This window comes from Abrus precatorius, unplaced genomic scaffold, assembly GCF_003935025.1.
Source record: "Abrus precatorius isolate BTA unplaced genomic scaffold, Abrus_2018 Scaffold10, whole genome shotgun sequence".
NCBI classification, from domain to species: Eukaryota; Viridiplantae; Streptophyta; class Magnoliopsida; order Fabales; family Fabaceae; genus Abrus; species Abrus precatorius.
Window position 1 is genome coordinate 26,482,799 of NW_020874292.1, and position 72,089 is coordinate 26,554,887.

At 31.0% G+C, this 72,089-nt stretch overlaps 5 protein-coding genes and 1 non-coding gene across 8 annotated transcripts; 3 read left to right on the plus strand and 3 right to left on the minus strand.

Moving 5' to 3' along the window:
- Window positions 1-8,054: 8,054 nt before the first annotated feature.
- LOC113870893 lies at window positions 8,055-13,902 on the plus strand. 2 transcript variants are annotated; one of them, XM_027507432.1, is made up of 3 exons: window positions 8,061-8,183; window positions 10,272-10,317; window positions 10,403-13,902. In XM_027507432.1, the coding sequence occupies exon 3, from the start codon at window positions 10,464-10,466 to the stop codon at window positions 13,386-13,388; it is 2,925 nt and encodes a 974-aa protein (XP_027363233.1). In that variant the 5' UTR covers window positions 8,061-8,183; window positions 10,272-10,317; window positions 10,403-10,463; the 3' UTR covers window positions 13,389-13,902. The 2 variants fall into 2 exon arrangements, with proteins under 2 accessions (XP_027363223.1, XP_027363233.1); XM_027507422.1 differs by having other exon boundaries at window positions 8,055-8,183; window positions 10,272-13,669.
- Window positions 13,903-14,074: 172 nt separating this feature from the next.
- TRNAP-UGG lies at window positions 14,075-14,146 on the plus strand. The gene has a single exon. It is a non-coding gene; the product is annotated as a tRNA-Pro (tRNA).
- A 3,950-nt stretch (window positions 14,147-18,096) lies between these two features.
- On the plus strand, window positions 18,097-24,211 carry LOC113868680. Of its 2 annotated transcripts, none has more exons than XM_027504495.1 (8): window positions 18,097-18,311; window positions 18,438-18,773; window positions 19,531-21,914; window positions 22,011-22,280; window positions 22,855-22,935; window positions 23,284-23,395; window positions 23,472-23,538; window positions 23,822-24,211. In XM_027504495.1, exons 1-8 carry the CDS (start codon window positions 18,206-18,208, stop codon window positions 23,916-23,918), a joined length of 3,453 nt encoding a protein of 1,150 aa, XP_027360296.1. In that variant the 5' UTR covers window positions 18,097-18,205; the 3' UTR covers window positions 23,919-24,211. The 2 variants fall into 2 exon arrangements, with proteins under 2 accessions (XP_027360296.1, XP_027360304.1); XM_027504503.1 differs by having other exon boundaries at window positions 18,166-18,311; window positions 18,438-18,767.
- A 959-nt stretch (window positions 24,212-25,170) lies between these two features.
- Window positions 25,171-29,912, minus strand: LOC113853214. The gene is made up of 7 exons (XM_027483711.1): window positions 29,417-29,912; window positions 28,887-29,036; window positions 27,868-28,002; window positions 27,670-27,746; window positions 27,079-27,190; window positions 26,433-26,953; window positions 25,171-25,782 (listed from the first exon to the last, which is right to left on the minus strand). The coding sequence occupies exons 1-7, from the start codon at window positions 29,910-29,912 to the stop codon at window positions 25,171-25,173; spliced, it is 2,103 nt and encodes a 700-aa protein (XP_027339512.1).
- Window positions 29,913-31,717: 1,805 nt separating this feature from the next.
- Window positions 31,718-37,006, minus strand: LOC113851833. Its single transcript, XM_027482204.1, has 8 exons — window positions 36,881-37,006; window positions 35,444-35,842; window positions 34,970-35,090; window positions 34,169-34,484; window positions 33,526-33,598; window positions 33,007-33,097; window positions 32,846-32,925; window positions 31,718-32,108 (listed from the first exon to the last, which is right to left on the minus strand). Exons 1-8 carry the CDS (start codon window positions 36,932-36,934, stop codon window positions 31,974-31,976), a joined length of 1,269 nt encoding a protein of 422 aa, XP_027338005.1. The 5' UTR covers window positions 36,935-37,006; the 3' UTR covers window positions 31,718-31,973.
- Window positions 37,007-49,314: 12,308 nt separating this feature from the next.
- Window positions 49,315-53,227, minus strand: LOC113852585 (probable 1-deoxy-D-xylulose-5-phosphate synthase, chloroplastic). The gene is made up of 10 exons (XM_027482898.1): window positions 52,983-53,227; window positions 52,566-52,697; window positions 52,286-52,450; window positions 52,037-52,187; window positions 51,403-51,674; window positions 51,037-51,310; window positions 50,477-50,784; window positions 50,099-50,380; window positions 49,731-50,015; window positions 49,315-49,618 (listed from the first exon to the last, which is right to left on the minus strand). Exons 1-10 carry the CDS (start codon window positions 53,118-53,120, stop codon window positions 49,469-49,471), a joined length of 2,157 nt encoding a protein of 718 aa, XP_027338699.1. The 5' UTR covers window positions 53,121-53,227; the 3' UTR covers window positions 49,315-49,468.
- Window positions 53,228-72,089: the final 18,862 nt, after the last annotated feature.

Consider the following 72,089-nt stretch of genomic DNA (forward strand, 5'->3'; position numbering starts at 1 on the left):
GATGTGAGATATAAAGCATTCATACTAATTTAAATTAAAAATAATAATATATTTGACTAACTCTTTACAAAAACATTACATGAATATTATAAACAATTCTTAATATAATGATCATATATGTAATTCTTTAACTTAAAATTATTATAATTTGTAAATATAAAATATTATATTTTAATATTTTTAAATATTACATAATAAAGTGATTATAAAAGGTGATAATTAGATGTAGTATAAATCATATAGAGATATATATTTGGGGTAAAAGTACTTTATTCTTCCTATATAACAAAAGTAATATTTGCAGACTTGATAAAGTAAAAGTTAAAAATGCATTATCATACTAGAAAAAAAGTATATATGATATATATATTTTTGAAAAATCACTTCAAGTATCAATAAACATAAATTGAATTATAAGTGTGTTCAATTTTGATATATGAATAAAGAAACTAATTATATAAATATTTATCATAATAAGTTATATTAATTTAAACAAATTATTAATATTTGAGTTATTCTAATAAATTACTGAATATCGTTCAATATTTATGATATTAAATATAAAAATATATATTTTGTATTATAATTAAATATAAGAAATATTTATATGGTGACATATACTCAACAAGCTAACTAAAAAATATATATAGTTAGATTAAAATATTATTAATAAGTTCACCTATAATAAAATATTAATTATAAAATAAAGAAATAATAAATTTAAACCAAATGATGTCCCTAAAAAAGTTAATTTTAAAGACAATAGTATAAATAGATGAATAAAATACAATGAAAATATAGTGATAATTTTTTATTTTTTTTATCTTTAATACTACTTCTGTTATTATTATTGTATTATTATTATTATTATTATTTGAAAAAAAATGAAAGTTCACGAGCAAGATTGGAAAGATGAATGCAAAAATGGAGAGAGTTTAGTATTACATTCCTATAATAAATATATTTCTTTGCACCAATATCCATATTAGAATAAAATATTAAAAATAATAACATGTCAAATCAGTTCAGAAACAAGATTGCGTATCTGGATCTATGAAAATCGACTTGTAAAATCAACACTTCATGGACATCAATATACGAAAGCTGAAAAGGGAATTTAGATGTCTTTCTTTCCAGACGTGTCTTTCTTTTCCATTCAAGATATATGTAATGTGTTTAAAGCATAAATTTTGGTGCACAGCTGGTTAGAAATAACATAAAAAAAAAATAAATTATTGACTTAAGTATGAGAATAAGTTTTTTAATAATAGTAAAATTTTATAAAAAAATATCTATTATATTTTTATAATTTTAATATAATAATTATACTTTTTTATAAAAAAATATTTATAAATATCTGAGATTAACAAAATTTTAAAAAAAAATTTACATATATAAAAATAGAGTTTGTGACAATGACAAAGGTTGCTATGCAATAAATTTCCTTCTTTTATTTTTTTATTATTTTTCTATTTTTTTCTCCATTTTCATCTTTCACTTCGCTGTTATTATTGTCTTTATTTTTTTGTTATTTTTTCCTTTTTCATTGTCTTTGAATGTTAATAGACTCAGATACATTTTTTTTCCTATTCTTCTCTCCATTTTACTATGTGTTTGAGATTCATAAAGAGAAAAAAAATATATATTATACATAAAAATACATATTATGATATTTGAAATAAAATGAATTACTTGGTTTTGAGTTTACTTTTCAATTTGTAGGTGATTCTTTTTGTTGGTTGTTATACTTGCTTCTTCTTCTTTCTTTTTTTGGTTTGCTCTTATCTTTTTTGTGTTTCTTTATTTTTTATCTTCTTTTTTTCTTAAAATTTTTGTCGCTCTTCCAAGAAAATTTTGTCTACAAATTTACTTTTATTTCTAGAGTTTTTACTTGTGTATTTATATTAGTCTTCAATTTTACTTATAGCGGTTTTATATAAAGACAAGTTTCCAAGCTTTTTTCTTCTTATGTTTAAAGCTTACTTTGGATGTTAGGTATAAGGTGCACAATACAGAATTTTTCTTTTTGAAGCCAAATTGATTCTCCAAGATTTTATATTTTTCTGTTAAAATAACTATATTATTTTTCAATATATATTTTAAAAATATTTAAGAGTAACAAAAAATTGGTATTTACACAAAAACTTGTATGCCTTGAAACAAGCACGAAGACAGTGATACAATAAATTTTATGAGTTTATGAGTAACTCTGAATTTCACGTATGTAAAATGGATTATTATAACAATGTTAAAAAGTACGTTGATAGCTATGTTATCCTTGTTTTATATGTTAATGATATGTTGATTGCAAGGTTGAATATAACAAAAATTAATAAGTTGAAATACTAATTGACAAAAAATTTTGAAATAAAGATTTTGGTCCAACCAAACAAATTCTCAGAGATAGGTCATAAGATATTTTAAAATTATTTCATAAAAGATACATGGCAAAACTAATTTACATATTTAATGTTGAAGGTGTTAAAACTTGAAATACCCTTTTAAGAACTCACTTAAATATTTGAAAGAGACATTCATCACAAACACTTGAAGAAGAAAATCACATGTGAAAAATACCATGTGTGTCAATGGTAAGAAGTCTAATATATGTCATAATGTATACTAGACTTGACATAGCACATATGTGAAGTGGATATTGAGGTATCTAAAGAGCACTTCAAGAATGTATTTGTGCTTCAACAAAAACAATCTCAACTTAGAAGAATTCTCTTTGTGTAGATTTATTAGGAAATTTAAATATTGACAAAGCACCATAAGTCACAAATTTACCTTGCTGCTATAAGTCAAAAGTTTAAACTTCAAAGTAAAGTCACTTTCTTAATCATTTAAGCTTAATATATGACTATCTCATTAGCAATTAAGGATGTCATATGACTAAATAATTTTTTTTAACCAATTAAAAAAAGAATAAGATGATTCTCCATTATTTAGTGACAATGAGAGTATTATATGTCTTGCTAAAAGTTTAATCTTTTATTCTAAATGCAAACATAATAATATGAAATATCATTTTATCAAAAATTTAATAAGTGACAAAAATTTATCTTTCTGAAAATATTAGGAATAGATAACTCAATTAATATGTTAGACTAAGACTATCATGACCGATAAATTGAGACGTTGCATTTCACAATTAGATTTCAAAGATAATTGACGATGAAGGTGCTGCATAAATAAATATTATTTACAAAGTTGTAAATTAAATCTTAAGTAGAAAATTATTAGTATTGTGTAGTCTAATTAAGTCACACATCACTCATTCTTAATAGACCTCTATTTTTTTTTTGTTACTATATAAACAACATTATAATATTTTTATATTATAATAAAAAATAATTCTCTAATGTAATCGTGGATGTAAGTAAGTATGACGTGTCCTAATCCATATTAAATACCTGTGTCATATTTTCTTCATTTTTTTCTTCCTTTTACTTACTCTAAACACCCTTTCCTTAGGCGCTACTACCACCACATTCCCATGCTCCACTCCAACTACTTATAAAAGAAGGACAATTTAAAGAGTAGAGGAAGGAGGTTGGAAAGGTGACAAAGAAGAAATGCATACAATCATATTTTTTACACACAATTTTTAAATTATAATTATCTTATATTATTTTTAAAATAAATTTTACTTTTTAAATTTTTAAATAAATATAAGTTAAAATTTACTAATTATCATAAAATTTATATTTTAAAGAATCTTAATAAATAATATTTAAAACAAATACAATATCATAATATTTTTATAACATCCCTAAAAAAATATATAAGACATACATTTTTTTTTAACGATTTGAAAAAATAGTATTCTCATAAAACATGATTTATAAGAACTAAAAAAATTTCATATGCCAAACACATTTTCTTCAACATGTCATGCTTGTAGTATATTATTGAGAAAAATATGTAGTACTGTGATCGCGAGTGTCGCTCTCTGACAAATTAATAAAAATTGAATTGCATAAAAACTATGTAGTAAGTGGTGCAATCCGAGTCGTCTCTCAACAATGATAACATTATACGATTATAAAATTTTTAGAGGGGGTTTGATTTATAGAATAACTAATTAGAATCAAAAGTTAAAAATAATTAAAAACTCTAATCCAAGAATTTAGAAGAACTACGACCACTCTATCACCGGATTCCAAGAAGATGCATCAACCAATAAATTAATGATTAATATTAAATTCGAATGAAACTTCAATTCAAATTAAGCATTCACACAAGAACCCTCATGCATTCGATTAACACACAATTCGCTCAAAGTTCAGAAACCTCTAGAACCTAATCGATTTGTATTAATTTAATTCACCAATGCCATTAATCTTAGATCTCACACCTGAAAATCTAATTCACACTTCTTTAATAATTAATTACATACATCAATCGAATAATATGTTATCAAACAACTGCACGATTATCAATCCAAATGAAGAACTTCAATTCGAAATCATAATCAGCAAAAGGAGAAAGAAGGAAGAGATGAAACCGAATTTGTTGTTGAATAAATTGCAAAACCGATCCTCAAGAGTGTCTCAGCCCTTTTTCAATCCTTGGACTAGATGAAAATCTAAGTCTCCATGGATGGAGGGAAACAAGTCATAAAAAGGGAGAAAAAAAATTAAAAAGAGAAGAGAGGAGAAGAGAGGAGAGGAGCCAAAAAATTAAAATTCAAAATTCAAAATTCAAAATTTTCGTTCGTCACTTTTTTCCTTTTTTCCAGCTATGAAAACGGCCTCTTTTTGTTTCGTGGCCTGAAGGACAATTGTAGCCTTGGATGTTAACTTCAAAACGCCACTAGAATGAGCTTAATCGGATGTCTGTGGACTGAGATATGGCCCAAATACTGCACCTTACTCAGGATCCGCGACTGCAGCATTCTGACTTTTTCTAGGCCCAGTTTCAGCTTCTTATCATCAAAATTGTTTCTGACCTCTTCATAGGAATTGTGCACCTTTCTCTAAGCTTTCCTACAAATCAAGAATCACAATGAAAGGAGTTCTACAACTCAAGATATGGTCCAGAAACTAAAACAGTATCAGAATTTGCCAAATACTGGAAAAATTAAATAAAGCCCAAATAAAATTAAAACATCATAAAATGATCTAATTCAAACCAATTAGGCACAAAAGAGGATTAATGAGTTAGGAATAAAAGGAAATAAGGTTATAAAAATCCAATTGATCAAGTACTTTGTGAGCAGAAAAAAAAATTGTGTATGTACAGTAACCATGATGTCATTAGTGACATCACACTGATGTCATCGTCGACATCATCACTTATGTCATCTGCGACATCATGTTGACATCATCGCTTATGTCATCAGCGATATCATGCTGACATCACGCTTATGTCATCAGTAACATCATACTGACATCATTGCTTATGTCATCGGCAGCATCATGCTGACCTCATCGCTTATATCATTGATGACTTCACGCTTATATCATCAGTGACATCACGTTGATGCTGACGTCATCAGTGACATCACGTTGACACTGACGTCTTTCAAAAAATTTCTACAAATAAGAGGCTTTACACAAAATTTTCTTACTCATATCCAAAGCATTAGATGAGCTGGTAATGCATGGGGTTGTTGCTGTGAGTAATGTTTTGTTATATATATATATATATATATATATATATATATATATATATATACAATTTTATTTTATTTTTGTAAGCTCACCGTTGCATTTCTTTCTATATCGTTGTGTGCATGTGTAATGCGATGATTGTCACGACCCCTTTTATAAGGAACCGAAAACATTGTTTCTACATCACATACTTATTTAAGATAAATAAATAATAGAGAATATAAATATAAATTCACTTCTCATACAAATAAAATAAAGTTTCTTACAACAAATATCCAATAGAACAATATAATATTACATTTAGTTCATAATATTCAAAATACCCAAAATTATACTACGTAACTCCCTCTACATGAGGTCTCAAAATATAAAGTAAAAGGACTTTGATGCAATATTACTCGACTCCAGCATCTAACATTTCTCCACTGGCCCCTCAGCCTGTAAAGTAGATGCAACACCTGCTACATCTGCTCACGTACCACCGTACGATCATCGCAGTACACATGCACACAACAACATAGAAAGAAATGCAAGGGTGAACTTACAAAAATAAACTAAAATCATACATATATATATATATATATATATATATATATATATATATATAACAAAACATTACCACAGCAACAGCCCTATGCATTACCAGCCCATCTAATGCACAACATAAAAACATTTTCCAACTGGTTTCACAGCCTAAGTAATCCAGAAGGAACAGAGCCGTTTCGGGAGTGACTCATTCCGGTATCTGGATCCAGACAGCACAGCACAGCAGCTCAGCATGAACTTACCGTTACACGTCTACCCACCTAAACATGTAACTCGGCTCTATAATAAGCAAAACATATATCTCAGCATGATGCACACCGCCAAAATTATTTGAACAGCTCAACTAAGACAAGTTTATAATAGATCAGCCAAAATCTCAGCATTTTAAATCAATTAACAGCAGTTACAGCTTAGAAAATAGCTTTTATTCGATAGATATAATAAAATCATATCAAAACATCTTGAAATAGCATATTAAACCGTTCAAAACGTAGTTCATAGGTTAAAGTAAGCTCCCCTTACCTAAGAATAATGATTCACACTAGATCTACCGAATATTACTTGTTTTATAACAAGATTCATCGAAGATTCGGCTTTAGAACGGAGTTTCTCCTAAGAACACCATGAACTTCTATGAGGAAGAGAAGGAGAAGAGAAATGAACGGTAAATCTAGCTTTAAACTTAAAGAAACTTACTTCAAATCCCTCAGAATAGACGTAGAATCTCAGATCTGGCGAGAAATATAAGTTTAGGAGGGTTTAATATGAGAGAAAATGGTGATATATGACCTTGAAACCTTTAAGAACCTTGTATAGAAGTAAAGAAATGGAAATTTTGTATAAAGCTCCCCTTTTTATAGAAATTTTTTAAAATTTACTGTTCACCGCCAGAATTACTATTCATCTCCGGAAACACTATTCACCGCACAACTGTTCATGTCAGAAACACTGTTTAGGACACTATTTACTCCAGAAATACTATGCACACGTACTGTACGCGCACTGTACGCGTAAGTAACGTCAGCTATGATGTCAGGATGATGTCACTGATGACGTCAGCAGTCACTGTACATACGCGATTTTTACTGTTCATACGCAATTTTACTATTTATAGGCAGTTTCACTGTTTATTAACACTGTTCATACGGTACTGTTCACTTTTTTTCTTCTTTTTTTAATAAATAATTTTAAACTCCATCTAAATCTATTCCAATACCAAATAATCCTTCAATTAACATTTAACAAGTATAAAATATTATAGATTACTCAATAATAAATCACAAACCTGATAATGATCGTATGGTGGTACGTGAACAGATGTAGTAGGTGTTGCATCTACTTCACAGACTGAAGGAAAAATGTTAGAAGCTGGAGTCAAGTAATTTTGTATCAAAGTCCTTTTTCCTTATATTTTGATACCTCATCTAAAGGGAGCTATGTAGTATAATTTTGAGCATTTTGAATATTATGAACTAAATATAATATTATGTAGTTCTATTATATATTTGTTGTAAGAAACTTTGTTTTATTTTGAATGAGAAGTGAATTTTATACTTATATTTTTTATTATTTATTTATCTTAAATAAGTATATGATATAGAAACAATGTTCTTGATTCTTTATAAAATGGGTCGTCACACAATAAAAAAATCTTTTTTTTTTTCTATTTTTTGTACTCATCTAAATAATAGATATTTTTAAAAAAGTTAGTCAACTTTATCTTTATGTGGACTAAAATAACCCTAAATACAAAAGGTGCAAACCGTTTGATCAACTTCATACATATTGCAATAAGGACAATATAGGAACCACATGAGGAAATAAACCCCTGGACGTTGAAGAAATTACAATAGGTACAATATTACAACCCAAAAACGGAAGTGGCAGTATAGGAACAAAGGAACCAAAGAATATAAGAAATATTAATTTGGTGTTGCACTTGAAAACTTGTTCATTTGCCTGTGCCGTTGCACTATTTGCTCTCTACTCTCAACTCTCAACTCTCAATGATCCTTCCAGGTCCGTACGCTTTCTTTTATTTCTAAAACCCATTTTCTTCATTCAATTCAGATTCCATGCTCACTCAATTTTAGGGTTTTTAACATATTCCCCCCATTTTGAATATTCAAAATTGTTTAGTGCATTCACTTATTCACCTCTTGACTTGAAGAGCAATTAGTGCTTCCCTTTATCGTAAAGGTATTTTTTAGGAGGCAAGGGTTTTTTTTTTTTTTAAGCCTTTTCACTGTTGTTTTCTTATTTGTTGTTTAAGAGAGTTCGCAATTTTGAGTTATCGATTGTTTATTTCGGAGTAGATTAGGGTTTTGTTTGTTGCCTTTGTTTGTAATTTGAAGTTTGCCTCTATTTGCTGCTCTGGTTGACTTGCGAGATAAAAAAAATAAGGGTGCTAGTTGCGTAATAAGTTTGTTGATCATCTATGAGAGAAGCTTTCAGAGTGTGTTTTGTTTTATTTTATGTTTTTTTCAAGTTTTTGTTTAGTTGTGATGGTGTAGGATTGTAAATGTTCATCACTTGTTGGGCTGCTTTTTGAGTTTTGATGTTGTTATTTATGTTTGCATTCACGGTTTATAACCATTGGACAGGTATTCACTGCGACAACATTACTCTTTGTTGTGGTAGACAGACGTTTACTTTATTTTTTAGTTTTTGCTGAGTTGTGATTGTATAGGATTGTAAATGGTCATCATTTGTTGGGATGCTTTTTGAATTTTGATGTTGTAGTGTGTGTTTGGATTCATGGTTTATAACCATCGAACAGGTGTTCACAGCGACAATGCTACTACTCTTTATTGTGTTATACTTCTGTTTAATTAACACTGATTACTGACATTTATCAGGACATGCGGGTAGTTGTACTGAAGGATTTTATTTTTATTTTTGGGGTAGAAGTTTAGGGCGAAGGAGTGCTATGCTAACCAATACAAAGCAAATGGGCTGCAAGTCTAAGCAATTAAGTATGAACATTTCAAAATAGTAGCCGATTTGTGTTTGACAATTTCAATATCCCTTATTGCAATTTACAATTTTTTGGTTTGTATGTTTGAACTTTTATACCGATAAAGATGGAAATATCACAATAGTTAAAATTAATAAAAACGTTATATTATGTATATAATGATTTAAGTCAACTTTTAAGACATCAATTCTTTCTTTTGGTTTAAGATTTTATTAAATTAAATTTACGTGATGCATTAAAATTTTGTTGTATCATATATTTTCCAAATTTTTTGTATCTGCATGCCATGGTTGTCGTATTTGTGCCACATATTCCATGTTGTATATGTGCTTTCTAGAGCCTAACATTATATTTGGTTGGAGGGAAATGGAGAGGTGAGCTGAGGGGGCTAAAATTCCTCCCTACTCAATTTTAACTCCCTCAAAATTGGGAGATTTGGAGGGAGAAACAATTTAAACTATTTAGACAAAATTATCCTTAATTTAATAACTTTATTTAATCACTATAAGTATAAAATAGTGAATTTATACTTTTACTCTATTCCCTTCAATTAAAATTCCTTTCCTCTCTATCCTCTTTTGAGCCAAACAGTGCATGAGGGCTTATAGTGGCTGTACTTAAAGTTTACTTAACAAGGGGGACTGTTGGCAGTGAGAATTTGAGAAACAAACTTCAAGCAAAGTATTTTGATTAGCTGAACCAACTGTGGCGATGTATGGAAGCATTTTGACCTCTGTTTTGTTAACACTTCTATTGGTTTGGTATACCTATACCTATGGTGCCCCAGCTCAACGTTGCTTGGTTCCAAGATAAATAAAAAAGAAAGTTGAGTGAAAAGAAGAGGATAATAATAGGAAGAAAGCACTTTATCAATTCTTTCTTTATGTTGCTATTCTACCTGTTTTATGTCTGATATTGTTAAAAACACCCACAACTTATGGTGATCTAGAACTGTGTCATGGGTTTCTATTGTGATTGCGCTGCTGTTGTCCTATTGGTTTGAAAGATCTGACCCATCTACCGATGCATTAATTTCATGTTTAGAATTCTGTTTTTGATATCAACAACTACTCCCTTTTTTCAAAGAAGTTTTTGGTTAATCTAATAATTGAGTTATAAAAAATCTGCAGGGTCTATTTGAGTGTCAGGACTGCAATCTTTTGGGGGACTGATCAGGTCTTGGAAGATTTATTTGCTATTTGCATTTTAATTCTGGGCAATCTATTCACATAGCAGCTATAAGCCTATAACATATATGTAGCTTGTTTGTCAGTTTGCTTGGTCTTAGCACTCACTGTCAAGTTTTGAAGTCTGGATTTTTTATGGAGTGCAATAAGGAAGAGGCCTTAAGGGCCAAGGACATTGCTGAAAAGAAATTGGAAAACAAGGATTTCAGAATGGCTCGTAAATTTGCGCTTAAGGCTCAACAGCTATATCCTGATTTGGAGAATATCACTCAAATGCTCATTGTTTGTGATGTGCATTGCTCTGCTGAGCTGAAATTGTTTGGCAATGAGATGGACTGGTATAAAATTCTTCAAATTGAGCTGACAGCTAATGATGCAACAATTAAGAAGCAATACAGGAAGTTGGCTCTCCAACTTCATCCTGATAAAAACAAATTTTCTGGTGCAGAAGCTGCATTTAAGTTGATTGGGGAAGCTCAAAGAGTTCTTTTGGATAAAGAAAAGCGATCTAGGCTTGACATGAATTTGCGCAGGGTTCCAAGGAACAGAACTGCTATGTCATCTAATCATCAGCAGAATGTTCAGATGAATTTTAATCCTGTGATGCAAACAAATGTCAGGCCCAATTTTACAAATTTAAATCCTCAACAGCAACAACAGTCTCGGCAAGCATCTCAGCAGGGCCTTAATGGTGGCCACCCTACTTTTTGGACTGTTTGCTCATTTTGTTCTGCTAAATATGAGTACTATAGGGATGTTTTAAATAGAGTTCTTCGTTGTCAACATTGCAATAGGCCCTTCATTGCATATGATGTGAATGTGCAAGGTACAACACCAGCAGTTAATTTAAGTCAGCAAGCTTTCGGTGCACAGAACGATAGTCAAAATCATGGCGCTTTCAAGGTTGGTGTTGGATCTCAAAGTAATTTACATACTCACAGGTCCAATAAAGAATCACATATGAAAGGAGGCCGTACTGCTGATGTCTCTGTAAAGCCAAATGGAAAGAGGAAGAGGAAGCAGGTAGCAGAATCCAGTGAAAGTTCCGAATCTATATGCAGCACTGATTCTGAAGAGGATATGCTTTCTGAAAAGGATATGCTTTCTGAAAAAAATGGTTTTCCTGGTGTTTCTAGTTATAGAGAAGAGCGTCCTCGTAGATCTACGCGGCAAAAGCATCAGGTTTCCTACAAGGAGAATTTGAGTGACGATGATGATGAAGGGTCTGGATCTCCGGTCGGTGTTGGTGAAAATCATGGGGAGGCAGCTAAAATGAATGAGCAGAATAGTTTGGCTACTGATCTGAAAGGTGATCAGGAAAAGGTAAAGCAGAAGCAGAAGTTTTATTCTGAAGAGAGCTTACAAAATGTAAATAAGGAAACTAAGGAGGTTAGAGGAAAAGAAGCAGAGGGCAGCTCAAAGATAGATGAAGCTTCAGAGGATTCAACCTTCAAATCAACAAATCATCCAGATTATTTTGTTTATCCTGATCCAGAGTTCAGTGACTTTGACAAGGACAAGAAAGAGGAGTGTTTTACTGCTGGGCAGATTTGGGCTATTTATGACACTGTAGATGGCATGCCTAGATTCTATGCTTTAATCAGAAAAGTTCTCTCTCCTGGATTCAAGTTGCGGATAACATGGTTTGAACCAGATCCTGATGACTATGATGAAATCAAGTGGTTCGGTGAGAGTCTGCCAGTTGCATGTGGGAAACATAAACTTGGTGGCACTGAAACCACTGAAAATCGTCTGATGTTCTCTCATCTGATTTCTTGTGAAAAGAGTGGCCGCAGTTTTTATAAAGTATATCCTAGAAAGGGAGAAACTTGGGCTCTTCTTAAAAATTGGGATATCAAATGGCATATGGATGCGGAATCTCATCGGCAGTATGATTTTGAGTTTGCTGAAATCTTGTCAGATTATGTTGAAGGTGTGGGAGTAGTTGTTGCATACTTAGCTAAGTTGAAAGGTTTTGTGAGTCTCTTTTCTCGAATTGAGGGAGGCAATCGCACATCTCAAATTTTACCAGTTGAGTTATTCAGATTCTCTCATAGGGTTCCATCTTTTAAAATGACTGGTCAGGAAAGAGTGGGTGTTCCTGTAGGATCTTATGAACTTGATCCTGTATCCTTGCCAATGAATCTTGAAGAGATTGCTGTTGCTGAAGATTTGGAAGTAAAGGTTGGTCATTGTCCGACGGTCGGGATGAGCACAAGGTCGTCACAAAAGTCGGAATTCATCATAAATTTGGAGGGAGATGCATCTACTGCAAAGGTTAATTTGCAAAGAAGCAACTCAGCAGAGGAGAAAAAGGATCCTGTTGATAATGGTAGTGCTCCTTCAGCTTCAGCCACAGAAGCATTTGAAATTCCAGATCCTGTGTTCTGCAATTTTGATGCTGCAAGATCCATTGAAAACTTTAAGATTAATCAAATATGGGCATTTTACAGTGATGAGGATGGACTGCCAAAATACTATGGTCAGATTGAGTGTGTTCTGACAAGCGAAACAGATGTCCAGTTGCAAGTTACGTATCTTACTAACTGCTGGCTACCGGAGAATGCTGTTAGATGGGAAGATGAGAATATGCTTGTTTCCTGTGGAAAATTTAAAATCGGAACAGGTGCTCAACCCTACACTTATGCTAACACCTATTCTGTTTCACATCAGGTGCAAGCTATTACTGATGATATGAAGAAGGAATATGAAATTTTTCCAAGGAAAGGTGAAATTTGGGCTTTGTATAGGAATTGGACAACTAAAATAAAACGTTCGGATTTGGAAAACTGGGAGTATGACATAGTGGAAATTGTTGGAAAAAATGATTTGTGGATGGATGTTTTGCCTTTGGAGTTGGTAAGTGGTTATAACTCAGTTTTTAAGGGCAAATCAAATGGCGGATCAGCTTTGAACATGAGAATATCCAGGAAAGAGTTGCTCAGATTCTCACACCAAATCCCTGCCTTCAAATTGACAGAAGAAAATGGTGGTGATCTGAGAGGCTTCTGGGAACTTGATCCGGGAGCACTGCCTCTCCACTATTTTGGCAATAAATGATAGAAAGCCTTCGGCTACTCCTGAACATGAATAGATCTACTTGTATTTATGTATCAATCTTTTACCAGGGACAAAATTTTGGATCCTGATGGTATTTTTGGACTCTTTTTTCTTTCTTTCTTTCTTTCTTTTTTTGTTTAAATTAGATAAGAAGTATACACTTTGTGTCTATGCAGTAGTAGCTCCTGCATAATCACAATTGATATAACGGCACCTGAATTCTTAGGTAATGTTCCAGCTGCCTCTTAAGGTAAGGAGGTTGTGCTGGTTCCCTTCTACATTCTTTTAAGTGTTGCTTCTCATCCATTAGAATTAGAGTTGCGTTAAGTGTTATCCTGCAATATTAATTTTTACGTAAGGAATTTGAGTCTAACGGACAATCTGGGTGCACTCGCTTCAATCATGCAGGGTGTCCTTGCATTATCTCTTTTGTTAGCCAATATGTATAATGAGAACATGGCTTTGAATTTCAACTTCATGGTATTCAGATTTCCTAAGCTGGGACTGCCCTTTCCAGTTTCTAATTTTTAGGTATTGTTTTTTTAAAAGTATCACAATTAATCTCGTGTAAGATACATGACTGGTGTGGGCGTATTACATCTACCTTTACCTTGTTTTCAACTCAGTTTCATGAAATGAATCTGTGATCGTAATTCCTTCGTATTTTTTTATAATACAACATATGAGGGCATTTGGTCTAGTGGTATGATTCTCGCTTTGGGTGCGAGAGGTCCCGAGTTCGATTCTCGGAATGCCCCCCATATTTTATTTATTTTATGAGGAATGTTCACGTGTTGTATCTGACATCTGCTGACATATTTAACCATCAAGTATCTTATTAACTAATGTCGTGTATTATCTACAAATATTTAAAATTTCATTTTTTAACATAGATTAATTTTGAAAGCTAGCATGTAATTGTTAATATACTATAAAAATCAAATGATTATTTTTTTATTGTATATTGCTGTTGACGTTGAAAATAAGATGCTATACTTTTTCTGTTTCTGTAAATACATTCATAATTAATATATATAATACAATCAATGGTTACTTTTTCCCCAAGACTGCATAGGTGTTGGAATATATAGCCGGTTTAGTACAAACTAGCTTGTACAAATATAATTCTGAATGGGTTGTCATCAGAATTAGACAACAGCCTAGAAAAACTAGTAAACAACAAATACCGTATTGTTTGTACTTTTTTTGGGGGTCAACTATTGTTTGTACTTACAAATATATCAAAAGTAGATAATTTAAATCATCTAACATTATCCATTATAATAAATAAAAGTATAAGTTGAACAACTTTTACGGTGTGTATTTAGATAGTATGATTTTAGTATTTATTTTATGATACTTTCATGATATCTTGGAAATTAAAATATATTTTAGTATCTATTTTATGAGGATTATTTTTTGCACTTTTTTCGTACCTTTCTCACCATCCTTAATTTATTTTGTCATTTTCTTTTAAAAACATCCTTCATAATAATAAAAATATCGTCTCCTCTCTAATTAAAAGGCCTTAGGCAAAATGCTTTAAAGAAAGTTTTCTGAACACACTATAACGGGCATGCACAAATTCACTTTAGGCAAAATCCCTCTTCACTTCTATTATCAAATCCAAATGTTTATACACCTTTAAAAACGACAGTTGAAATTAAAGACCTCACAGAATGTGAGAGAGAATAAATAAAAACCATAGCTAATGTTTCCAAGACCACACCAAAAACCTTTTCAATTGTTATGAAAACAACGAAATTTTGAGACAAGGGCAATCTGAAACCAGAATCAACTAGGAAAATGAAAACTTCAGAGGAGAATGAACTTAAGAAATAAGGTGAATCCGAAAAGAACCAAATATGAGTATATTAGTCAATTAATGATTTTTTTTTGGGTCAATAATGTATTTTTAAAAATTTTAAAAAATGGTGCCTTGCTTTTATTTTTGTCAAGTGCCAAAATGGGCCCTCTTGGGTTTGGATAACTGGGCCTCTCAAGAAGCAAATTTGTTTACCAAAAAAAGAGGATTAAGTACAAAATGAAAGAGTGGGGCATTCCGAGGACCTCTCGCACCCTAAGCGAGAATCATACCACTAGACCAAATGCCCATCCGCCAGGGTAATGTTTAATCAAAATTAATCTAAATAAAAATTTATTATATTAATTTTAAAATATTATCCCGACCTTATAAAGATATCTGTGATACTCTTTAAACATATAAATATAATTCAGACATAAAAGTTAAAGATCTGTAAAACTCTTTAAAAAAGAGTATCATAATCTTGTAGATACAGTATTTAAAAATTGCAATATATTTCATGAGAATCATGTACTAATTTAGTTGTCAAAATTATGAGAATTGTTTAATTTTATCTTTGAAATCACAAAAAATAGTATTATCTTTGAAATTACTTAACATAGGTCATTTATTCTTTATTTTGTAATTTTAAATACTAAAATATTTTGTCTTTGTTAAAGTTAAGAATTAAAATAATTTAAGAAATTCAATTAATCAGTACTCATAATTTTTAATACTTTATTATGTATTTCTTTTAAGAAAACTGGAGTGTAAAAAATTAAAAAGTTTTCTTAATTATAGTTTTAATTCTTTTATTTTGTACTTTATTGTGTGTATTTTTGTTGATATCAAATGAAATCGTGTATCGTTAAAATTAATTAAATTTAGTTTTAGTATTAATTTTATCTGATTTTTAATTATTAATTTTTATCTAAATATTTGAGAAGTGATGGAAAATAAACTAAGAACTTAAAAGTTGTTTGGAAGAAAGTTTTTGCATGTTGGCTGATAAGTATGTAATTAGACCCCTTTTTATAACCATTTATTCGTAATTGACCTTTATTTTGATTGGATTTTATATTAATTTATTTATTAATTGTGCAGTTTGATATAAAAAGGCCACAAGTAGATTTCGGTTCATTTTAGGCTCAAATGAATGGCTTTAAAAGCCTCACAACAATAAGCACGTCCAATGAAGCACGGGGTTGCTTCGACAATATGCATGACTGTGACACACTATCATGCGCGGTCGTGCTTGTTTGCGTTAGCCAAACTTGCTTAGTTTAAAGGAGTTCTAATTCTATAAATGGGGAGGATGAGACATCGTAGAAACGATCTTTTCCTGAGCATCATTTCACAAAAGGTCCTTTAAGGTTTTTGATCACTTTCACCTCTCTTGCACGGACCTTTGGCACACCCTTGGCGACACTTGGAGATTCAAGTGATCATACTTGAAGACCAAAGATTCATCTCTTGTTCTAGTTTATTTTTCTCTTCATTATGGATATGTTATTCATTATTATAGTTTTTTCTTTCTATATGAGTAACTAAATACATAGCTAGGGCTGTGAAAATTATTATTCATGACTTTATAAAATTTTGATATTTAAATCTAAATTTGATTTTCGCTTCGTGATTAGAATTTATCTTATCATTTCTCATTCTTAACTCTAATTAATTACATCATCAAGCGATCGTACCTCGGTTAATTAATAGATCTATAGGATAAAACGAGATAAAAGATCAGGTAGACCAAACCAATCTTCATCTTCTAATTGTTATTGAATTAACAAATTCATAGGCTTCTTAGGTTTTTTCTAATTGATAACTCGCATGACCATTGGGGATATTAACTTAGAAAAAAAAGAATATTAATATTAAATGACCAGTGGATATTAATAGTATTAGTATGAATGATTAGTAATCATCACGAAATCGAATTTAGATCTAAATATAAAAATAATATAAAGAATTGAATGAGAACACTCATACGTCCTAGGTTTCTCTCTGATAAGTGTAACCAATACGTGCTCTGTGTTTCTTGTTCTTAGTTTTTATAATTGATTTTATAAATTCTCGTCCTGGTTAATCTCGCATATTTGAAGCTGAAACAATTAAATTAGGAAAACTTAGTAGTTGATAAACAATTCTTATGGAATGATATTTTAGGAACTTAGTTGAAAACTCTTTATTACTTCTCGATGGGTATATTTGTTTTTCGAACATTGGCCTTATATATATATATATTTATAATCTATGAAAATTAAAAAACATTAAAATGTGTTGATTTATTATTTTATATATTTTATTATAAATATCATTTGATTAAAATATATTTAGTTAAAAAAAAAAGTTGTTCCTTTCTTTCCAAATTTCCATTTCCAAACAATATATTGATGTAAAAAAAAACTGATAGAATATAGGAAAGTGTTTAGGATGTAGGATGCAAGTTAGAAAAAGGAAAATCTTAAGTATTTGTGAGTTTTAAAATTTTCAATTACTTTAATTCATAAAAAATGAATTAAAACTATAAATTTTTAAAAATTGAAGAGAAAATTAGCAATTCAAAATAGTTGCGAAAATAGAAAAATAAATTAAATGTTAAAATAATTAAATAATAAAATCATATTTATTATCCAATGCAAAAAATATTTTATTTCCACAAATTATAAGTCTAAATTACTTAGATTTTTTAATTTTACAAAACATCATTTTTAGTCATTGCTTTTCAAAAAACGATTTTAAATATTATTTTATATAAAAAGTTAAATAAAACCAATTTCATCGAATTAAGGATTAAAATGATTTTTCTGTAAAGTTAAAAGTTAAACTAATTAATAATCAAGAAAAAAGATTAATAATTAGCAACAAACAAGGTTCTCCATTCTCTACTTTATCCTTTCTGGTCCATTCTAAAAGCCGCCAACCCGAAAAACCGCGATTTTTTCCCTCCAAAATTGTGTCTTTATTGTCCTTCTTTCAATGCCCTAAATTTGAATAGGGTTTTTCAGTGATGAGTGCGATGGGTTCTGCGGGCAAAGACGATCGCGGAAATACTTCGATCCACGAAGATTTTGATTTCGTCGAAACTCAACCATTTGACGCCGCTTCCCCCGTTTGTAATTGAGATCCCAATCAACTTAATTTCTTTTTCCATTGTTATGCTACGATCTCTGAGACAAACCTTAATTCACATCAAATTTAACTTTTTGTTTTTCAATTTGTTTGCTTTGACGAAATGTTAGGTGGTGATGACAAGTGGCGATACTTCGAAGACACTGTGCCTTTCGATGACGACGTATTGGAAACTGACCCTGAAGAGGTGAATCTTGCCGGAGAAACTCAGGTGTTGGAATTTGATGGTGAAACTCAGGCGTTGGATGATGGTGATACGCAGTTATTTGAGGAAGGTTTGGAATCTGATGGAACAGAGGTTTTGGACAATGTGGGTGATGAGGTATCGGTTGATGATCCTCGATGCGGTGACAATGACAGTGGTGAATCACCGGAGAGAAAGGGTGAACCCTCTTGTGACCATGGTGACAAGACTTGTCATCTTACTGCTACACAAAGCAGTTCTGGTGAGTGAGTGAGTTGTTTTTGTGTGTGTTTTCTTTCGCTTTTTTGTGAATATTGATTTGGAACTGCTAGTGGCTTGGTAGGTACATGAGCTGCAAGAGATTTGTGGCTGTTAAGCTGTTATGAATCTTGTTTTGTTTATGTGAATTTAGTGATGCTCTTTATAGGATTGATGAAAAGAAAACGATGGAGTGAAGTGAAGATATGATGGTGATAATATGCTTGGTACTATTGAAGGAAATAAAACAAAGTCAAGTTAATGGTGCGGTGGTGCGGTTTTATTTTAATAATGTGCATTTGCTGATGGACTAGTAATTGTAAGGTGTAATGGGAGTTGAAAATTGCAACCATTATGTGGAAAATGTGTTTGTTTTCACCCCTCTGTTACTGTAGTAGAAGGGGCACACAAGTCATGAAGTTTGGCTTGGCTCTGGCTTTCTTACTAAATAACAAATATTATGTTTTGATTTGCTTATTTGTAGGTGCAGAATACTAACTCTGTGGACTGTTCTCATGAGTTTCCCACATTCTCATTCTTTTTCTATTTATTTTTATGGGAAGTGCTAAACTTGTTTTTTCTGTTTTCCCATAGTATTTTATATCCAACTGTTTTGTGACTGTATTTACTTACATTGTAGGACTAGATCCATTGCAAGGTTGTTTATTTTCGTGATTTGTTATTCCTTTTTTGCTGTAAAAGTATCATGAAATGCAATTCATTTCTTCTGATTCCCCCTGTTAAATTTATGTTTTTCTCAGGTTCAATGCCACCGCAGTTTACTTTTCTACGTGCAGAATCTTTGCGGAAAGCTGCTCTAGCTACCCGCAATATGGCTTCAAAACAAACCCCGGACGAGATCATTTCTGTTATGGGTACAAACAAGTTTTGTCAGGACCCACTGGCTGTAAAGGATAAGGGGGAATCCTTTCCTAGATGTTCTGAGAAAGTTAAGGAAGTTGTTCAGGAAAATGAGCATGGGAAATACAGTGTGGAAATCCAGGGATGTAAGAGCAAAAGTATGTGCAAGGTTGCTAATTCAGCAGCGAGAAAACTTTTCAATGGTGATTTATTTGTTGAAATGAATGGACCTTCTCTTAGCAGCAACGATTTAAATGAAGGAGATAGCTTGGACAAATTGCCTGTCTTCCATCGTGAATTGGAAGGGTTAAGCTATGCTAACTCTCAAGAACCTGGAGAGTTGTCACAAGTCAATGCTCTTGATTTTGTAGATAGGTTTCTCAATGACAATATCATGGATTTTGATCAAGAAACAAACCATATTAAGAATATGGAGGAAAAGTCAAGACCCATGCCCAGTACACAAGGGCAACATAGTTTGGCCAAGAGAGTTAATGATAGAGGCAAATCTGGAAGAACTGGAATTTATGATTGGGATGATAGCCTTGAAGATGAAGGTGGGGGAGATATATTCCTAAGAAGAAAGGAAGATTTTTTTAAGAGTGAAACACATAGGCCAAGGTCTTTGCCTGGATTCCAGAAGGGCAAGGTACGGAGACAAAATGATGATAAGGATGATGAGGAGCAATTAAGTATACCTAATAAAAGAAAGACTGCCATTCATTCAGATTCAAGGTTAGGATTGCATCATCTGAAATTAAGTGACAATTCTATACAAGAAGCAACAAGAAACTTAAAACGGAATCTTGCTAAGGAGCTGGATGAACAAGTTAACACCAATTGTTCTAGAGGAGAGACAGACCCTAGTGCTAATGCAGATGCACAAGAAATGTTAGGTGTAGGTTTAGATACTCAAATGGCTGCTGAAGCTATGGAAGCCTTATGCAATGCTGAGGATAATGTTGATCATGTTGCTAATAATTCTGTTCATGTTACTAGAAGTGGTTTAACTTATCAACTTAATAACTCTTCCTCTTCCACTGGTAAAATGGGGCAGGTTTCATCAAATGAACATTTGGAACGGTATGACAGGAAAAGAAAAGTCAATGTCAAATCAAAATTACAAACTTCAGGTTTATCAAAGGAAAATACTAAAGAAGTCAGACATTGCAAAAAGGACAATGTGATGACAAGATCGAAGAAAAGTAAGTTGACTGCAGTAGGCAGCCAACCCTCCAGTCCTAATGAAAATGGTAGAGTAACAATATCTCCAATAATTGAACAAAGAAAGTTAGCAGGAGCACTGAAAGAATATCAGCTTGGTGAGTTGAATAATCCTGATGGCAATGCTGGAGGAAGTAGAGGGAGGTTGGTCAAGAAAAGGAAATTACAGGATGATGTTTGGCATTTTACACCAGTTGCCCGTAGAACCAGAAAGTCCTTAGCAGTGAGAGAAGGGGATATGGGGACTGGTTCCCTTGAGAAAAGCGGTGGAGTTGTCCAACAGGTGTCCAAAGCACTGGATTCTAAATCTACTGCAAGGTCTTCTGATCACTTTGAAGTAGATGATAATTCCAAGTTGTGTCAACCTGAGAAATTGGCTCCAAAGGAAAGTGCTGTTAGTGTTAGTCATGATGTCGAAATGGATAAATTAGATTGTCCTAAAAGAAGGAGATCTCTTAGGATTAGGAAGTTGTCTAATCATGATAAAGAATCTGAGACATTAGTTGGTTCATCTAAACCATCTGCACAACCTGAAGATATTGTGAAATCTATTGCTGGGAAGAGAAAAATGAGGATAGATTCGGCTGTCAAATCACATGAGAATTGTGGAACTCGCACATCTTCAGATGGTGGTTCAGTAATATCTTCTGTTGACCGAAAACAAGAGAAAACATCAGAGCTAAGTTCTGATAAAGCAAATCCTAGGGATAATACCTATAATTTTGAAGCCACCAGTTCAGATGAATGGGCTAGAGAGAGGTACAAGTCATCTGATTTGGCTTCTGCAACTCCAACTAATTGTAAGACGCCAGTAAATGATGCATCACCTATTTGTATGGGTGATGATTATTACAAACAATCGTGCAATAGAAATCTTTCAAGATCATGTCTTCTCAAAGTATTTCGTCATGAGCTCCATAGAGAACTTCGAAGCTTGAGTGCTATCAGACCAGAGTTAGTGACCCCATCTAAAGATTCAAGGAAGAGAAAGGATATGACTGAAGTTCGACTTCTTTACAGCCACCACTTGGATGAAGATATTATTAAGCATCAGAAGAAGGTATTGCCTGATTTTTTTAAACTTCCAATCTGTAAGTAGGAAGTACAGATATGTATTTGGGTTTTAGCCAATTTTTTTGTCTTGTGCTTATCACAGATTTTATCAAAGCTTGGATTTTCTGTGGCATCCTCCATTGCAGATGCAACCCACTTCATAGCTGATCAATTTTTGCGCACAAGGAATATGTTAGAAGCTATTGCTCATGGCAAACCAGTGGTCACACACTTATGGATTGAGAGCTGTGGACAAGCTAGCTGTTTTATTGATGAGAGAAATTATATACTAAGGGATGCAAAAAAGGAAAAGGAGTTAGGTTTCAGCATGCCAGTGTCCCTAGCACGCGCAATCCAATGTCCGCTTTTAGAGGTAATATATGTGGAATGTAGGCAGTAAAAGGAGCAAAACTTCATTTTTGGATCATGAATATTACACTCTCACTGGTTGGGATAATGAAGTCATTTGTGTTTTTTATGTGGTCATTCTGTTCTCAATTAATAGGGTCCTATGTATTGGTATATGTTGCTTGCAACCCTACCCTGTGAGATATGAGGCTTAATTGTTGTTCATATACCTTGGACTTTTAATCCTCTTAAATTTACATTTTTTTGGTTCCTTCTAGTTTTCATTGTAACAGTAGTGTCCCCATATTTTTCAATCCAATGAAACTAATTCACCATAGTCTGCAATAAAAAGATTGTGCCACATCAAGAAAAGATAGAGCATCATCAATTGCAGATTGACAGGGGGACTAAATTGCTCATTATGGAACCACATCAGCAAAACATTACTTAAGGGGATAAAATACTACACACCAAAACTAAGTGAACCAAAATTGAACTTCTATAAGATTAGGAGGCACAAAAGCTTAAGCCTATTTTGAACACAAACAGATGCATTTTCTGCCTGTTTGCTCTTGCTAAATAAGCATAATTTTCTGCAGGGTCGAAGAGTATTGATCACCCCAAATACTAAACCCAGTAAAGAGATTATTTCAAGTTTAGTGAAGGCAGTTCAGGGCCTGGTATGTATCTTTCTGTGTATATTCATCAGTGATGCCCCTGCATGCTTGAAAAATGCCTTATCCTTGGAATTTGCATACTTTGTCCTTTCCATAATTTTCTATGAACAAATCATAGAATAAGCAAAGTAATTTTCTTGACAATATTTGTGTAACTGTTCTATTTTATTGTTGATCAATATTGTGGTCCACCCAATGATTTGTAATCATGAAGTTGTTGGTTATTTTCCCACCTTTTCAGAATACAAAGACACCTATGCACATCAGTATGCAATTAAACAATCTTTTGGCCCAACTTTCCAACCTTAGACTTCTATCTAACTTTTCCCCCCTTGTAACTGATTTTCTTAGGCAGTGGAGAGAGTTGGCAAGTCTGTTTTGAAGAACCATAAAATTCCAGATGATCTACTGATCCTATCTTGTGAAGATGATTATGCCTCTTGTGTGCCTTTTCTTGAAAAGGGTTAGGAACTGTCTCCTTTGGCTTTGAAAACTTGCCATCTGCGCAAAATTTTGAATATTGTGTTTTGCACCTGCAGGGGCAATAGTGTACAGTTCAGAGCTATTGTTGAATGGCATAGTTACTCAGAAGCTGGAGTACCATAGGTTGGGTATTTTTGCTTTATTTTCTTGTGTCACTAATAAATTTAATTATCCGTATTGGGAAGTAAGCTTTCATTAGACACAAATAATGTTTCATGGGATAGTGGGTTGAGGGAGGGGTTTGCCGTTATATTGGATAGCAAATACCTTGGAAATTTCTGCCCTCCCTATATTTTTAGGGCTAATGTACTGCAACAACATTGCATCCTCTAGATGACGGGTTTTTATAATGAAGAGTGCTAGTATCTATGGTAGTTTATTCCTGATAAATACATTTTGGTTGCAGGCATCATCTTTTTGCAGACAATGTGAAGAAAACCCGTTCCACCATATGGTTGAAAAGAGATGACAGAACATTTACTCCTGTGACTACATGTAATTAGAGTTGCTCCATTTATACTTAATTTTCCCCATTATCGTTTGTAGTTTAGACCATTTGTAGATATTTTCCAATACTTGCCCAAACCCCCTCCCCCATGTAATATATTATTTATCATGTAGAAGCCTTTGAAGTATGCTTTTGCCCCCCTTTCTTTCAAGTCACTTTGCATCCTTTTGCGATCGTTTTGTGAAGATTTTGATGCTCATAAGAGCGAGTATATAATCTCACCCCAGTCCTCAATTGCGCTTGGGTGATGAATGTGCTTGATTGGATTCGTGTTATAAACTTCATTTGCCAAAATTGAAATCTTTTCCCTTCATAAAATCTGGGGTTATATGACATCGTAAATCAGGAATTGTCTCTGCAACTCCGTTTGTAGAGTGTATTCAAACAGGCTAGTAGTAGTGTATTGAATGAGTGGTGTCGTATGCCTTTTTTTTCATCTGTTAGTGTTGTCATGCCTTAGTGCGAAACTGCTCGCTACTCGACATGTTGAACTGAATTTTGCCAGTGTCATGTTTTTGTTAAACTGTTCAAGGGTAGTTTATAAGATCTTTGTCTCCCCACGTGTAATACTAAAGATTTTTATTCTTTTGGGTAAAACAGTTTGCAATTGCCATTTGCCGAGGATGATAGCTCTGGGCTGTTTTCGTTACCGAATAGGGGTGTATCGGGAAAAAATTGTATTAATATTTGCACGCTATTTTATATTTTATTTACTAGAAAATTGGTCATTTTCAAAATCCACACGTTCAGGTTTCTCCAGGAATAAGACCCATATGTACTCTATTTTTCTTACAAGATTATAACCTACTCCTAAGCTATTATGAAATGTGAAATGAGTAAAGGGAGGGAGAAAGAGATGTAATGGAAAAAGAGAGAGAAAACAAAATTAAGGATATGATGTTGGATGAGTCTTTGAGAAAGTAGGTTTGGTGCCCATGCGACGGATGGAATGGACATGACTTAGTAACTATATTACAATCATAATAGGAAAAGAATTAAAACAGTAAGATATAATTGTGAAATGATCGTCTTGTAAATTATAGTAATTGGAGTAAAGTGAATGCACGATGCATATCAGAAGCGTTTATAATAATTAGTTGCCAACCAATTGCAAAATTCTTAAACTAGGAAGTTAGTCCAAAAGTGTTGCAGTTTAGCAGCTAGCAGAAGTAGATAGATTTGCAGCATTTGCTTATTATATAGCTGATGAAATTACATCAGATTAACTTGAGCTAATGATCAAGTAACTAGTGGGAGAGCACTTTATAGCTTCTCTGAGGAACCTTCCGAACCATAGCCAAAGAGAGATCAAAATAAAGAGGGAGTTGGACCAGTGCAAAGAACGACACAGGCAAACAGGTAGCAGCATATATAGGATAAACTGCGTATTTGAGCTGGTCTTCAATGATAAAGAAATGCCCCGCACAGAATGATATCAACACAGATGCTATAGATGTGAAGAGTGTAGTCAATCCCATAAGAAGTTTTCTTGGCAAGTCCACAGCAAAGTCCTTTTCTTGGTACCGAGATGTGAGTATTGAAAGAAACAAAATGAGGGCTGTGACAGAGGAGCAAAGTGCAACAAGTGATGCTATAGCAAAGAGGTTGAAAGCAGGTTTTCCTTGCAATAATGGCGAACCCGTGTTTTGATCGGGACCACCTGGTATTGCTGTTGATGTTGTGAATGCCACAGTTGCAACAAGGGCCGCAACAACTGAGCACGATTCTGAGGTTTTGGTAAGCCATTTACTACCTTCTTTCACAAGTGGTCCATGTGTACTCACGAAGAGTTGCTTTGCTGTTTGCCCGTTCTTATTGTAACGTTCATAGAAATTTGGTGGCATGGAATTCTTAACAAGCTGAAAAGCATAAACATTCTCATTATACTTAACCATCTGTAGTTTAATCTGCTGAAAATGAATTCCACTTTACTTATCTATTGTTTAGAAAATTCTACTCTTCTTTTTGGAAAGTAAATTGTTCCTTGAATAACTTTCGGGATAACTAAAGTTGTCTCTTTTCCTTTTTGAGTATATACATATTTGGGATTGTATATACAGAAAAAATAAAATGTCAATCAGACAAATATAATTATATATGATGTCATGTAATAACACATAATATTAATTTTCAATTTTGTAAATATTAAAATTAGAAAATAGTTATACAAAAAATATGATCAATAATTTGACATGATTAAAAGAAAGAAACTAAAATAAAATAAAGTAAAAAAAATAATAATTTATTACATGTTCCGAGACCACGTAATTTCGGCCGTTAAAACCGTATCACATATATATTTTTTGTCGTAAATCGTAAAAAATTGACACGTGCTTCAATTTTAAAGGAAAGGGACCACAAAAATTCTCCTAAAATGAGCTTCTAATAATTTTATTGTTAAGTAAACTATTACTTTCTCATGAATGATCACCATAGGATATGACCATTTACTAATTTGTGAAGATTTCTAAAGTACTTTGGAGGTGAGATATATGTGGAGAATCTTTACCTTATACCACTTGTATTCCCACTGCATTTGCATTGCAGCACCAGGGACACGCCAAGGCTTATGACTCCTATATGTGGCAGCAAGGTGCAATGCACTGTTACCCTGATTATCCACTTGACGAAATGCACTCTCCTTAGTTAAACTCTTCTTATTCAACAGACTGTAAACACGAGGTTGCCTATTCTCTATGGCCAAAAGAACAACATTCTTGTTATTAGAGTCCACATCATGGATAGCCACAGGGTTTGTTTCAAGGATCTTTTCAACCATCTCGGTCACTCCCATCTTTGCTGCTATTAAAATAGGTGACTCCTTTACTGTCTTTTGAATACTTCCCTTCTCCTTTTTTCTAATACTTTCTAAGTTTCCTATGTCATTATCATCTTGAAGAGCATCAGAACTCATTCTAGTATACTCATACTTGTATGCAGAAGAAGCACGCTGAATCAGTTCATTCATCACTTGCTTGGCCAGGATGTGTTTCACTTTCCTTCGTTGGATTTTCTCTATCCAAGATGCTCCTGTATGAGAGCCACTCGGTTAAAGAAAAAGTAATTAAGCATTTTCACCTTTTTCTACGCTTAACATTCACTGAGACAGACTGTGTGTTTGGATTCATGTTACAATAAGATGGTGATCTGCTTACCAACACCGAAAATGATTAGCAAGGCCTTTATCGCAAGGGTTAGGAATTGGATCACGGCTTCCCAGTTGGGAGGGAACCAGTAGCGTTCCTTTTCCTTCTTTGCTTGCTCTTGCTCAACATAAATATACACATAATTAGGAAATTCATATTCAAAACTACCTAATTAAATTTGGACACTTTCACTTTTAACATGCATGCCATAAAATAGGTGAAAATATAGAATTTAAAACTTCCTGTTACATCAATGACATAACAGTGTCTCGTATATGTATATTTATAAGTTAAAAGATATATAACTAAGAAGATGATAAATTTAAATAGCTAAAATATTTTAAACAAATAAACTACTCAAATTTAAGTCATTTCTCTTTCAAATTCTTGGATGGATCCACCCTCATTTTAATACTAAATTTATAAATAACTAATACTCCAACACTTTTGAATAGACCCGCACTCACATAATAATAATCAGTAAATTTATGAATAACCAATACCATGGAATATTGTACAATATTTGAAATGAGTTGGTGCATCTTTATACGCTTGGATTTATGTTGAGAGGATATGGGTATTGGGTAGCATATGGTTTACGATAGAAAAATTACCAGGTTTTCGCAAGACATTATTCTCTTCATCATCACTTGCAGCTTTCCTATCTTTTCCTGTTGCTGTAACAAAGCGTAAAAAGATAGATGCGCTTAGCTTTGCCATGTGATAGCTACACAAAAGTAGCTACAACTGCAAGCTAGGTAGAAAATCAAAACGAGTGGAAGTTAGAAGTTCACGCACTTGTAACTTTGAGTGCACTCTTGAACAAAGATAAGAAGCCCATGCATGTTGCATAGTTCATCGGGTAATCATCACTTGTGGCAGCTTGATTATAACGTATGTCATCTTTTTCCTCAAACTCGTCAACAAACAAACCTAAAAAAACACTGATTATCAGTCGGATTACTCAAGGAAACTACAAAATTATTATTTAACTAGATAGTATATGTTAGAAATAAGAACTTAAAAAATAGAATGTATAATTTACTAAGATAAAATACTGTGAATTAACATGAATTAAGGACAATAATTCTTTAATTAAGAGTTATATAATGCATAGTTTATAACTTCTAAAAATTTAGTATCAGAATAGAGCAGTTATTTAAGATAAATCAATGATTAGTCTACTACTAATTAATAAAGGTGTATGCAAGACAAGTTCGGATATGATTATCTCTGTTCCCATGCAATCCAATGTTTTTATAGGGTGATAATATTATAATAGGACTGAATCAACTTGACTTATAAACAAAATATACCAATCTTAATACTATATGTTTAGTTAAATCATAGAATTAATGAAGTATAAAATTGAAGTATATTTTACAGAATATATATTAAAATGAGTAATATTAATATAAATATAATATTATGATATGAAAAATATCATTTATTAAGTAATGAAGTGTTATTATTAATTCATAATTATTTTAAAAATATATAAATTTTAAAAGAAAAATGGCATTGAATCAAGTAAGAATAATCTAAACCTATTTTGAGTCTAATTTGAAAACCCAAACTCGTCAAAATTAACACCGAGCTATGACAAGTTGGTGATTGTACACGTCTAACAACTAATATATCATGTATACTAAAAAAGTAAAAAAATTCTCTCTTTCTTGTTTTATTTTATTTTTTAATTCTCTTCTTTATCTCTTATGTCATCCTTGCAGCATGTTTTGTCATGTGATTCTGAGTGAAGTGCTAAATAATTATGAAAATGTAGAAAAACTTTATTGGAGAGGAAGTTATATTCTTACAACTGTAGATGATACGCGGAAGCAACTCCATTCGCGTGCTGCTTTGGAAACAATTAGGCTTCCTAGCAAGAATATGCAGAGGTGATAACCCCTCCCGATTTACAGAATTCGCAAGGTTTGGATACAACTCAATTATTTGAAGCGCCAAACCTATCAAATTAATTCATCATATTATAGTAACCACACTCTGAATGAAATGAATATAACATGGAATCTTGTTAGAACACTCGTGAATGCATTGATAATTTTTTTCTAAAATTCAAAATCACGTTAAAAAGTTCTTAAATTTGAACCTGACCTAATTCAAATATAAAAATTAACTCCCAAGGAAATTAAGGATTGTCTTCACTTTGACTAAGTCAATGTAGAATTGCAATAGAAATATATTAAAATTTATAATAAAAAAGTATCATTATATTTTTAATAAAAAATTTATTATTAAATTTTTAATTAGTATCCTAAAAAACATTGATTAGCACTTGTCATGGAATGTTAAATTTGCAATATGACAACAATATAATGTCACTAACCAAAGTATTCACCGGAGATGGTTGAATGAAGAATGGTGTCCCCGTTGCTCTTACTAGCCAGGGAATCATCATCATCATCGTGGTTTTGTTGGTGGCCATGGAGACAAAAGAATGCATCTCTCTTGCCATGAACAGCAGCCAAGAAGAGAGGGGTCTCATCTTCCTTGTTGCGAAGAGAAATGAGGTTGGGATCCCTTTTGGCTATGTTGTTGCAAATGTCTATGTTTCCAAGCTCAGCTGCTATATGCAAGGGAGTGTTTCCCTTTGAGTTTTGCATGCGTAGGATGTTGCATGCCACTTCCAAGCTTATGTTGTCTAACAAACTCGCCACAAAACTGGTTTGTCCAACATACACTGCAATGTGTAAGACTGTGTCTTCTGCTTTTGTGATCTTAGCCCCCAATGCACCTTGGTTTTTCTTGTAGGCTTCTAACACTTCTTTCCATTGCCCTCTCATGGCATAATTAAACAAGCTTTCAACCTCAATCTGTGCCATTTCAAGACCCAAGAAAGTATTTTCAATAAGACTATATAATAACAAGGCTTAAAGTAGTTAGTGCATGTGTTCTTTAATGAGCTTAGCTATATATATATATATATATCTTTGTTCTTTATACAAGTGCAACCTAGTTTTTTTTAGTATATTATATGATTTCCATAATCATGAAATTATATGTTAAATTAAGCTTCTAGGAGGAAGCATTGAAGCAAATGAGCTATTCAAGGATTAGATTTAAATGTCACAGGAGATAAATGGGTACTAAAATTAAATCAGAATATGGAATGAACACGTAAGGCAGAAGTGGGAAACATGTCATGCTGCAGAGCTGTTAAAGGTACACTTTATCTTTTGTAATATTCCGTACAATTTCCTGAACTAATAATTCGAAACAAATCACATCTTTTCTCAAAATTGCTATGTAAGACAAGCATTTTCTTGTCAATGAAGGAGGCTTGGATTCCAATTTACTTTGAGGAAGCCAAGATGTTAAATAAAGTCCATATATATAGGTTATTGTACGACTTGTTTACTATAATTTTAACTTTTGTCTGCCCTTTTTCTTAACATTATATTTATCAAGATGCATTGCTTTTTTTTACCTCCTATTTTAAAAAATAAAAGGGAAGAAAATTCATAAAGTTGTGTTTACCCTACTTGCACTTATACTTTGCACCCTCTTAACAAAATGTTTCCTTGTGGCTTGCGCAATTGTTCTTTTACTGTCCATGGAAAGATGGATTTATGTTGAGTTGTAGATTTAACCACAGAAAGACGGGGAAAACAAAATCTGTTGTGTCTATCAATACATAATGTGAAAACATTAAATAAAAAACATTTTTATTTACTTAAAAAAATATTTTAGATAATTTTTCTATTTTATAACCCGTTAGATATATATTAAATGAAAAACTCAGATTAAGTGTAAAAATTTTTAGACTTACACCAGTATAACCCGTTATATATATATATATATATATATATATATATATGTATATATAATTTTTTTTATATTTTTAATTTCTTATCACATGCTCATAAATGCATAATAGACAATCTAAATTTTTTTTTTATAAATTTATTCTACTGATTTTTACTTGCAATAAAAGGTGTTCAGGAAGCTTTCAACGAATCACGGACAATTTTAAATAATAATTATGTCATAACACCATGTTAAATAAATATCTCCATCGGACATGTATCAATACTTCAGATACTTTTAGTTATATTTTTATAGTTTTTTTAACTTTTATTTAAACTTTCATATGAGTACTGATTAAAATATTACAATATCTAAATACATTTTTCTTACATTTTACTATATTTGTTTTGACTTATGTTCATTTTTAAAACATGATTTATTTCTGAAAATCTAATTTCTTTGTTTAATATTAATCTTAGATAATTTAATATTTATATTACAACCATGTGACGTCTCATGAAATTTAAAAGTTATCATATCCCCATGTCACTGTTGTATCCATGTTTCCTTAGCATTTCAAGGACACAAGCTAGTTTGTACAATCTGATTTATGATCCCCTCTTCCCATCTGCTGACACCCAAAAACCAAATTTTTTCCAGGTTTATTGATCATGGGAAATGAGTGAGTTTCTTTAGTGTTAACTATTTAGCTCCATTGGAATAAAGATATATTGCATTGCAAATATAATACTCCCTCTGGTTTCTAATTTTTTCTGCTGTTATGTAGCATTGGTAACTTCCATGGATGAAAAATGGAACCAGAGACGCTTGACATTGATCTTGCCACAACAGAAACTATTGCCTGCAATAGCAAGGGGGATCTCTTTTTGTTGCTTCTTAACAATTTTATAGAAAATACAGTGAATTAAATTTTGACTTCGAAAAATGTCTCAACATTATGCTACTCTTGCTTACTTTCATATAATATACACTTCATGATATTTATTTAGCAAAAACATATTACATGATGGTATTGATTGACAACTGAAGGTTCGTAATAAACATTGTGAAAGGTGGTCATCATGTAAGTAGGTACAGAGAAAATCCATGAAAGTTGTCTCCTTTGTTAGGAGAACTCATACTGGGTCATCATTATGTGAGACCTGAAGTCTCCAAGTGACAAACTGGATATATGCGTAGTTGATACCCATTGCAATTCCAAAACCCAAAACTGAAGAAAGTAGTATTGCGTAAATGGCTGTCAAATGCAACTGCAACAAAGTCACAAAGCATTAGCACATTAAGGGTACACTTAACGTCAGCTAAGTAATCAACTAAGAAGCTGGGTTGTATGGATTTCTCAATTACCAAGGAAACAACAATTTAACTGATTAATGCAATATTAAAGAGGAACACCAAGGAAAATAACTTTTTTTAGAAGAATGGGGGCAGCAGATTGAACTCAAGATAGGGTGTAGAGGCTTTGATACCATATCACGAACTAAAATTGAAATGGGTCTACCTCAACTCTAAGAGTTAGCTCAAAGTGGAGATTGGCCATCCTTTATAGGGTACTTTGTCCATATTTCTAACAAATTTGAGAATTCTAAACACACCCCTCAGGCCCTAGCGTATGAAGTTTGCAAGTCAAGACCCAATTTCAAGACTGGATAGGCTAGTTCATGCGGGGAAGGGAGAGGGATTACCCAAGCCTTATAAGGAGTACTTACAACCTAGCGATATTCTTGAATGAATCTTTACACTTCTATTCCAGGAAAACACATAGGATGATGCATATATGCAGCAGATACATACAAAGTTGTAACTTGCAAATGAGGAAGCAGGAAATAACAGATTAATTGTGGCAGCTACTAACATGAAAATCTTAAAGCAAAGAACTAGCCTCAGCTCAAGAAATCAAGGGAGGAAGGAGTCACTGCCATTAGCAGGCATTCGATTCATCTGTCATCAGTCCTGAGTAATGAACAAGAAATCTCTAAATTCTTACCATAGTATAAAACAGATGCACAGTTATAGCCACAAGAGCAAACTCAAGAGCAGCATATGTCCATATATACTCTTTAATTGCTGCAAACATCACAAGTAAGAATTTGATTAAAATTTAAAAATAAACTGTAACAAAAAAAAAATTTGTTACAGAGATTGTACCAAGGATGACAGCAAAAATAGAAGCCAGGAGGCCCAAGGTAAAGGCAAACGGTGCTGCTATTATAATGGCTTGAGTCTTCAACTCAGGAAGCTACAACATGGAACAAGCAATACATAAAATCAATTATGGTTGAACATACAAATGTGTGTAAAAGAAAGGTTAATTGCACCTCAAAACAATACACATTCTAATAATACCTCTGTTGTTAGGCTACTTTCAATTGGGGAAGGGGAGTGTAGAGTAGGCAATCATAGTTATGCGTGGGTAGATACTGCTTATTTTTCTGTCCCCATCCCCTCACCCTCTAGAGTAAGATACACTTGCACTGAATATGCCATGTAAAATATATATATATAAAATGACTATCAATAAACAGCATTCTTGACTCTATCCAATATCCATGAATTTTATGCTTTTAAAGGAACCCAATTAAAAGATTTTAAAATGTCAGTAAGATTCAAATGATCAAGTGAGATAATACACACAAGGTAGTTCATTTTCAAAGGAAATAGGCATACCAATAGCTGTTCAAGGAAGAAAAAGTAGCATATTGTGCTTATGAGGACAAGCACCACAAAGTCTTGCCAGGCACTGTAAAAAGAAAATCAAACAAAATTAATAAAAAAGAAATTTAGTTGAAATACGCTAATGCTGAGAGTGATTAGATGCTTGAGTATAGAATAACTCATCAATTTACTATGAGTAAGTTTCCCAAGTTAAACTTTGTTAGTAGCAAATACCAGTAATGGATTTAGAACATTGCTAAAGACAGATAAAAGGAGGAGTCAGAATGGTGTCAAGGATCAATCCTCCTAAAAGTTTAATCTGTAAGGTGCACAATTAAGATCAGTTTTATAAACAAGCCCTCTCATGAAAGAGCACTTTGGGCTTCAGGCATGGAAAGTGCACATGCCCATTTGTGCTGAAATTTAACTTTTATCTAGAAAAATGATATGAAAAATATCAAACTCTTGACCACTAGGTCATACGGGCTCTAACAACTCTCTGAAAGGCTTCAGCCGTTAGGCAAAGGTTTAAGATTGGATTTACACCAAGTTTGTTTTAGGAGAAAAGGATAGTCGTTTGGAATAATAAAAGGAAGACTACGTAGTTAGTCCAGACAGTTAGAATAGTTAATTTGTGAGAATGGGTTCAAATCACCTTATTGTCTCTGGATGTAGGTTCTGCTGACCTTGTAATTGTCTGCTTTGTCGTTGAATGGAGCTGGTCACTCGAAGCAAAGTTACAGGTAAATTCTGAACCTCTTTCCCACATACATCACATTTCTTATTTCCTTTTGTGCTAAACCATTTGATTGCACATTCTTCATGGACCAATCTCAGGTCACCTTTGCAGCTGCATTCCATTTTAAAAGTATTCCTTTCATCACACACATCAAGACAAATCCTGCATACCGCTTCCTCTTCAGGAATTTCTTCATCAGTAGCAACTTCTACTGGTGCAGGAGTTATTTGATCTGATTGACCAAGAAGTATAGAAAATTTCCATAAGATTAAAAGTGATGTGTGCTAAAACATGGAAAATAATTCAAGTATTAATAACACGTCAACAGTTCAAAAAATTAAATAACTAGTCCAGCAATCTAATTCAAATTGCTCAATTTGTCTATTGTCAACATACAAAATTTTTGAACTTTGCCTAGTTATCAAGATAATTTCCATCCAATCAAAAAATTATGATAAGTTGTCTAAGCTTTGACTTGGATGAATCGTTGATGATAATAGTCAATTAATTGAAAACCTATACACCAAAGAATCCACTTAAGACTTATAAATTCAATTCAATGAAACAAATGAAAATGGTAATGGAGGGAAACACCATAGTAGGCAAATTTCAACCTTGGGAAAAGGATTAGAAGTTAGATTTTTCAAGCATAAGAATTTAAAAATAATTAAAGTAGGACTATGAAACTGTAATAATAGAGTATATGACATAACATACCATCATTTGAATCTTGTTGTTCCTGTTCACTACGGGTAGAAAAGGAGACTGATCTTACAATAACAATATTTCGTCCAGGTACAGAAAGGGACCTTGACACCTTAGAACGTACAACATCTTTCTGCACACAAAAAAAATCATTTTTTTATTTGAAAAATTCCAATACCTAAGGAAATCCTTAATTTGACGCAACTATGTACATATAATATGCGTTAGAAAGCACTTAACATGAGTTTGAATCAATAAACTTCATGCTTTTTAAAATACTTTCTAACCAGTTTCATGTTTCCCTTTTAGGTGGAGGCATATACTCAGTTTCTATGATAGCAGGTTTGATACAACATCCTGGATCCCGAGTACAATATATCACTTGGAACATGATTGGACACTTTCTATGACCCCAGATACAGTTACGACAATTTTATTTTGAAAATCCAAATGCAAGGCAACTCAAAGAAGTAGAGGATTACTTACATGTGGCTTAGTCTGTTCATTATATGTCCTTGCAGAAATGGGTGTAGACACTGAGGGGGATAGATTTGATGCAGGAGTAACAGGAAGAGAAGCACATCTTTTCCATGCAATTTCAGATATGGAGGCCATATTAGAACCGTCTGCAGCTGTCTTGGGGTCTGAATTAAGGAGGGAGCTTCTTTCGCCATCTGCTACATTTCCTTTTCTTTTGAAGCTCAAGGCCCGCAAGAAGCCTCTTGATGATGAGATCCCTTTAGAGAAACTTTGAGAATGGTCCAGAACCCTTCCACCACTAGTGCTGCCAAACCCTAAAGGTCTAGGTGGAACTTGAAGTGAAATATCAGGACGCCTCCCACTGGGTCCACTATCTGAAACTTCTTTGTTTCTCTGGGGGACAGCCTACATGTAATGAGGACAGTTTAGCAAAAGCTTATCAAGTGCCAGCAAGTTTGACATAATGTGTCGAAGAACCGCAGATAACATAACAATAAATATTTGAAAGAGCATGCTGCATGCAATGATTAAAATGCAAGCACATCAAAATATTCCACAATGAATAACTATCAATCCTCAACAAGCTAATCATTACCAGAAGTTACCTTGTTTCACTTGGAAGATCAAGAATTGAATCAAGCATTTAAGTCAATGACACTAGCAAAATCTATAAATTCCTCTAATGTAACTAAAAATAAAACAGTACAAGATGTCACATAAATTAAGAAGGAAACGGACGGACATACCCAGAACTCATTTTGCAAATTACATTATTATCAGTTAGAGCACATGGGCAGAACTCCTCAACTTCAAGGACCTTCAGAAACACTTACAATTACAACCCCTACAACTAAACTACTGTCTCTGCATTATAAAACAATGACATGCATGCCCTTTTCTCTCATCTTCTCTTTTACCCTCTTTTAATTGAAACTTTTACTAGCAACAAATCAATAAAACCAATTTGTAGTTTTCAACAAATACATAAATATTGACATGTTAGCCAGTGACTGAAGAATGGATTCATGTTCAATTAGATTTCACAACCCACAGTTAGATGGGAAGAGAATATACATATACTGAATCAACATTCTAAGTATTGAAACGGATGCACAATTAAGGAAAACCAATAAAAACATGGGCTTTTGAGGGAAGGGTCTTAAGTAGGCACATAACAAGCTAAAATTGGAAACCCCTTAACACCAATTGGATAAAAATCAGGAAATTCTATCTAGAAAATCAAATACAAGTCACTGCATGCCCACCAAAAGACATGAGTGAGAAACTGAAAGGGTTAAGCCACTGTGAAGCTCACATAAGGAATCAAGATAAAAGGGATTAAAAAGAAGGGTGGTAAATTCAAATGAATAAGCCAAAGTGAAAAGCAAAAAAAAAAAAAAAGGAACCTTGCATGTTTAAGATGTGAATCATGAAAAAGTAAACCTGATGGGAAATCTCGGGAGCTTGATCAGTGGGTGATGGCTGAGGTGCTTGCATTATAGCTAGTTGCAAAGATCGACAAGTGCAAAATTGGAGGAAAAAACAATGAGAAAAGCAAAAGAAGAAAAAAATAAGAGAAAGAGAAAGAAGTGAAGGAAATAGAATCCAACAAAGATATAGTGAACAAAAAGGAATCAAGCAACTGTGGAAAGACCGTGGGTCGTCGTGTAATTTACTTTACATTACATGTGGAATATTAATCTTTTATTTTAATTAACCTTAAATATAATATTAATAAGTTCATACACCCACTACAATTAAGATGCGGTGAGGTGATGATAAGTGACAACGTAGTTGCCGCAGAGGAAGCAACTTGAACATGCAAATTAAAACACTTGTTTATTAGAAGTTTCAACATATTTAAAGATATATATTAAAAATAATAATATATAATGTTATTAATATATTTAATTTATCATCTATAAAAAATATTATGTAAAATTAAAATAAATAAATTTTTTTTTTTTTATTTTAACTCGTTGCAATTGCTTAACTTAAAATACTAAAAGTATGTTTAGAAAAATAAATTTTAAAAAGGAAGAGAGAGAAAAGCATACTTTTTAGTTTTAAATTAAAAAATTATATATTATTTATGATTAAAAAATACATAATTAATATATTAATTTATATTTTTTATTTTAAAAATATTAATTCTGGTAACATGAAGCTTCATTGGAAAGAGAGAAAAGAGAGCAAGAGAGTAGTTTCGTGTGTCCGGTCCTGGAAGGAGGGTCTTAAGCAAAAGCCATCACTAATGTTCCATTGCCATGCGTTTTACACATTGTTTTATTCCCAGTACTCACTGCTATCTCTTGCTTGTAAAAGGGGCTTACGTTTTCTATTCAAAGTTTGAATTGAAATTGTAACTTTAATTGTTGCCATAATTTAGGCTGAATTATTTTTTTAATGTTTTTTAAAGAATAAATTCTTAAAATAATATTTTTTAAAAACATATTTTTTGTTTGAGATTTTTTTGACAGATTAATGGTGTTTCATCCACTATTTCAATAAAATATATTTTTTATTATTTTTTAAATCATATTTTGTTTTCAGCAAAGGTAAAACTATTAGATTGTGTCTCGTGTTTTTATCTAGTGAATTTCATTATGCAGAGACAAAATTTATATAAATATGCTATGTGTCATATTCTGATCAATTTACAAAATTAGTTAAAAAGAATGAAATATATTTTAATATTTAATTAAAATATATTAAAAATAAAAAATATAATATTTAATTTAAAAATAAATTATTAAAATAGAAGCAGCAGCCACTTACGTGAGTTAAAAAAAAATAAAAAAATATTTCATCAAAATAGCAAACAAAACAGCCACTGACATAATAAAAAAAACCCTAAAAGAGAATATATTTTAAAAAAATATTATTTTAAAAATATATTTTTTAAAAAATATAAAAAAATAAATCAGCCCCGAAATTTATCTTTTAAACTTTTGTTCGCCGCGTATAATTAAGTAACAGTATAAAAGATTCTCACACCCATCAAAACAATAATCTAAATTAAATTAACTAAAACTGTGACATTGATTTCATCTTTGAACAGTATCATTTTTGTGCGGCTTCCAAGTTGCTTCCAATTTCTTATTTGTGTCCCCTATTTTCACAAAGTTTCAGTTTCTTAAGAGAGAGGAAATTAGTCATTTCAAGTGTATAAAAAAAAAATCACACATCAAAAATAAAAAATCAAGACCACACAAAAAAAACCAACCAAAAGAAGATAATGGAAAACACATGATTTATGTGATTTGACATTATCTGTCTACATATATGTATATATTTTCACCAACACATTTACTGTCTCTAAAATAAAAATATAAGTTTTGGAGGGAAAAAAAAAACTTTACATTACATTGAGATATTTATGAGAGGTCTAATCTAATAAATTATGAAGAGAACTGTTCCTCACAGTAATCTCATAGGTTGAATCAATAACAAAAAAGTTAGAATAAGCAAAATATTAATTTGCATAAAATTTAAAAGTAGTTTATTTGTTTGTAAACAATGAATATTAAAAATACCAAACACTCTTTAATAAAATATAAATTGAATATGATTCACAAGATTGACTACTGTTTGCTTTTATAAGGCGTCATGGGTCACATCTCGTTCATTTGTAGCTTGACTTCTGTAGCGCAAACCATTTCTTGCAACACTCCCATGGGCACATCTCCAAAATTGCCTAGACTCAAAGCATCTATTTAAAAAATAATAATTCAACCTTATAATATATGATTTTTATTAAAAAATATTTTTATATAAAAATATGAAACTAAATTTTTTTGTATGAGACTCAAAAATTGTTATTGGTAATTTTTAAATTTTTATAACTTTTTAATTTTATATTTTAGTGTATAATATTTTTAATTATGATGAGTCACTCACTCATTTAAAAAATTAAAAGTTTTTAGCATATTTTATTGAATTTAAATTATAAGTTAATGTAATTAATGGAAAAATTTAATAGAATGTTGTATTGCTGAAAAATTGAGAAATTGTGCATATTTTGATTGGTGACATTTTAATTTTGAAAGAATTAGAAGAAGAAAATTGCAAATGGACTAAAAAGTAGAAGTTAAGTGTTGCAGGACTCAATTGTGGGGACACGATGCTGACTGAGCATATAAAAGCAAAAAATTTTGAAAAAAAAAACATCTTTTACTTTTCTGTCTTTTACGATTTCAGAGCGCAGAAATATAAGTTTTTACATACAGTTTACGTAGGATATGTTAGTTAAGATATTTTCTTTACATATTTGCTAGAGGATTCTTATGGGAACCTGGATTTCATCTCAATTTCTTTGGTTTATGTAATGGAACAGTAACTTTCTCATTTCCTCTATTTGTTGTAAGCTCTTTCTGTGAATATGAATTCAGTATTTACAATCTATTTCAGTTTTATATTATCTACTTGCATTATGTCTAGCTAGATATTTTTGAGTTGAGTAAGGATTAACTTATACTTTTTCCCTTTGCAATAAACTAACAATGAATATAGCTCAAGATACAAGCTTTAATTTAACATCTTTATTCTAAACTTAATGCTTCTTTGTTCTACATGAATGAGATTGATGAAAATGAGTTTATTACTGGAAAGTAGTAAGCTTTCTTAGATTGGAATTAATTTGCTCATTATAAATTATCTAGGAATAAAAATTTATGATGATATGGTCAATGAGTTTAAATCTAAATGCTGAATTTTTTAGTTATATCTAAGGAATTAATTTTAGAACCCATTACCAAGGAATTGAGGTTAGGTATTTTAAAAAATCTGACCATTAGATAAAGTTGTGTTTTGAGTTATAAATATATTTGTATGCAAAGAGAAAGGGATAAAGGATTCCGAACTCAATCTACCTTTTATATTGTTTTTAAACCCACTTCCAGTAATCAAGGCATTTAAGTTCTGCAGTTATTTTGTTTATTGTTCCAAATTTTATTTTTCTATTTCTGTTTATATATTAAATTCAAGTCCAACAACTTAAATTTTGTTTTTACCATTCTGGACTTATTCAAAATTTTGTTATGTTTATATCCTATTTTTGGTGACTCAACAAGTGCTATTCTTATAGGTTGGTACTTAACATTAATTCCTCTGAACGATAATCTAATTTGTTACTTCAACGATTTGATACACTTACAAAAATTTTTATCAAAATATCACATAAAAAATATATTCAAAAATATTACGCTACAGTTTGAATTTGTTTCCACTTTGTTGAAGAATTTTAATTATAAAATTATAAGACAGGAATGCTTAATTTTATTTAGTTTATAGATGTTTGTGGAAAAAAAAAATTGACAAGGGAGCTTCTCAAAAAGTTGAAATATATAAATTAATTTTAATTTATGTGATAAAACAAGTATTTGAAAATTAGTTTTATGAGTGTTTGTGTGACTTTTGAGATATATTTTTGCCGTTAATTTCTATGAATTTTCAAGCATTTTATGTGGAATTTGAAGGTTGGGAGAGAGGTTCACTTTGAGATATTCCGAATTTAGTTAAGTGGTTTAGAAATCGGTTATAATGCACGTCTATTTTATTTTAGAATATATATATATATATATATATAATTTAATAATTAAAAAATAAATTTTATATTTTTACAAATGATTATATATGATAAAATTGTTTTAAATAATAATTTTTAATTTAATTCTATAACTCTATTAAAATATTAAAGATTTAATAAAATTAAATACTTTTAAATTTTGATTTATTTAAAAATAATTTTTTTGTATAGTGTCAAATTTTTTAATTAAATATCAATAATCAGTATATATCACTAATTATAAATTTAAAATATAAGACTCTTAAAAATAAATTTTAAATTAAAAAAAAAGATAATTTTTATAAATATAAAAATATTTATTTATAAAAATTCATATAAAGTAATAAAATAAATTTAAATAAAAAATTTAATCTCTAAAATTTTTAAAATGAAAACAAAAAAAAATGTGGGTAAAAAAAATTATCATAGTAAAAGCTCAATTAATTTTAATTTTAAAATATACCTATGGTGAGCTACTAAGGGGAAAAAAAAAACACTCTGCTAATACTCTACTTTTCATGTAATAGACTCTTATTACTTAGTTCAATTGATCTTTACATATTTTAATATAATTTTTACTACTTTTCTTTAATTAATATCTTTGAAATAATGATTAACAAATACTATTAAAGGAAGTTTGTATATGTGTGTCAGAATTGTGCAAGTTACATTTTTGGGCCTATTAGAAAAGGGAGTTAGTTGTGCAGGAGACCAACTTAGTTCAGCCCATGGAAAATGTACCTCTGGGAGAGTTTCTCAACTTTCAAAGTCCATTGACCAAAAATAAAAACCTTCAGAGTCCAAAACATGAAAACTTGTCACGTGGGTAACCCAAAATGAGTGCCATACAACAAATTGAGTTTCAGACTAAACAACAAAGTGGGTTTCGTGCAAATTTTTTTTTTACTTCAAATTTTTATAGGGTCATTTTCTTACCTGAAATTGATATGATTAAGACTCAGTAGGATTTTTTACGCATTTGCAGCTTTTTTTAAAATTAAATTATGCATGTACCCTTTATTTATTTTCTTTACATAAATGTTCTGAAAGCTGGTAACAGAAATTGATTTCCCTTCATGTAGATTCAGCATTTAACTCCTTCAAAGAAGTCGATTGAATACAATTTTGCTGCACACTTGAAGTCGATTGAAGTCGACTTTTGTTGCTGATTATTGAGTCCAAGGAAGTCAATTAAACTCGACCTTCATTGCTGCTTTTTGGGTTCAAAGAAGTTGATTAAAACCGACTTCAATACCATTTCAAAGACGAGAATAATTGACTTTGTATAAAGAGAGTCACACCAGCATCAAGGGTTATAGTAGTAGTAGAGAGAGAAAGGAGATTAGAGAGAGAAAGGAAACCAGAGAGAGTAAGATCGGACGATACCGGAGCGAAAACGATAGAGAAAGATGGATAACGATTTATATCGGCTGAATTATGTTGATCATATTGCAAGCAAGCTATTAACACAGGTAAATTAGTTTTTGATTTTTAAATATATTTAGTTAAATTATAGTTAATTATTTATGTATTTAAGTTAATGTATTATTAATTCTGTAATTAAATATTTAGAAATATGTGTAAATATTAAGCTAATTTTAATTGTTAGTTATAATTATAATTATTATATTGAGGAAATGTAAATAAAATTCTATTATATATTTATAATTATTATGATAATTTAGTTTTGTATTGTAGTAATTTATAATATTTTCATTTAAATCTTGTATATATTATTTTGTTATTGTACAGGAAGCTTGAATTTTAAAAAGTAGAACGTTGATTATGAAATCATTTATTAGGTAGACTTAAAAAGTACAACGTTATAATCTTGTATATATTATTCCGCCAGATTCAAGAATGGAACCATTTCTTAGGTAGACTGGTTTTTGGCATGTTGCAGAGATGGTTTCAATGTTTGTTTATGATAGGACACTGATAAGTGCACTTGTAGAACGTTGGAGATATGAGACACATACATTTCATTTTTCATACGGAGAACGTACGATCACTTTGGAGGATGTTGTATTTCAGCTAGGCCTACGTGTGGATGAAGTTCCTGTGAGTGGTTGCATTGAAGCATGGGAAAAATTTCATGATCGAAATATATGGGCATTGTGTGAAGAGTTACTTGGAGTAATTCCTGATGAGAGAAACATAAAGGGATTTTTCTGTAAATCTACAGTGGTTCATAGAGTTATTTGGAGCATTACCTCACAATGCTAATGGACAAACTATTATCCGTTATACTAGAGCGTACATAATGGTTCTATTTGGTGGGGTATTATTTCCAGATAAATCAGGATTTAGGGTTCATATGAAGTGACTACCTCTTCTAGCTGATTTTATAGAGATTTCAAACTATAGTTAGGGTTCTGCTATTTTAGCATCCCTTTATCGTGAGTTATGTCGTGCGGTGAAATACAATGTCACCGAAATTGCAGGTTGCTTGCCTCTTCTACAGTCTTGGGCATGGTATAGAATACCTCAGTTAGCCCCTAGGAACCATCATCCTCTCACTTTTCCACTAGCATTAAGGTACAAATTAATTCTATCAATATATTATTTTGTTATTATTTATATATGTTAAATTTGCAAGTAAAAACTAATTATGCCCATTTTAGGTGAAAAAGTTATAGGTCATCGACGAGATCCTATACAGATAAGTTGTTGCGATATAGGGGGATCATTGATTCAATTGGCATTATAGGGGTAAGTTCAAATAAGGTTTATGTTACTAATTTATTTTGATTTAATTGTGATATATTTTGTTGGTCTAATATTTGTTATTTATTATTTCAGTTTAGGTGGAGACCTTACAACAACAATGAGGTCAGGAATATTACACCTCCTTTCGTGTATGATGAGACGGATGTTTGGGCATATGTGACTGCTCTTATACAGTTTATTGTGATTGAGTGACACCTTGTTGATCGCGTAGTTTGACAATTTGGTGGAGCTCAACACATACCGACCAGCCCGATAAATATTGATCGGTTGCATGCTAAGGATGGGAGGGGTGATCTAGATATATGGTGGTCTGATTATCATGTGACATGACATGTTGTATGAGAAGCACGTAGGGACCGACGAGTTTCATTTTCTCTAACTGATAATGATCGTCTCTCTGTCGAGTACTTAAAGTGGTACTTGTTGCACGTACATAGATTTTTGTCGTTTGATGGAGGCCCACAAGATGCAGAACTTAGGGACTTACCTGATGGTGTACTACTACATGCCCCCCAGACATAACACACCTTGATGACGTTCCAGATAGACGCTCTTTCATGCGTCGTTTGCGTGCAGGTACACGTGCCAGTAGACGTCAGTACTGTGATGAGGCACATATACTAGCCGACATCCCAACACATAATGAAGAATCTGATGCAAATCCAACTATACAACATACCTCACACTACGCATACCACTCAATACCTACATACCACAACCACCACTTCATGTCAGGACCTAGCCAACGGCAGTACATGGCTGGTCCTTCTCAGTACCAATTTATGCCAGGCCCTAGCCAACCATGTATGACTCCGGGCCAGTATTTTATGGCAGACACTAGTCACCAGTTCATGTCAGATGCTGAGGTTACTCCCAGTCCTATGCAACCTTTTATCACAGGTCTAGCTCAGGATGATATTGCACGACATATATCGTTTAGTCCACCATTCATGTCACCACCACCAAATAATCTATATCGACCATCACCAATACATATCCGAACTTCCACCTTTAATGATTCATCAAAGAAAGAGGAGGAGGAGCAGCACACACCTGTCCAACAGTAGGAAGTGGATGATCAAAACATGTATCAGCAGGAGGAGAAATGTGCACACCACAGACCTGTACTACAGATTGTATATCGTCGTTGTGCAACAGGGAGTCACCTTGTTGGGCCCAGACGCAACAGGCGTGGCTCATAGTCACATATGCTGGATAGTGATCTAATTTAGAATTTTAATTTCCTGCACTTTAAAATTTTAATTTTATGTATTTTGGAATTTAAATTTTATGCAATTTATAATTTAAATTATTTATCTTTTAAAATATTATTTTTACATTGATATTATTTAATTATTATATAAAAATATTAACAAATTTAATTAAAATTATATTTTTTAATTTGGATAAGAATTTTAAATAAATTATAAAATATTAACAAATTTTATTAAAATTATATTTTTTTAAATGAAAATTTATGTTGCAAAAGTCGATTATAATTGAGTTTAATTTATAAGACATATATGTAATTTATTATTTAAAATATTTTATTTTTGTAAAAAACTCGACTCAATAATATCGAGATAAAATTGAATCAACTTGACTTATAAATAAAATGTATTAATTTTGATATTATATATAGCTAAATTATAAAATTGATTAATATAAAATTAAAGTATGTTTTATTGTATAATCTTAAAATTAAATATAACAATTTAAATATGAAATTATGATATGTACATCTTTATCTATTAAATTTTGAAGTATTATTATTAATACATAAATACTTTAAAAAATATAAATTTTAAAAGAAAAAAAAAAGAACTAGGTTAAGATAAGTCAAATTATAAACTGAATCTTTCTTGAAAATGCACCCATTATAATTTTTAAAAAACAAATCTGTTAAAATTATCATCTTTACCTTATCTTATTATAAAAACTTACCAATAAATATCTTCAACTTGAGATTCATAGAAATTAAAATCCTAAACACAATATTTTGTGTAAAATAACTCATACAAAACATAAAATAGACACAATTTCCGACTTTTTTATTTGACCACCGTCTTAAGACTCAAGTAGAGTAGCACTACTAATATATCAAAATTTTTAACGTAGTTATTTTCTTAGGACACAAATTACTTAGAGACAAATAGTTAAACTTTACTCTATTAATACATTATTTACTTAAAACTTTATACAAAATTCATTGAGGTTGGGTATTGAACTTTTACCTGGTAAAAAGATTTAAAATGAGTAAGCTCAGTTATAAAATAGAGATAAAGTCATACTTACATTCTTCATCCTATAGTAGAAGCTTAAGCAGTTGAGTAGAGAGAGATCATTATAGATACCAATCACCTTTGTAGAGAGAGTAGTCACCTCTGTAGAAAAAATAAAAAGTCATTCTATACAAACTCAAAGCAACTTTGATAAGTTATTCACTTTTAGATTAAACTGAAAATTTTTAGACGTGTAGTTTTTTGCTTTAAAAGGTTGAATCATTGAAACGAAATAAGATTTGTAGTACCATTAATAATGTTCACATAATAACTTTATTTTTTGATATTTTCATCTTTTTAGGTGTCAATTTGTAAACTTTGTTGTTGAAATTAATTGATTGATTGTAAGTATAATTTGTGCAATCATTTGTGACTTTTTTTTACCATTATTAATCATCATAGAGTTATTTCTTTAATATAGACAAATTGTTATTTTACCTTTAATATTAAAAAAAATTAAATATTAAACCACTTCATACCTATTTTTATTTAATTTATTATTTTTAGTTGTTATAATATTTGTTATTATTCTCAATAGATTCGTGCAAGGTGAAAATTTAATTCCGCATTATTATACATTATTGTATTTGTATTGATATTAGCCATCAATTCATCTATGAGACAATTCCTTTTCTACATTCAATATTTCTTATCAAAAAACGACTTATATGTATTAAAAATAAAAAGGATGAGGTAAGTATCCACAACGTCAATAATAAAATTTAATTAAGTTGCATATACAACTTTGTCCATTTTTCAACGGATTAGGATCCTCTATACTGCAGTATTCGACGGAGCATAACAGTATCATGTGTTTTACAAAAGAAAAACACATAATAAGTCTTTATATAAATAATATTAAATTTAATTATAATTATTTTATAATATTCTTTTTGATGATATAATAATATTTGTTATGTTCTATACTTAAACAAAAGAATCCAAGTCTAATTCGAATAATCACGACTTAGAATTTATTGCCATGCACAAAATGACTATGAACATGTTTTTCACTCCGCCGAAATTAGCAGGAATCACAAAGAAACCAGGGAAGCATTTCTCACTACAAATTCAATTTTTCTGTCTCTGACATTTGACAATGCATCTTCCAATTCATTTGCTTGGTTCTTATTGAATCATCCTAACTCTGATGAGGTTGATGAGGATGTATTCAGGTTTGTTCATTGTGCTGGCAATGCCAATCTATATATACTTTTAAAGTTTTATTTCAAAAAATACAAAAATAATCCATAAAAATTAATAACAAATCTTGAATTTAGAAAACCAGATAGAATACATTTGTTAAAGAAATAAACCATTTAAATTCATCCATTGACTAAAATAGGACTTATATATACACATACGATAAGTATAATTGTCATTTAAGCCGTGTAGCTCCTACTAAAATAAGAGTCTCTCTAGAGAATCGATTTAAAAATTGGATTTTTTTAATATTAAAAACTATGTTAAAATATATAAAAAATTATAAAAATATATTAACAGTATTTTATTTTTTTAATTCTTTAATCAACATGTTTAAAACGCATATTAGCAATTTTGAAGAAATAAAATAAGTGCGACCCAACTACACTTTGAAAGTGTCCCAGGAAACAGCAATGTGAACTCCTTCGGGATATGTTGTGCGTAGGTCTTCGACCGACCTATTACATGGGACATATAGATTTAGTTGTCAACAACAAAGAAAAAAAATAGCGAAGCACTTGAAAATCAAAAGAGAATTTTAATTATATAATATGTGAATTCATAAAAAAGCATTTTATTGTAATTCTATATAAAATAAATAAATAAATTACAAAGGTAGAATAACTGACAAATAATAATTTGTCGTTTAGAAGAGAGAAGTTGTTTGGTTCACATAAATAGCCTCAGTAAGCCAAGATCTCCCATTTATAGTGTTTCAAAATCTAGAACAAACATAGGATACAAACGTTGGACAAAGGTGAGGTAAAATTTTCATCACTATTAAGACTCGAGACTAGTCCCAAAACTATGCTTGCATGAATAATCGTTTTCTATTTAAAGATAAAAAATACTTATCAAACATTATATTTCTCCAAAGCAATAATAATGTCATCACTGCATTATCCTTCTCTCGCCGTAAAATCTAATAAAAAAAATAGAAGAAACGAATTTTACAGAGAGTTTTACTTTTCACGAAAATCAATATATGAAACTGGGATGCTACTCCGTTGAAGATCATCCCTTGCATCTAAATTGGTTACAAAATTATCCTGAAGATAATTAAATAATAAAAACCATAGAGGCAAGTTAATAATATGTTTGTGACTATAAACATAAGTTTTTCTCGATGGTGAGATTAGCAATAGAAAGTTAATGAAAAGAAGTGAAAGAGTTAAGTGGGGAATTGAATGATTTTCCTAACATTTGCATCATCCGTGCTTGCTTTAGGAATAAGAGGTAGTTCCATTACTAAGTTCAAAGATCATGGGTGAGAAAATGAAAAACTTGTACAATTAATGTCACTCAATTTGGACTTTGCTTCTGATGCACACGTTTTGGTCTACCCCTGGTGGGGACATTTTCATTGACTAAGATGGAATTACATATCAACATCATCTATCAGTCTCATACGCAAAAATTCGTTTTGGTCATGCTCTTAGACCACATCAAAATATGGAAGCACACAAGCAGTCAGGTTCAGAGTAACGTAGATTTAACTCGTTGTTGACCATGTCATAATATAACAAACCCTTTAGATGTAGCAATTTTGGTGCACGCCTTTGAGCCAATAAATAGTCTACTATTAGTTTATTTGGATATGCATTAAATTTATCGGATAAGTGCGTCTAAGATTCAGAAGCTAGTATTGCTAGTCATGCAAGCTAGTTTGCATAACCTTCAGATAATATAAACTTAACCCGCGAGTTCTTGAACCAAATCATTAACCCATAAAGCATTAAAAATATCAATTTTAGTATTTTAAGTTTTAATATTTTTAAATATTATATATATATATATATATATATATATTTAACAGCTAAAAAATTAAAAAAAAAGACCCGTGTAAGATTATTATTATATATAAATCCATTTAAATACCCGCTTATTCACCTGTAGCCTATAATTTAGACACAGGATTCCAATTAATAGTAATCTGTCGTTGGATCAAATATAACTTCCTAAGTTTTAAGTATCGCTTAATTCCAAATTTATGCATGTCCTTTGTCCTCACATTAGGAGTGGACAACGGTCCTTTCTCCTAAACTTATTTTGTAGAAAGTAAATAATTAAATTTCAGTGTAGATAACCAAAAATTGAGATTCTAGCAAATTAATTGGCACCATCATTTATTTGACAACTGCAACTTGCACTTATATTATTTATATACAAACATCTTTGTATTATACTGGGTGAATCATGATGCTTTGTACATAGCGGGGGAATGAAAAACTGAACCCCATAGCATCTCTTTTATGACATGACCTCCAGTGCTTCTCTGGTTTGTCCAAGTAAATTGAAAACTGTTGCTGCTATGTGAGATGGTGTAAGACCAGCTTGAAACAATTGGTCAGCAGGTGATCCATGGTCAATGTAACAATCAGGAAGAACCATTGGCCTCCACTGCAGTTGTAAATCAAAGCCAAATGAGTTTTCACCAACTAGTTAAATGTTCATAGAAACTTCATAAATGTGCATATTTCACAGCATAATATGATTAAAATAAGATCCATACCTTCAGTTTTCCATCAAGAAGGCCATCAAGGGCCATGAACTGAGCAACATGTGAACCAAATCCTCCTATTGATCCTTCTTCTACAGTGATCAAAACCTCATGTGAATTTGCAAGGCTGCGAATAAGGGAACGGTCCAATGGCTTGCAGAATCGTGCATCGGCCACAGTTGCATGCAAGCCATGATGTTCCAACAAGGAAGCAGCAGCCGCACAGTTCTGAACAGCTGCTCCATATCCCAACAGGGCCACTCTTTCCCCTTCAATCAATATCCTACCTTTCCCAATCTGTTTACAATGTCATAAGACAAATGTCAAGTTCATTAGTGTAATTGTTCCTAATCGTCAGTACCTCTATAATTCTAACTCACCTCAAGAGGAGTGCCTTTATTCCCTGGTGGTAGTTCCACACCAACACCATTTCCCCTTGGAAATCGTAAACAACTTGGTCTATCATCAATGGCAGCAGCAGTGGCAACCATGTGAAAAAGCTCGGCTTCATCAGAAGGAGCCATCACCACCATGTTAGGGAGGCATGCCATAAAATTAACATCAAATGAACCAGAGTGTGTGGGACCATCTGCTCCAACTAATCCTGCTCTGTCCATCGCAAATCTTACAGGCAATTTCTGCAAATCCACGTCATGCACCACCTAGGAATAGACACGGAACACACCCTTAGCATTGACAACGAAGTTAGAAGTTATATACTAATCATGTGTTGATCATTGCTAATTCATCATGCTTACCTGGTCATAAGCTCTCTGCATGAATGATGAGTAAATAGCACAAAAAGGCTTAAGGCCCTCACAAGCCAGACCCGCAGCAAATGTAACTGCATGTTGTTCTGCTATCCCCACATCAAAGCATCTAGTTGGGAAACGACGAAGGAAGGCATTCATACCAGTTCCACCTCCCATTGCAGCATGAATTCCAACAATGCCTTTGTCAGCTTCAGCTTCTGCAATCAATGCATCCGCGAAGTAACTTGAGTATGACTTGGTAGCAGCTGTGGCCTTGAATTGTTTTCCAGTTGCTGGATCAAACTTGGCAACTCCTGCAAAATCAAACCACATTATTTAAACTGTCATGAATATAGCACGTTAAAGATTAATTACGCTTTCAATAGAAATGTGTGCTTTCTATGGAAATAACAGAATAGATATGGTCCTTGAATCTTTTCTTAAAGTTGATTAATTATGCTTTTATCCAGGCATCGTGGTCCATTCTTAGATAGAATGCACAAAACATGATAAATTTATACGGCCAGTCATGAAGAAAATCAAGAAACGTGTAACTCCTCTTTTACCATGGTACTTGTCTGCTGCTCTTTCTGCATATGGGTATCCGCGGCCTTTTTCTGTGACAACATGAATCAGTACAGGACCAGTTGTCTTAGTGCTTTTAACTTCTTTGAGAATGGCAACAAGATCATAGATGTTATGACCGTCAACAGGACCAATATAGTAAAGTCCAAGCTCTTCAAAAAGTGTTGATCCAGAACCGCTGATCATGCCACGAGCATATTCATCAACCTTTGCAGCCAACTCATGCATTGGGCCACCAATTTGTTTAGTGACTCCCTGCAAAATTCTCATTTTGTACAGAATCAATTTCAATAAGACTTTGCAGATGCACAAATCCTTCATTAGTAGACATGAATCGAATCGCTCACCTTGGCAACCTCTCTCAGTTCTCTAAGAGGTCTGTTTGATTGTAACCTACTGAGAGCACTACTTAAAGCACCTACAGGTGGTATGGGACCATCAAGAGTTGCAGTTGGTAGAGAAACCTGTTTGTTGTCATTAAGAATAACAATCATGTCAGAATCAAGATATCCAGCGTTGTTCATGGCTTCATAAGCTTGACCAGCGGTCATGGCACCATCACCAATGACAGCAACTACGTTATTCCTTTCTCCCTTCAGATCCCTCCCAACAGCCATTCCTGTTTGGCAGAAAAAATGTCGAACGATTAAATCCAAATGACAAAATCCTATTGTGCATTACTGTCAAGCAATGATAGAACTGTAGCAAAGTATTATCTAGGAGACATAAAACCATTCTTAGGCCAACAGCTTAAGTTTTTAGGAGAGAGAATACTTTTGACAAATGACTCAACTGAATGAACTGATTGACTGAATTATTAGTCAATATTTAAAAAAAAAAAAAGTGATTTATTGAAATTAAACTCAATCTTAATCTCCAATTGAACTCTTAGGAGTTGACCCCTCTTTAATTGTGAGTTTCAGCTAAGGCCTGAAAAATTCCTATGTTAAAACTCAAATGAATAGCAAAATGGAGAATTACCGAGTCCTGCTGACATTGTTGTAGAGCTGTGACCAGTTCCAAAACAATCAAATTCACTCTCAGAGCGTTTTGTAAACCCAGATAATCCATTTGTCTGTCTTATGGTAGGCATCTTATCCCTTCTACCAGTGAGAATTTTATGCGGATAAGACTGCAAAATTCACACAAAATTGTATAATTGAGGCCAAGTTCCATTCCTAAGAAAAACAATTGAAGTACCAAACTACAAAAGAAGAGAAAACACACAACCTGATGACCAACATCCCACAAGATTCTATCTTTAGGAGCATTAAAAACATAGTGGAGGGCAACAGTGAGTTCCACGACACCAAGGCTTGATCCTAAATGACCCCCAGTTTTAGAAACATGGAAAATCACATCAGAACGCAGCTCATCCGCTAGTTGTTTCAGTTCCTGTATCAACAGTGTACTTGTTACAAGAATCAAATTTTCACTTAACCATAATGATACTTTTTCCCCCTCGTTTCACATCAAGCAGCACAAGTAAAATGCTTTCAGTTATTTTTACCTTGGTAGTGAGATTCTTCATGTGAATTGGATAGTTAATTGTGTCCAGTAGTGGAGTTGGTGGTTTCTGAGAATGATACTCTCCCGCCGTCTCTGATAGCGATGCACAAATCCCATTTGGCCTTTTCCTCACCTACATCAATTTCAGAACATGACAACCATTTTTCTGTCACCAAGTCCCATCAAAATTTTCATGCTCGAAAATAACAACAGAATGAAATGAAACTTAAAAAATTTCTAATAAGAACAAAACCCAACAAATAAATTTTTGTAATGAGAAAAAAACGAATGAGCATGCGATTAAGCAAAGTTGAGTTCAAAAGTTCTAGTCTTTGGATCAATTCCCTTAATGGGTATGCCTGCATGCACGCAATTATGTTGAGTTCATGTGAATTACATGAACAAAACATCATCTAACCTGGCTGAGCCTGCGTTGGGATAAGCATAGCAGATCTGCACCCCAATGAGAGTGAGAACGAAGAGGAGTTGATCTTGTAGCATCAGAAGGTGTTACTTTTCTCAAATGGAGAGGGAATGAGAGTGCACAGAGAGCCATTAGAGAAGAAACACAAAAAAGTTGCAGAGAAAGAGAGTATCAGAGTGAATGTGTGTAACTGTGTTAGTAAAAAGGTGGAAGAAAGCCTCTACTCCACAGTTCACAGCATTAAGTGGCAACGTTGAACAATGAATAAATAAGGAAGGAGAAGACGTGTGTGGTGGAGAGAGAGTGGGAACCGGGAAATTAAATGAAGGGAATAAGGTTGTTTGGTAAGAAGCTTTTTAAAAAAAAAATATTTTAAAATTTTTAATTAATTAATTAATTAATTTTTTATTTATTTTTCTAAATTTTGACATTCAATGTGCTTGTGAGTGGAAGCAGTGAATTATCCCATTGGGCCACGACCTTAATGGATAGATTCATAGATAAATGACTGCTGAATATCAAATATGAAATGCAATGCAGAATACGATAAAGATTCATATCCTTCATGCTATACAGAAATTAGATGTTCTTAAATTGTTCAGTAGTATAATATAGTTATATTAAAAAAGAAAAAAATTATTAAATGAAATTTATCATAATAAAAACTATATTTTTACATTAATCATATTAAATTCACTGCATCCCAATCCCTGTAAATAAGGGTGATACACAGAGCCATTGTCTTTTTCTGAATTTTTAGTTTTTAGATAATACCATAATAAATTGTCAGTTTGTTTGTTTCAGTAAATAACATGCAACACTGCAACGTGTCGTTATAAGTTATCCTTATGGTAATTTGCTTGTTACGTGTTAATGTATATGTAATTTTAGTTTTTTTAATTTTATTTAACTTTAAAATTTTTAATTAATAAACTGAATTTTTATTTAAAATAAATATTTTATTATATTTTATATTCAATTTAAATATTTATAAAATCAAAAAGACTAAATATAGATAATTAAAATGAAGGACCAAAATTGCATATATATTAAAATAATTTGTATAACACATATAAAATAAAATAAAATATTCTAATTGTTACATTTATTTATTACATTCTTTTATCATAAGAATAAATTTAATAATTTTTTAAGAAAATTAAAAGCATGTAGTGTAAATTTTTATATAGAAATTTTTTATTAAAAATTATCACATATCTCAAAATTTAATGTGTCAATGATTTAAATATTATAATTTCAAAAAATAATATATTTATTATATTTCTATTTGTCTCATTAAATATATGCTAAAAAATCATAAATTTAATACTTTTAATTAACCATTGCTTTTAAAAATAATTTGATTACAATTTAAAAAATAAATAAGTTCAAATATGCATTGAATATGTATCTATTAAATACCCATCTCTCTCTCTCTCTCTCCCTCTCCTTCAATGTTCAAGGTTATGCATTTATTTCTGATGCATTAATTTTTATCATTAATTTGTATTATGATATAAATTGAACTTCATTGTGATATTAATGTTAAGATTTTTATATTATACCAATTAAAATAAAAATTTAATGTAATTTTTATATTAATTAATATAAAAATTAAGAATTTTAACTAATATAACAATTTATAAGTGGATGATATATAGTATAATTTTTTATACTATTAGTGTATTTAAGTTAAATTCTTAAAATATATTTATTCATATTTAATTATTAATGTTACATGTTTAAATAAAGTTCTTGCTAATTGATATTTAACATACATATAATCATAAATGTATTAACTAAAATAAGATAGTTATTGCCAATATTTGAATGCCATCAATTAAGAAATTAAATGATATCATATTTTTTAAATATTTATTGTAAAATTCTTTTATAAATTGTATCTGCTGTGGAAATTTTATTTAAATTAGTGTTTATTTAATTTAAAATAAAATTGAATTATAAACGTATAAAATAATCAGAATATTTAATTATAAACGTATTTTAAAATTCATACAAAAGTTATTGACAAGGAAGGATAAGTGCTCAAAAGTATGGATCATCAGATTAATAAAACCCATCGCAGGTAAAGATATTAGTAAATCAAATGCATCAACTATCTGAAAAATTGTGGCACATCGTTGAAAAGAAAAAAGTATGATTTGTTTATAATTATATTAATAAAAATAAACAATAGAACGGTTATATTCTTTTCTATTCTCCTTGAGTATAGAAAGAAACGTAAATATTCTTTTTTTAAAAAAATATTCTATTCTTTATGTATGAATGGCTAGTGAGTTTATAAAAATTAGTTTGCATAATTATAATATAAATTTATTAATTACAACAATAACAATAATAGCGTTATTATTATTATTATTATCATTATGTAGTACTTAAAAGAATAAAATGACATATTTAAACTATTAAAAAAATGATTTTATGTTTCAAAGAAACCAAAACAATTTCATTTAGAGGGTTATGGAAAATAAAATTAAGTTACATGGCCACTTGAATAGGTTTTAGCTTATCCTAAACCTATTTTTTTAGGTAAAACTAATTAAATTTAGATAAAAATAATAATATTTTAGTAAAAAAAAAAAAAAGTCCTACATTCTAATGAATATATTTGAGCTAATTTATTTTACTAGCTCTCTAAGATAAGTTGATCAATGATCCCCTATGTTATTTTTATTGACATATATATCCATAATAAGACGTGGCTCAAACCAGTGACATGAATCATCAAAATCATTCTCAAAAGAAACCTATATAAAACACATTGTTAATAAAAGGGTTTCACATGTAGATTTTATACTCGAATTTGAATCTCATCTATTTGACTTTTTAAATAAATATTATTGATGACAATGTTAAAAGAAAGGAACACATTTAAGAGATGTATGAATAAAGAAAAAAAAAAAAAGGGTTTGCTACAATATACAATAAGTTTGTTTTAGTGTGAAACATCACAAATAAGATATTTTTCTCACCAAGTACTTTTCTGGAAAGAAAAATATTTCTCTTATTGCAAATTTTTTCTTAAAAATATAGTTATTTATCAATAAATTTTTTTAAAAAGATAAAACATTAATGATGATTCAATAAATAACATTAATTTATCACAAATAATAAAATATTTTGACATGAAAATATCATTCTTCAGATTTTAACCCTTCTAAAATGAGGTTTTTTTTTTTTTTTTATGTAATATTAGTTATAGATTAAAATTGTTTCCTTCATTGTCTGCTCTTTCATCTATCTTATCATCAAGTTTTTTCCTTTTCTTTTTTCTCATACTTTATAAAAAAAAAAAAAATCATGCATGCCTTGTTATTTAGGACTAACTAAGAACAATAGTAAAATCCAGAAAATCAAAATATTCTTAACACATCATATCCACTAGAAAAGGAAATTAATTTGTCAATTTGTTTAAGTTATCGACCTTGTCCCCCGCTATCCAACCACCTTTTTTGGCTTATTACCTTGTTTGCAAGAGTACTATATTATTTTTTTATTCCTCTAAATTGTTTAAAAGAAAAGGTCAATAAGGTGCACAATCCTTGTCTTACACTTTCATTTGACAATTTTATTATATTAATATTTGATGAAATTATTTATCTAATTCGTTTTTAATAGTTTATTACAAAATCAATTTAATTATATAAACCACTGTATATACCATATATGATTAATAAAGTGATCTGTCACAAATTTTTGCTTTTACTTTTATTAATATCTTATTCCATTTCTTTTTACCATTTTATTATTTTTACTGTCGATGACTGTTTTTAATGTAAACTAAAAATTGAAGACATTTTTAAGGCGCGAAATTACTGCCCTTAGTTTTTTTAACTTTAACTTTATTTGATTACAATACCAAAAGTTATATATATTGATAAATTAAATGTTAGTTTTAATATTTAGATTGTTAATCAGGTGCGGCGAAAAGGGTGATGCCATTAAAGTCTATTTTAGATCTTAATTATATTTTTAACTAGTGACTTTTTTACATAGGTATTATCAAATTATAATATTTTTTAAATCATTAATTAAAAATATATTTTATAATTAAATTTAATAAATTGAATATAATATTTAATAATAAATAAATAAATTATTTTATTAAATAAAATTAAATAAAGATATAGGTTTTTAATTAAAAATGTAAAAAATTCAAAATTTAAATTCTTATTAACTTAAAAATGTTTGATGTAACATAATAAAAAAGGAAAACAACTTTTAAAATGTTCATGTTTGAGAAAGATTTGAAAAATATGATTGTTTAGGAATTTGTATTCACAAATTATATATAGTTGTTAATTAATTGTAATAATATTTGATTTTTAAGAATTAAAGTTTTTAATTAATTATTTTTCCTTGAAAATAATAAATTCATCATCTTATTATGATTCTCTTATTAATTATTTTACTGATTCCATTATATTATTTAATATTACAAGCATTGATCAAGTGTATTAAAATATTGATTACTCAATTTGTTATTTACCTATTGCAGTTCAGAAATATTATAAATGTTGTTTTTTTTCTCCAAATTTAAGTATTTTTTAGAATTAAAAGTTTTTAAAAAATCCTATACAAGTGAAAAATATACAAAATTTGACATGCTTAATTATACAAGAAGACTTTTAAAAAATTTAATATATTACTTATATTGAATAATTATTAAATAGAAGGAAAAATTTCAAAAGTGAAATGAATAAAATATTGTCTAAAATTATTGAATAATATTAATTGATTTGACTTTATTATCAATTGAAAAAATTGAATGAAATTCTTTATGGTAATTTAATAATTACTAGTTTTTATTTTAAAATAAGTAAAATAAAAAAATAATTAATTAATTTAAAAACAACTTAGGTTCTTTGCCATCCATACGTGTAAGCTACAGAATGTGCATTTCCTTACTCTGATATGTCATACAATTTTATCATTTATATATAATGAAATACACATTTTCATCAATTGGGTATAATACACTTCATCATATCTTTTGAGATTCTAACCGAAATTTCTCGTTGATGTTGTCTTTTGGAGTGTTACTTTTTTTTGGAATTTATTCCCTTCATTAAAAAAGTAAATAAGTGTTAACTTTTTGTTTCGATGAACTTTTTGACGTAAAAATTTAATATTTTTCAAAAAATATTACAACGCATTTGATAATGAAATTTAACCTTATCTAAATTTAATATAGGCTAGTGAAGCCAATTATTATTTCTAATCTTAACACTATATTTGGATTTAAAAAATACAAAAAATTAAATTTGTTATTTTATTATTTAATTAAAGAAAAATACAAACATAATTTTAAAAAATAAATTCACTTTATATTTTTTTAAATATAAATTTTTTTCTTTTTTTTCATCCTAAACGATAAAATCACTCTCTGACAATATAAATAATTATTTAATTAGTGAGAGAAAGCGACGTACGTTGTGCCATAAACTTTCCCAGGCTTGATCAAGAAAGATGAAAATTCTACTTCTAACGTGATATTTTTAACACACTGTTAATTAGAATTTGAAAATTTTTAAAAATGAAAAAATAAAAATATTAAATTAAAAATGAAAAAAATCATTTTTTTTAAATTTTTAATAAATTTTAATTTAATTATATAATAGAAGAAAGAGTATACTATAAAGTGTATTGCTTTCTTAAAAGATTTAATCTAATTTTTTTTTCAGAACAACGTTTAAACAGTTTAGGATCTATCTCTCCCTGCATGTCAAATCTATATATGATGAATTCTCAAATAATAGGGATAATTTTGTTAACGTCAACTATTCTGAAATATATTGTTTATATTAATTTCATCAACTTCACTCGTTAGATTAAAATTAATAAAATCGTATTTATAATTATGATATTAGAAATTACATCTTAAAGTTTTTTTGCCCTCAATTATCTCCATTCTATATATCCCTTTACATCATTTCATGGGTTGTGCCCAAACTCTATTTGTTCTCAACTAGCTAGTGTTTATACCCATGTTACGTGCGGGATTAACTAAATTTTGAATAATAAAATATAAAATAATATATCCATAGTAAAAACATGATATTTAGAAATATATATATATATATATATATATATATATATATAATTTTTTTTTAAAAATTTTGTGATAAGTCCGTGATGCCTAATATTTGTTGTTCATGAATCTGTCTCGTTCATTTCATTTTCAAAGTAGAGAATTCCAAAGGTGCAACTGATTTTGGGCCTCCGTTTAGTGATGTACTATTCATTCGGTGAATTAAACCCAACTTTTGGAGTTGAGTAAAGAAGTGATACATTAATAATCAGCTGCATCAAGAATAAAACATTTTTTTAATTTATGGCTAACTTTCATATTTTCATACGAATTTAGTAGTAAAAGGGACTCAAAGATTTTAAACATGTGATTTTAAATTTGCTCTTACTATTTATTTTATGGAAGAAATGTTATTAGAAAGAAAATTCACATAAGTACTTGATTATACTCTTCGAAAATAGCTTGTCGCTTCCCGATTGCGATAAATTTCATATTTTGTTTTGAATATTTTTCAAATTTGTAAATAATGACTTAAACTTATTGAACGTTTTAGTTAACAATTCGATAATTAAAAATGTAACATGTTCAATTAATACAAAATTTATATTTTTTAATTTTAAATATTTTTTATTTTTTTATGAATGAATCATTGTATATATTAAATGTTTTTACTATAATCTCTCAAAAATAAAACTAGATTTTATAGAAAAATAATGAAAGCATGTTCTATCCAAAATTGGAAGTATTTCTTTTTTAATCAATTCATCCTAAGGAGGAATGCTAACAATAACAAACAAGACTTATTAAACATAGAATAAAGCCACGTCATTAGTAAAATTGACATGAATTTTACTATTTAAGAGGTACATTGAAAAATGTGTAGTATTTCTCCCAACCCGAACAAGGCTTTACATTGTTAACGTTAATCTTCAATAAATAATGCCTTAAAAAAATTACTACGAAAGGAAAAAGGCCCCTCAGATCATCAACTGCAGAATTGGTGGTGGGTCTATCATTGTTATTTAATTCCTCCAAAAATTAGTGAATTCATCAAATAATCAATATTATGTGTATTTAATGTTTACTTGACAAACACTGCTCACATTGTATTTATGATCTTTGTATTAGAAGATATCAAACTTCACTTTGCAACGCATTCAAATTTCTGCACGAAACTACTCATTCCATTTGTGGTTGACCCACTCTTTTAATGATTTGTCACTTGTTATAACCACGAACCAAAGATGACTTCATAGTTCATATTCCAAAGTACGACCAGCCTAATCACGTTCAACTATATGTTTAAAAAATCTAAACTTTCAAGCTCATTTTTTTCACTTAATTGAAGGAGTGAGAAGTCAAAAGAGTGGGTGAGAGAAGTTAAAATTGGAGTGTTTTTTTCCTGCAGCATTTGGTATGGTGTATTTTGCAGAGAAACATTAAAAAGAGAGAAGGGAAGTGAGGGAAGAAAGAAGCTCTAGACAAGCTACTCCATTTCTATAATATCTGATTCGTTCACTGTTGGATCGAACTGAAAATTTTATAGCAGGTTCGTAACACAGTGTTCTTTGTTCTGACCGTTCGGATTATTATTTGGAGGTTTGAGGTGGGAGATATTGTCTTCGCACAGAAGCCTTGTTTTTGGTAACTCTGCACAGACCAGCCGCAGAGAAATCGTTATTTCTCCTTCATTAACCGTTGGATCGAGTTGAAACTTCGACAGAAGTTCCTAGACATATGGTTATTAGTTCTGACCATTGGAATCATCGATTGGAGGTTTTGGCTGAGAGAAATTGTGTCTGAACAGAAGCCCTGTTTTGTGAGATATTCTCTCTTTGGTTCTTCATTGTAGGCTTTATTGCTTTGTTGATATTGGCTGACTGTTTGCACGAATTTGTGCACTTGATTGAACACTCTTATACTCCTTATTTGATTATTGTAGAGCTTGATTGTCTGGCTTGAGCCCGTGGGTTTTTACTTCTCACATTGAGAGGGTTTTTCCACGTAAATAATTCTATGTCATTGTGTTAGTTGCTGCCATTTGTTATTGTTGTTGCTCCTCACAGGTTCTTGCAAATTTGGAGAATTGTTTCCGCTGCTTACTTTAGATAATTGTGTTCTTGTGTTTGATTTTCCCCATCAGAGCTCTTTGGACTCTAGTTTTGAGATTATTTGACTTGCTTGAATGATGGAGGCAAATACAAAAATGGTAGCTTTGAATGGTACTAATTATCATTTGTGGAAGGGCAAGATGAAAAACTTGTTGTTTGTGAAGAAATTGCATCTTTTAGTCTTTACTACTCATAAGCCAGAAAATATGTCTAATGAAGAATGGACTTTTGAGCATCAACAGGTATGTGGTTTTATTCGGCAATTGGTAGAAGACAATGTATATAATCACATTGCTAATGAGACACATGCTAGAACTTTGTGAGAGAAGATTGGGTCCTTGTATGCTTCTAAGTCAGGGAATAATAAATTATATTTGTTAAATTGTCTGATGAATTTTAGGTACAGGGAGAGTTCTTCCATTTCAGATCACTTGAATGAATTTCAAGGACTCTTAGATCAATTGTCTGGAATGGGTATCAACTTTGATGATGAGGTTTTGGGACTATAGCTATTGAATACTCTACCTGAGTCTTGGGAGACATTTCGGGTTTCAATTACAAACTCAGCTCCTAATGGTGTTGTTTCTTTGCAAATGGCAAAGAGTGGTGCTCTTAATGAAGAGATGAGAAGGAAGACACACGGTTCTTCATTTCAGTCCAAAGTGTTTTTCACAGAAAATAGGGGGAGAAGTAAGAAAAAGGAATCGAAGGGTGGTAGAGAAAAGAGCAGGAGTAAGTCCAAGTCAAGATACAAGAATGTGAAGTGCTATTACTGTCACAAAACAGGGCACATCCAAAAGAACTGTTTTCTTTAGAAAAAGGAGAACAAAGGCAAGAAGGGCAAGCAGAAAGAGAAGGATCATGATGATGATGATCGTGTCACTACTACTAGAGGTGATGACCTTATTCTTCTTCGTGACTATGAGTCTGTTAATCTTGTGTCTGATGAGAGTATGTGGATAGTTGATAGTGGTGCTACACTGCATGTTACACCAAGGAAGAAGTTCTTCACATCTTACACTTCTGGTGATTTTGGAGTGTTAAAGATTGGTAATAATGGTGTGTCCAAGGTGATTAGCGTTGTTGATGTTTGCTTGCAAACCAACATGGGAGTGCAATTATTACTTAGAGGAGTTAAACATGCTCCTGATGTTCGTTTTAATCTGATATCTGTGCCTTTGCTTGATGATTGTGGTTATAACAGTCACTTTGGTTCTGGAAAGTGGAAACTTACCAAAGGTAACTTGGTTGTGGCCAAAGGGGAGAAACATTCTAAACTGTATTGGACTAAAGCTTTGGTTGCTAAAGAAAGTGTGAATGCTATGTACATTGAGTCATCTTTGTGGCACCGAAGGCTTGGTCATATCAATGAAAAGGGGCTTAATTGCTTAGCTAAAAGGGATGCTCTTTCCGGATTAAAGAGTGCAGAGTTGGAGAAATGTTCTCATTGCATGGCTGGTAAACAAACCAGAGTATCCTTCAAGAAGCATCCTCCCTCCAGGAAGTCAGAGTTGCTTGAATTGGTACATTCTGATGTTTGTGGCCCATTAAAGGTAAAGTCATTTAGTGGTGCACTTTACTTTATTACTTTTATTAATGATTGTTCCAAGAAGCTATGGGTCTATGTATTGCAGAGAAAAGACCAAGTGCTTGAAAAATTCAAAGAATTTCATGCTTTGGTTGAGAGGCAGTCAGGCAAGAAGCTGAAAGGCATCCGTACTGACAATGGTGGTGAGTACTGTGGACTCTTTGATGTTTATTGCAAGCAGCAGGGTATTAGACATGAAAAGACTCCTCCTAAAACTCCTCAGCTGAATGGTTTAGCTGAGAGGATGAACATGACCTTGGTTGAAAGAGTTAGGTGTATACTTTCTGAAGCAAAGTTGCCTAATCATTTATAGGGTGAGGCTTTGCTTACGACAGTGCATGTTATTAATCTTAGTCCTGCAGTTGCTTTGAAGACTGAGGTGTCAAACAAAATTTGGTTTGGCAAGAATGTGAGCTATGATCATTTGCGTGTCTTCGGTTGCAAGGCCTATGTTCATGTTCCAAATGATGAAAGATCAAAGTTGGATGCGAAGACAAGGCAATGTATCTTTATTGGTTATGGTCAGGATGAATTTAGCTACAAGTTATATGATCCTATTGAGAAGAAGATTGTTAGAAGTCGTAATGTGCAGTTCATGGAAGATCAAACTATTGAAGATATTGGCAAAGTGGAAAAGACTACACCCAAGAAAGATAATAATTTGACTGATGGTAATCCAATATGGTTGCCTGTTCACAATCTAGATCATGGTGAGACTAATTCTCAGAATGAAGAGCAACACGGTGGTGTTGATGACCGGCAGGTTAGAGATGGATTAGAGGTTCCGATTGATGGTGATCAAGGGGAACATGATGATGGTCTTGATGAAGCACCAGAACAACCACTAGTTCCACCCAGAAGGTCCAACAGGCCGAAACAACCATCTAAAAGGTATGATCTTAAAGATTATGTGTTGTTGACTGATGATGGAGAACCTGAGTGTTTTGAAGAGGCTATTGAGAGTGAAGAAAAGAAAAAGTGGTTGGATGCAATGCAGGATGAGATGAAATCCATGCATGATAATCACACTTATGACTTGGTGAAGTTGCCTAAGGGCAAAAGGGCCTTAGAGAACAAGTGGATTTTCAAGGTGAAACAAGACAGTAATTCTACATCTCCGAGGTACAAAGCCAGATTAGTGGTGAAAGGTTTCAGACAGAGAAAGGGTGTTGATTTTAATGAGATTTTCTCACCTGTGGTGAAAATGTCATCCATCAGAACAGTGCTAAGTTTAGCTACTACTTTTGATTTGGAGGTTGAACAAATGGATGTGAAGACAACTTTCCTTCATGGTAATTTGGAGGAAGAGATCTATATGAAGCAACCTGATGGTTTTCTTGTTGAAGGCAAGGTAGACTATGTATGCAAGTTGAGAAAGAGTTTCTATGGTTTAAAGCAGGCTCCAAGATAATGGTACAAGAAGTTTGAGTCCTTTATGCTTGATCAAGGCTATAAGAAGACTACTTCTGACCATTGTGTCTTTGTTCAGAAGTTTCCTGATGATGACTTAATTATCCTGTTATTGTATGTTGATGACATGCTTATTATTGGGAAAAATGTTTCTAGGATTGACAGGTTAAAGAAGTAACTAGGCGAGTCATTTGCCATTAAAGGCATGGGAGCTGCTAAAAAGATTCTTGGTATAAGAATCACTCGTGATAGGAAAGAGAAGAAACTTTGGCTATCATAGGAGCACTACATTGAGAAGGTGTTACAGAGATTCCAAATGAAAAATGCTAAAGCTGTGAGCACTCCTCTTGCGGCTTATTTTAAGCTGAGTGTTAAACAGAGTACTTCAAGTTAAGCTGAGAAGACAGACATGAACAGAGTTCCTTATGCATCTGCAGTGGATAGTCTGATGTATGCAATGGTATGTACAAGACCAGATATTGCACATGTTGTTGGTACAGTTAGTAGATTTCTGTCAAATCCAGGTAGAGAGCATTGGATTGCTGTGAAATGGATTTTGAGGTATCTTCGTGGTACTAGTGGTTTGAGACTTTGTTTTGGAGGTGATAAACCTACTTTGGTAGGTTACTCAGACTCAGATATGGCTGGAGACATTGATTCCAGGAGGTCTACTTCAGGCTATATGATTAAATTTGCAGGAGGAGCTATAGCTTGGCAGTCAAGGCTGCAAAAGTGTGTAGAGTTGTCTACCACAGAGGCAGAGTTCATTGCACTTATTGAAGCTTGCAAGGAGTTGCTATGGGTGAAGAAATTCTTGCAGGAGCTTGGTTTTGTGCAGGACAAATATTTGTTGTTCTGTGACAGTCAGAGTGCTATCCATCTTGGTAAGAACTCAACTTTCCATTCTAGATCCAAACATATTGATGTGAGGTATCATTGAATACGTGATGTTTTGGATGCTAAGCTGTTGGAGTTGACTAAAATTCATATTGATGATAATGGTGCTGATATGATGACTAAGGCACTACCAAGAGAGAAGTTTGAATACTGTTGTGAGATCGTCGGATTGGCGGTCACCTCCACATAGTTGTGAGGGGGGAGAATTGTTGGGTTGGACTCCCAACTATGTGTCCAAAAAGTCTAAATTTTTAAGCTTATTTTTTTCACTTAATTGAAGGGAGTGAGAAGTCAGAAGAGTGGGTGAGAGAATTCAAAATTAAATTTTTTTCCCCGCAGCATTTGGTATGGTGTATTTTGCAGAGAAACATTAAAAAGAGAGAAGGGAAGTGAGGGAAGAAAGAAGCTCCAGACCAGCTACTCCATTTCTATGATATCCGATTCGTTCACTGTTGGATCGGGCTAAAAATTTTACAGCAGGTTCGTAACACAGTGTTATTCGTTCTGACCGTTCGGATTATTATTTGAAGGTCTGAGGTTGGAGATATTGTCTTCACACAGAAGCCCTATTTTTTGGTGACTCTGCACAGACCAGCCGTAGAGAAATCATTATTTCTCCTTAATTAACCGTTGGATCGAGCTGAAACTTTGATAGCAGTTCCCAGACATATGGTTATTGGTTCTGACCATTGGGATCATCGATTGGAGGTTTTGAATGAGAGAAATTGTGTCTGAACAGTAGCCCTGTTTTGTGAGATATTCTCTCTTTGGTTCTTCATTGTAGGCTTTATTGCTTTGTTGATATTGGCTGACTGTTTTCACGAATTTGTGCACTTGATTGAACACTCTTATACTCCTTATTTGATTATAGTAGAGCTTGATTGACTGGCTTGAGCCCGTGAGTTTTTACTTCTCACATTGAGAGAGTTTTTCCACGTAAATAATTCTCTGTGTCCTTGTGTTAGTTGCTGTCATTTGTTATTTTTGTTGCTCCTCACAGGTTGTTGCAAGTTTGGAGAATTGTTTTCGCTGCTTACTTTAGATAATTGTGTTCTTGTGTTTGGTTTTTCCTATCACTTAGGTGTATTTGCATTAATTAGTAGCATGAGTTGACTTTGAAACAAATCCTTTCCTTTGAAAGTTATTTTTATAGGACAATGAGGTGTAAGTAGTTCTAATATTACTTCTGTTTTTATGTTACAGTTCAGTTTATGAATAATTACAAGAAAATTTTAGGTGTGGATGAGCTTCCCGATAACACCCATCATAATCATATAGTGTATATGTTTTAAAAAATCCACTCTAGCATGTGATCTTAAATAAAAAGTATAACTTTTTTCATATATTGTCGGATTCATATGAGAATTGTGAAGTTGTTAGTATATGAAAGTTAAGTTATCTTCTTTAGTTTATTCATTGAGGTCGGATATTTCACTAATATATAGCAATATTTAGAAAAAGAATCTTCTATAGTGACATTATTGCTGGAGAGATAATATCTGATCTTTGAAATGGACTTAGTGCAGTGAAATTTGCAGCGCAGAGATCCAAAATTTATACTCCTGAAGAATAGAGAAATTTGACCAACTATATATTAGTGTAATGACAGTGTGTTATAAAGCAATAAAATTTTCTGACAATTGCGAAATCCTGATATAACTAAAAAAGATATGTATTATTTCCATCTGAAATAAAATGAATTCAATTCAATCTCATATCATATCAATCTTTCTGAGGTGAATTGATATCTTACATGGTATCAAGAAGCAACAAAGCTCCCCGTGGCTCAATTAACTCTACAAACTTTCTCCACTCTGATTTTCATCAAGCTTGAGGATAAAAATTACTTGGTTTATGTTTCCTCACAAACGAGAGCAAAGGTAAAGAAACTGAAAGTCCAACTAAGATCATGAAAGAAAAGCCTGCCTGATATCAAGAAAACCGTTGACTCTCTTGCTTCAGTTGGAACACTACAATATCTGAAAATGATCGCAGTGAGGCCATTTTTAATGGCTTGTTTGAAGAATATGATCCTCTTGTTACATCAGTCACCTTTCGGCTGGATCCATATTCAGTTGACGAAATTGAAGCTTTGCTTCTTGCATTGAAAGAAAGATGGATCTCCATTCATGCAGGGAAATGTTGCTTCAGTGAGACAGAGGCAATTCTCAGAACTTTCGAGATGGTTATTGATTAAAAAATATGTTTTTCTTTCATAAAAACATAATATATTGATTCCAATGTTTTAGACGTGTCTTTTGAATTTATATTGTTGGCATCCAACAATGTCAACAGGATTATTAATTAAAAATAAACATCCTTACCCTTATATCGGCTAGGATCTTATTATTCCGGCAATGATATTAGTAAATATTATTAAATTAAGACACATAGTATAACGCCCAGCAAGATCTCAAGAGATATGAACATATGCAGCTAAAACTATATATATATATATATATATATACAACTCTTCCAAAAATTAATTAGCTAAAATATGTTTTTTTACCTGAATTGATGACTACTTCTGGACCCAAACACTGAGAGTTATGAATGATGCACTGCAACATCAGCATCTGGTAGCCAATATAAACTTTGCTCTACTTTCTTTGAGGGTGATTAATTGATTTCTTCAAATGCAAACTTACATAAGAACAACAACAACAAAACCAAATGCCACAAAGTAAGAAAAGCCATGCAACTCAGAGAACCAAACGAAATTTAAAATATGGGTATTTTATGGAAAGTCTTGATTAATTGTAAGCAAGTAAAACATGACTTTAAGCCTCAGTCTTTATTAATCCATGAGTCTTTAAAGTCTAATGATCATTATGATCTGCGTAAAATAAATTAGCATGTAATCTGCATCACCCACCAAATTAAAAGCAGTAAAAATAAAAGTTAAAATAGTGCTTGTATATGAACATGTGTAAATATTGAAGTTGACATTGTCCATTTAACCCTATCCATTTGAATGTGTTTGGCCCCCACCGACCTAAATTCATATCCTTTCTACTTCATCATTATTCGCCTCGCTATAAGTCTTTGTTAGAAACAATTCTTTACGCAATTCTCCACTGCAGATGTGGAGATGGTGAAGTGATGGGTGCACGATTTCAATCACCCATAGTTGGATATATAACACAAGTTTATGCTTACTATCAGTGATTTTTTCGTATAATGTTATTCAAATTAAATAAAAGTTTAAAATATATTATATTACTATTTTTAATTTTAATAAATCTTTATAAATTAAAAGATAAATAATTTCATTGTTAACCATATATATTTCATGCATTGTCTTAAATAGGAGTTAATTAACAAATAAAATTTTTAAAAATAAATTACGTAAAATTTAAATTATATTTAAAAAATAAATATTTAATGTAAAAAAGTAACAGTGTAAAAGAAAATTATTTCTTAATTTTTTTATTTAAATATAACACCTCTAAAAATATTTTTATTTAAAAATGAGGATTTAATTAGATTTAATATATTACAAAGGTAGATTATTATTATTATAGTAATGTAAATGATGTCTTCTTAATATACAAGATAAGAACAGAAAAGTGATTTCAAATCAATAACTTCTGACAAAAGTTATCATTTAACATACTGGTTGACTTTTGGTAAAGTGGTTCCTATTGTTTTATTTTATCAACCAATTACCCTTATATTTTATTCAAATTAATTTTAACCTCTTTTTGCATGTAGCATTGTACAAATACTATTTTCTCTAATCAGACAAACAAAAGAGTAATGTTCGGGATGAAAGGCCACTTCAACCCATGTACATAACAATTCTTGAAAAAATTACTTCACAAGCTAACTTAATATGTTAAAGAGAAGATGAATGCCAATCACAAAATTAAAAAACAAAAAACTGCAACTTTTGTAGAAACTCAGGTCCATAATTTTATTTTTATAATCTTAATTTTTAATATCACCTCACTTCTTTGGGCCAAAATAGATCAAAGAGTAAAAAAATCATATTATGCATAATTTCTTTAGCCTTTTCCTTAATTTTTACCAATAATAAAGAAAATATCTTTTTCCCTTTGATAGAAACAAGAATGAAATCCAAGCCAAGTGTAAATTTGAAACCAAGGTAAGAAAATCTTGAAGTGAAAAAAAAATAATTATGAAAGTGTATCAATAAAATTTTTAATAATTTTTTGACTAACAGTTTTAGGAAATTAATTTATTAACATTAATCAATATATAAACATCAAACAACCACTGCCAATCATCTTCACTTCTTTTTTTGCTCTGCCAAATTGATCAAGAGAAAAAATAGCGTCTTCAGACGTGTTTCACAAGTAGAATGATAAATTCTTTTTCTCATAGCCCCAATTTTACCTTTGTATCCAATAGAATGGACATAAGTGTGTTGGCCAAATTGTCAATAAAAAAAAAAAGAAGCAAAAAAGCATGGCCAAACAAATACTTGTAACTGGGGAAAAAAAAGACTCGGAGATTATTATAATTTTTGCAAAATCTATGTAGATTATTTTATTACATAAGTATTTAATTTATGTAGATTTATTATACTTATTTTTTTTTCATTTGTCTTTATAGATAAAAAAATTGCATTTCTATTTATCTATCACTTCAAATTTTAAGATAACATTAATTCTTATGTTATTAATTTTATCTCCGTCAAGAGATAAATAATTATATTTAAAATGGCAGAATAATATATGAAAAAATAAAATACTTTTAGTACACACGAAAATATTGACTAAATTTTTAATTAAAAATGCATAGTATTAGTATATGAAAGTAACTTGCGATCATCTTATGAACTGTTTTTCTATTTATTCATTATATTAAAATAAATTATAAACTTTGATACCATAACTTTTTATTAAATAAACAAGTAATTAAATTAACTTTTGCATTAATCTAATCCTCCATCTCTTTATATAGGAGCCAAATTTAATATACATTTAGAAATATTAATTATCATAATCATTAATCAGTGATTCAACATTCAAACAATAATCTTTAGGTATACAGTAAGGATAAACATACACGAACAAGTAATTGATAATGAGGACAAAGTTATAATAATATGCTTCACCCTCATGTTTCTTTATAATAATTTACCACTCATATATTATTTAATTCGATGCTTTTTATCCGATTATTTTCATTGGATACTCCCTGTGACGTGCAATTAATATGATATATACATAGCACGTATTAACCTTTTGGGTTTATCTTTATTATGAATACGACTTAGCCTAAAGAACAAAAAGATAATAGCATACTCTGCATAAAGAGAGTGATGCTGATTTAGGAAATACGCGACGAGTAGTGTACGAGAGATCTACTTTGACTGTGTTGTCATGACGAATACAATCAACTCTTTTGAAGTAAATGCAGTTCATGAGCATATATTCCATTTCAGCATTGTTTTAAATTAACTGCAAAAATAACAATTAATAAATAGTTAATGCTAATTTAAAAGTTAATGAGCCGTTTAGAATGGAGGGTGAAGCAAATTTGTCCATTTATGAGGCAGGGTGTAACTGTAACCCACCTTTACGTGGGGGCAGCACAATTAATCCTCTTCAATTAATTAATTAATTAATGATTATCCATCTTAACTAAACTTATTTTGCTTGACCCTGGTGAAGAATATTTTTCATATTCATTTTCAACAAATGGAAGCAGATTTATATATTTTATTTAATATTTTTTATAATATTAAATTTTAAATAATTAAAAAATGATTTTAATAACCTTGCTATTTAGCATTAGCCACGTTTTGTTTTTTTAGTTAGATAAAAATAATAGCAGCGCAGATAAGGGTGAAATTTTAAAAGGCTAATGAATTTTAATCAGTCACTCGATACTTCGTTAATCTACTTAGTTCAATATATGATCTATATTTTTATAAAATATTAATAAATTTAATAATAAAATTACTTGTTTATAACTATTTAATTTATTTATATTTAACATGTATGACTAATAAGATGATATTATAAATATTAATAGATAAGGGTTTATTTGTAAGTATATAAAATTATTTATAGACTTATTTGTAAATTTTATTTTTAAATAATAAATAATAAATGACTTGGTATGAATCTATTATTAAGTCTCAAGATAGTCACGTAAAATGCTGAGCTGACTTTTCGTCAGCCAACTCAGTACTTAACAGAGTGAGAGTTAACGATAAGGACCAATTTCAAAATTATTAACTTTAGAAATATTATTTCTTAACAAAAATATTTATAAAAACTAATAACAAAAAAATCTACATTTATAAAGACAAAAAATATAATTAAACTTTAAAAATAAGATGTATCAAAATGTAAAGTTTTTGAGAAAATTATAAAAATTCAAAAATCATTTTTGACAATTTTTTTATATAAGGTAAACATTTAGAAACAAAATAATTATAAATTATAAAATTTTTTAAAGTACTAAAATGATCTTTTAAAAATTAAAATATTAAATTATTATTGTTGATTTTAGCATTCAAAAATTTAAATCACTAAAAATTTCAAACAATTATAAAAAATAATAAAAATAGCATTGACAATTTTTATTTTGCGTTTTTTTAAAAACAAAGTCTCATATTTTAATATTTAATTTTTTTATATTAGAAAAAAAAAAGGCGAAATAGTACATATAGCTTAGTTTTTACACATGAAAATGTTGGGACAATGAACTGGCATAAAGACTTGATTTGCGGTGTGAAAGATGACATGAAACAAGTGTGGTCCTCCCTTTTTTATGGATCTCATCATTGCGGGGTTCTGTTTTATTATTAATATTTTTTTTGTTCAATTATTGCAGATTCGTAATAGAAATTTCATATTACGATTAAATTGAGGTACCGTTATTTAATAATTAGGAGGATTTGTAGAATATAAACTATACATTATATACTTGTTGAATAATTATAAATGTTTTTTTAGTACAAATTATGTTTAAATACAATAAAATTATCATAGATGATGTCTTAATAATAAAATTTTTTATTAAAATAATAGTTGATATTTATTTCTATTAATTCAAATAGTATT

Coding starts and splice junctions, on each gene's coding strand:
- LOC113870893 (XM_027507422.1), top strand. CDS start 10,464: ATGGAGTGCAATAAGGAAGAGGCCTTAAGGGCCAAGGACATTGCTGAA.
- LOC113868680 (XM_027504495.1), top strand. CDS start 18,206: ATGAGTGCGATGGGTTCTGCGGGCAAAGACGATCGCGGAAATACTTCG. Junction 23,396..23,471: donor TGTGCCTTTTCTTGAAAAGG/GTTAGGAACTGT, acceptor TTGCACCTGCAG/GGGCAATAGTGTACAGTTCA. Junction 23,539..23,821: donor CAGAAGCTGGAGTACCATAG/GTTGGGTATTTT, acceptor TTTTGGTTGCAG/GCATCATCTTTTTGCAGACA.
- LOC113853214 (XM_027483711.1), bottom strand. CDS start 29,912: ATGGCACAGATTGAGGTTGAAAGCTTGTTTAATTATGCCATGAGAGGG. Junction 28,003..28,886: donor TCCGCGTATCATCTACAGTT/GTAAGAATATAA, acceptor GTGTTTTTTTAG/GTTTGTTTGTTGACGAGTTT. Junction 27,747..27,867: donor GAGTGCACTCAAAGTTACAA/GTGCGTGAACTT, acceptor GCTTTGTTACAG/CAACAGGAAAAGATAGGAAA.
- LOC113851833 (XM_027482204.1), bottom strand. CDS start 36,934: ATGCAAGCACCTCAGCCATCACCCACTGATCAAGCTCCCGAGATTTCC. Junction 34,485..34,969: donor ACAACAAGATTCAAATGATG/GTATGTTATGTC, acceptor TTGGTCAATCAG/ATCAAATAACTCCTGCACCA. Junction 32,109..32,845: donor TGCATCTGTTTTATACTATG/GTAAGAATTTAG, acceptor ACTTTGTTGCAG/TTGCATTTGACAGCCATTTA.
- LOC113852585 (XM_027482898.1), bottom strand. CDS start 53,120: ATGGCTCTCTGTGCACTCTCATTCCCTCTCCATTTGAGAAAAGTAACA. Junction 51,675..52,036: donor AACAATGTCAGCAGGACTCG/GTAATTCTCCAT, acceptor TCTGCCAAACAG/GAATGGCTGTTGGGAGGGAT. Junction 51,311..51,402: donor AACTGAGAGAGGTTGCCAAG/GTGAGCGATTCG, acceptor AGAATTTTGCAG/GGAGTCACTAAACAAATTGG.